Source organism: Enhydra lutris, unplaced genomic scaffold (assembly GCF_002288905.1).
Source record: "Enhydra lutris kenyoni isolate GAN:26980312 unplaced genomic scaffold, ASM228890v2 scaffoldscaffold7, whole genome shotgun sequence".
NCBI classification, from domain to species: Eukaryota; Metazoa; Chordata; class Mammalia; order Carnivora; family Mustelidae; genus Enhydra; species Enhydra lutris.
Window position 1 is genome coordinate 8,610,553 of NW_019154091.1, and position 72,089 is coordinate 8,682,641.

Genomic DNA, 72,089 nt, shown 5'->3' on the forward strand with positions numbered 1-72,089 from the left:
TAAGCTTGAAAAGGACCTCTATTAGTAAATTTTACTTAAATTTCAGAGAACGGGTCATTGGGGCAGCTGATCATGAAGTGCAATGAGAATTTATCTCTGAACAGACAAATCATTTATGCCAAAAATACAGCTTCAGTATTAAATGGCTAAAGTTTAAAATCACTCATTTAAATACCTATGCAAGTTGTTACCTCAACTGTTAATGTAATTATACCTCATTAAAAATTTATGTGGTCAAGATACTAGAGTCTAGCCTCTTTTAATTTCAAGGATTACTTTATATTTGGGTTAGCTGCTGTATACTTTTGCACCTAATTTTAGGGAGATTATTTTAAAAACCACTCTGGAAGCTTTGCTGTTTCTAATAGTATAGGTTGCTTGTTTCAGTACTTAACTTCATTGTAAAAATATATGAGAGAAAGTCACTTAGCCTTTTACTTTAATCCCTCAAAACCAAAACCTTTGAGGGGAGGCTGTGTGTGTGTGGCCAAGGGGGTATATGGGAACTCCGTACTTTATGCTCAATTTTGGTACAAACGTAAAACTGATATAAAAAAAGTAAGTCTCTTAAATTTACAACAAAACTAAAACCTAGCCAATGAACAGAAACTTAGATTTCTTGTTCTATATCTCAGTGTAGACTTTACATTCAGCTAAGTTGATCTAACAAAAAACAACATGTTTTGGTTGTAAAATAATTTACTAAAGGCACTATTTGTTAAACATCAAACTAATTTGTTACCAGTAAGGTACATCATTGTAAACATGACAAAATGATTTCAAGAGATACATGGCTAGTAGGTAAACAATACAATTTTTTTAAGTGACAGCTTTCCTATTTACAAGATCATATTCCTTCCAGCTATTCCAGGGGCTTGCAGTGATGTTACTGCTCCCAGCAGTTACACAAGGGAGGGGGAGCTTGGAGCTCATAATGGGTTTGAGATCACTACTGCTAAAAAGGTCTTACAAAGCTCCAAAATTCTTCACTCATAAGGTCAATTGTAAAACTCTTTGAGCTTAGAAATCAAGGTACTTTCTGTCTCCCACCAAAACACATCAAGAAGGTGTGGACTCAGAACACCAAAAGAACTAGCTGGAGGCCCCAAGACCTGCAACATGCCCAAGCATGAATTGGTGAGCTCTGCCACTAGGCACATCACAGAAAATGGAGGAAATAATCCAAAAGTAGCTCTTGAACATTAGCACCATAATAAACATGGCTCATATAGCTAAAAACTAGATTGTTTATCCCATAAGATAACATTCATTTATAGCTCTAATGCTGAAAGAGCAGCTTTTTAATGTATAATAGATCTAAGTACAGAAGTCCGGTTTTTCTTCCTATGAGAAAAACATTAAACAAAATACAAACTAAACAGCATCCCAGAGGCAGTGAATCTTATTGTGCTAAAGCATATACAAATTAAGGCTTTACCTTGGTACATAAACAATTTGAAAATTATGTTGGAACATTCCCCAAAAATCAGTTACAAAGAATTCAAGCAATTTGTTCAAGAATCTGTAGTGGGACTCAGTTCAAGCAAGTATTCAGCATCTTACATTCAATTTATGCACTTAGCTGCCATAATGTTACCGTAATCTCACTCCCTGAAATGCCACCATAGTTTTGAATTCAAGCCAGTGCAGAGGGCAGGGTGTTAAAGTCATTTGGCTCACTAATGAAAAAGCCTAATGATGCAATTAAACTTTTCTAACTAGAGCACAATCCAAGTACAGGAAGTTTCCCTGTCTTAGTATTTGTAGTTTTAAATGCCCTTTTGGTCTACTGAGTAAGCTGAATACATTTCCTGGTAAGTACTACCACTGGACAAAGGATCTGTATGTTGAGATTTTACTAAATCAAGGTTTCGAGCTGGTATAATGTTCCTACTAGCATGTTTCAATTAATCTTTCCAATGTCAGGGAAAAAAAATGAAAGACAAAGATTAATATGGTTCTAAAAATAAAATAAAGGCAAACTATTCCTAAAGCTCTATATTAATTTCTGAAGATTCTCCCACTTTATGCACGTACAGAACTTGTTTTAGCCGCTCTATTGGAAGAAAAGTTTCAGTGTAGAGGTCTACAGTCAAGATAAAAGGCTCTACGTTTCCCTACGTGTTCAGCTACTTACGTTTAGCTAATTCCTGTGCACAATTATAACCACAGACATTGAAATATAGCTCTCAGATCTGAAAATGTCTTTATTTTTTAGAAAATGGATTCCAGGAAGGTTAAAAAGCAATACCAGAGGGTATAGGTGCAGAATTGGGTGTAGTCATTCAAAGCATTCAATTAAGAATATGGCAATATAAATATCTGAAAAGCATCTCTTAGGTGTTCAAACAAAAAATGTATAAGTCATTCCTAACTAATTTGAGCTTTATAGCATTTCCTAGATGGGAAAAAACAGTTAACATTTGAAAGTCTTGAAAGCTTTTTCCTTGGCTAATTACATTGGATGGTTTGCCTTCGATCAAATTCCTTCCTTTTTAAACATGGATAAAAGCATTACATAGGTCCACTGTTAAACAGACAACATGTTGCAAATTACTTCTGGTATAATGTATTCCAACAAAGCTTAGAAAATAAAAGATGTTGAGGCGACTTTGGACTAAGTTTAATAGTCATCTCCTCTGCTGACAACTTCTTTACACGTTGGACGCAACAGTATGGTATGTTCAAACTGTGCTGTGTATGATCCTTTAATGTCACATAATGGTGGATATGGATCTACAATGCCCAAGTCACACAGATTCTTCAAAGCCATCAAGTATTTACTTTCTCCCAAGCGATCCAGCCATCTGCGGCAGAAGGCAAGGGTGCCAAAGTTTTCATTGATGACATTCAACAAGTGTTTTGTTCTTGGAAGCCTAAGAAGAGAAAATCCAGAATTAAAGGTAGCTAAAAAGTTACCCATTAAGGAAAAAAAAAGTTTCCCCATTAAGGAAAACTTATACAGTAGATGTGGCTTTACTCAGTAATTCAAAAAATTTTTTGTTGCCTCTTTCAACATTCAAAAGTCAGAATGTGTAACAGCCCATACCTAATTATACATGGCAGCTGAATGGGAGACCTGCTGAAGGCTGTCTTATCATATGTGTCTATGTGCACGTGTGTTAATTTCCCCATAGAGACTCGTCAACAGTGCTATGATGGCAATTTCCTTTTCTGTGCATCAAGCTGAAAAGACCTGCACATAAAGGAGGTATAAATCCATCCTTCAACCATCTTCTCCAAAAAGGTTAAGGGGGAAAAAAAAGGTAAAAAAAGAAAGTTTACCAATAAGAAAATATTAAGAACAAAAACCTAGAAATGCTAGGGGTGCCTGGGTGGCTCAGTGGGTTAAGCCTCTGCCTTCGGCTAAGGTCATGGTCTCAGGGTCCTGGGATTGAGCCCCACATCGGGCTCTCTGCTCAGTAGGGAGCCTGCTTCCCCCTCTCTCTCTGCCTTCCTCTCTGCCTACTTGTGATCTCTCTCTCTCTCTCTCTCTAATAAATAAATAATCTTTAAACAACAACAACAAAAAACCAACCTAGAAATGCTAGCAAAATTATGACCTCTCAAATTACCATCGGAAACTGTATCTTAAGAGAATACCTGCCTATGTCGTTTTTATTGCAGTTACGATTTTTAACAGGCTAGTTTCTTTGCTGTATTATAAAAATCCACAAAACTTCCTGATAGGCTATAGAACTGTACACTTATGAATGTACCACTGTGGATATTTGTCAAATTTTTAAAAATGCTGCTAACTGGGAAAAGAAACATTAAAAACAACGGTCTCTCACCTGATTGGCACATGTCCAACATCGAAGTTTTTCATATAGTGTGAACATTCCATATCATCATGAACAACGCCTTTTCCTGTGCTTCCAAAGGTTTCAATGGCATACACTTCTCCTTCCTGAAGAATATGTAAGAGTCAGGGGAGAGAAGAAAAATCAAGAACTAATTAAATTGCTATCTGTTAACTTCAGCCTGAGGTATTATTTACTTCATGTAAGAAACAACATGAAATAACCCCGGTAGTCATTATCCACCCTTCCTGCTTTATCTCCTTAGCACTCTTTGGTCTTTCTGTGTCCTCCTATTAGAATGTAGCCTTTATGGGGCACCCAGGTGGCTCAGCTGGTGAAGTGTCTGACTCTTGATCTCAGGGCTGTGAATTCAAGCCCCGGACTGGGCTCCACACTGGGCATGGAGCCTACTTAAGAAAAAAGAATGTAGCCTTTACATGGGCAGGAATTTTATTTTGTTCACTATTGCATCCTTAGTGACTACTAAAGGGACTGACACCTAAGAGATGCCTAATAAGTGGTGAAAAAACCACCCTTTGGCTAGCCAACTTCCACATCTAACTGAGCCGTTGTCTGACCAGACACGATCTGCACATTCACATAGACCAATTCCTATTGGAGTACAGATGGCAAGTTAATTTTGCTCAACATACTATATACTCAACTACCACCAACTTTAGTTTGGAAAAAAATTAAAATGCTTCATAAAAAACACTATTAATGGCACACATACCTCCATTCTTGTTGCCTCTCCTCCTTTCACAATGGGCACTGTTTTCCCAGCGTGTATTCTATATGGCCCAATTGAATGTCCGTTTAGGTTACGGATTGGTTTCACTGGCGTAACAGGAAAAGACAGTTATTCAGGGCCTTCAGGAGCACAAACAGATCTCTCAGCTTTCTGGCACAGACTTCAAGTATTGACTTAAAAATAAGACACGGCTCTACTAAACAACCCCACATTGGCACAGTTACATACAAACTGGAAAACTAGTGGAATACGAAGAGATGTTTACAGTGTTATCAAAAACTAGAAGGGAGGAAGGGAGATACTGGGAAAAGAACAAATTATGTGATGACACAATGGGGGTCCATCTAAGGAGGTATTGTTAATTAAAGTTATAAAATGCCATGTACACTGTGATTACAAACAAAAAATACAGTTATGGACCAAAAGGTAATGTGAAAATGAGAATTTTGTGTCAAAATGACAGAATTATAAAATGAAATTTTATTATTATAGCACAGCTCGTGTGTTAGTGAGGAAAATTTAAACAATTCCAAGGTCCCAAGACCAATGACAGAATGAATTGTGGTATATGCACACAATGGAACACTATACAATAATAAAAACAAAAAGTTGCGATATAGTGAACAACTGAAATAAAACCTAAAGAAAAAAAGAAGAGAGGAAGGCACAGTTGTATGCATACTGTTTTATTTATTATACATATCAAAATTAAGCACAATACTATTATTTAGGGATACATAATTAGGTGATAAAGACATTAAGAAAAGCAAATGCAAATACTTCAGCACTCCAGGCAGTGGTTTGCTAGAGGAAGGCTGCTATAATTCAAAAGGGTATACAGAACTGAAGGGCTTTTGAACTGCTGGGAATATTCTATTCCACAAGGGATTGTAGTTTTCACAATTGCTTAACTGAATTTTTATGTTGCATGTATCTCTTCACACATGACGTAATTCCACAATAAAAAAGGGTTTAAAAAAATCTAGCTTTAGGGGCGCCTAGGTGGCTCAGTGGGTAAAGCCTCTGCCTTCGGCTCAGGTCATGATCCCAGGGTTCTGGGATCGAGCCCCCAATCGGGCTCTCTGCTCAGCAGGGAGCCTGCTTCCCTTCCTCTCTCTCTGCCTGCTGCTCTGCCTACTTGTGATCTCTTGTCTGTCAAATAAATAAATAAAATCTTAAAAAAAAAAAAAAAAATCTAGCTTTACCAGTGCTAGAATTCTCAGTACAAGCTACCCTTCTTTCAGGGTAGAAGTAGGTAGCAAGGTTTTTTTCAATTCACTGACAATGAAAAAATGACAATTATATTTAGGGGATGGCACAGAAAAAACTCTCAATTAGCTCTTCAAAAAAATTCACCTTCTTTTACAAATGGTAAGCTAAATTTACTTTAAAATTCAGTAAGCATCACTATTTCTCCAAGACCTGGCAAACTTACCCCACAGGCCAATCAAAAATACATTTACTTAAGATTTCTTAGCTATACCAACCTCACATAAAAACCAAGTTACACAGAAGGAGCAGGGCATAGGAGTATCCATTTGTATATTATACAGGTTGTGACTGCAGCAGGCTAATTCTGGGACCAATAACTATAAAGGTAACTTTCCAATTCTATAGCTTCCTGATCAAGGTAAATAAAACCACTCCCTTGATGGCTCATTCTGTTACGTGGTTTTTGGAAACTGCTGCTGGGAATACAGCCTACTGTCCATTTTTTTTATCCTTCCAACATCATGATTTGTCTATATACTTTCTACTCAAATTAGTAAAAATTAATTATGCCACCCTCCACTAAAAACCTTGATCAACACAATAACTGGTATCAAAAAAGGGGTGCTGAAACAACAGAACCTAAAATTTTGCACTGGGTTAATGGAAAGTGTAAGAAGGCAGACACTGATTCCAATATTTCAGGTTGGCAATGTTATGTGGTAACTAAATATTAAGTCAAACTGTCACTTAATACATCCTGAAAGGCAGAACACAAGCCAACCAAAATTATAGAATTAGAAAACAACAGAAGGAAAGATGATTTGAGAGGGACTTGAGTAAGCATTGTTTGTTGACACCAATCCCAAATCTGGGGGAAGGAAATCACAAATTTGTTGCACACTAGTAAATTCCATGCATTGTCATGAAATTTACAGTTCTTTAAAAAAAAAAAAAAAAAGAAAGAAAGAAAGAAAACATGACATCCTTAATCCTATTACAGTCAAAGAAACTTGGGTTCTGTTTACAGGATTTATCTAAGTTCAGAGAGACCTGTCTGACCCTACAGTATGACTAAGTTTATCTAAGTCAGATAGACCTGTCTGACCTTACAATATGTTTTCTTCATTACCCCATAATACCTCCCATCCACGTGTGAGCAGCCTTAAGAGAGTATTTTGATTTGTACTGGTGTTCACAGGATCTGACAGAGAGCAACAAGGACAGATAACATCAGGTTCCAGAGGAAGAACCCCTTCTGTAGTTGGTAGAAACATAATACTCTATCACTATCAGCAAAGTTATGCAAAAAATGCTAAATGATGTGAATTTACTGAGGGCAAGGAAGCATGAGTGTCTCTGCAAAGAGGAATATAAAGAAGAGATAGGATTTGGTTAAAGGAAATGTAGGAAATACTCTGTGAGAAAGTTATTAGAATAGCAGTTAGAGAAAACAGTGAGCAGAGATTAGGAAGGGGGACAGTGGTCAGACCCGGAGACTGGAGAAAGGCTGGAATGATGGGAAAGCAGCAGAAAGCATAGGTGACTCTGGGACTATGTACCTAAGGCAGTAGCTAAGAAAGACTAAGAGGCAAAGGGAATAAAGATTAAAGGAAAGTCACACAAGAAATTAACTGGACTCTAAATTCTGAATTCAAAGCAAAAAAAGTGGGGGGGGGGGTGGTGGAGGCATCAATGGAAAGAGTCTCTGGCTTGTCTCTGAGCCTCAATCTGACTGGTCACAGAAAACCAAGTCTGCATTTTGGCCATTCTGGGATAAATCCCTTGGTGTCCCATCACCTACACCACAGTAGCTTGACAATAGTTCCCACCTAGTGACCACAGTTTTCCTAATATGAGGAGGTCATTCATTTCCCCCCTCCCCCATTTTCCTTCTTTGTATTCCCAGGAGATAGAGATAAAGCTGCTGACCCAAAGAAAGCACTCAACACGATTCTGCAAAATTAATTCTGTAAGAGGTCACATGCATTTCAAAATAAGATACAGTTTTTAAAAGCATACCTTGATATGTCTTCCCATCTATTTCAACCTCATAGGATTCCATAACTTCTTGGATGGCCTCACCAACATCACACAGACGGACATCAATTCCAGCACACTAAAAACAAAATGATGTATACATTTTTACTCAAAATGATTTTTATAGCAATTTATTAGTATTTTAAAATAAACTGCTTTGCACATTATAACTTCCTCTGTAAGTCTTTGGTACAGTGTACTAGAATTACCCACTTTAAAACCCTAAGGGCAGCAGACTGGTCTTACATAATCCAAAGACCTTAAACAGGCTAGAAGAGGTTCAAAATACATTGAATGAAATTGTGCTTCTAGTTCACGTACCTTTATTCCGGTGTTAGTGGCATCTTTTACAGCTTTTAACAATGTATCATATTTGGGATTAAAAGTAACAGTAAAAGCACAGTCAATAATCCTACCTGAAAGAGAAAATTCTTCTTTAAGTTGACTTATCCACTAGTCAATTTGTCTACTTCATAGCATCTACTCTATTAAACTTACTAGTTAAGAGGAAAATAAAATGATGGGTTCAGATGAAGGCAACAGTCCAAGTACCCAGACAGTATTCACAATCCAAGTGGAAAAAAGCATACATTAGTTACATAAAGGTTTTATTTTTTATTTATTTTTTTTTTAAGATTTTATTTATTTGACAGAGAGAGATCACAAGTAGACAGAGAGGCAGGCAGAGAGAGGGAGGGAAGCAGGCTCCCTGCTGAGCAGAGAGCCTGATGTGGGACTCGATCCCAGGACCCTGAGATCATGACCTGAGCCGAAGGCAGCGGCTTAACCCACTGAGCCACCCAGGCGCCCCTACATAAAGGTTTTAGAATAAAAAGACTATTTCCAGTGTTAGTATATATTACTTCAAGAAAGTACCAATCCAGTACTAACCCAGGTGGATAAGCAAAATTATAAACAGAAATCAAAGAGAAAAACCTGGGGAACTAAAAAATAGCAATGTGGGCAGAGAAAATGTATGGGTCCACAGACACTGGTCAATCATCAGTTCAGTTTCTCCAATTTAGCAAAACCTCAGGTTAAATACTTTATTTGAGCTTTATTTTCTCACCTAAAGAGAGATAAAAAGATACTAACCTGAGGAGGTTTGAGAGAGAATTTAGAAAAGCCAGCAAGTATATAAAGGTTGAAACTTAAAGGATCTAAGTAAATGTTTGTTGTTATACGGATAAATGTCTGAAACAACATGAAGAAATGCATGACTAAATTCTTCACACTTTGATACAAAAAATAATAAACCTCAACCACCCAACAGTTTTCATTATATTCCATTTAGCAGGATGCTTAAAAAATCTCAAAATCTGCCTCAACACAGCTCTACTGAAAAGTAAGGCACAAAGAAGAAAACTGGAGGGGCGCCTGGGTGGCTCAGTGGATTAAGCCGCTGCCTTCGGCTCAGGTCATGATCTCAGGGTCCTGGGATCGAGTCCCGCATCGGGCTCTCTGCTCAGCAGGGTCCCTGCTTCCCTCTCTCTCTCTCTGCCTGCCTCTCCGTCTACTTGTGATCTCTCTCTGTCAAATAAATAAATAAAATCTTTAAAAAAAAAAAAAAGAAGAAGAAGAAGAAGAAGAAAACTGGAGAGTTCAAAACATGTAGCCCCATCCAGCAGAAAGAAGACTAGATTTTTTTGGCTAGGGGAGACTTATTTCCAAGAACTTACCACTTATATGTGTTCCAAAGTCTATCTTACAGATGTCATCATACTGTAATACTGTTGTGTCACCAGCATTTGGAGTATAATGGGCAGCACAGTTATTCAGAGAGCATCCGGTAGGAAATGCCAGGCCTGCATTTAATCCATTCTCTTTAATTAGCTTTCGTGAACAGTCTTCCAACTTTTCACTATTAAAAAAAAATTGTTTACTTTTACATTTTTATCCTTATATAACCTACAAGTCATCAGGTCCAGAGAGTTTACTAAATACTCTTAAATAACTTTCTGGGAGTGATCTGAGCATTTCTTAGATATGAATAAACAGTTCTCTGATGCTATGAAAATAGCAGCTCATCTCTAAAAGATAAAAAGAATTTATTTCCATTAGAAGTCTGAAGAAACAGAACCACAAGATCCACTTTTTACTTAGTTTTCTAGGAAATGAGATTCTTGACTTAGACTAATTTAAATGTTGACTATGTTTTATTTGCTCAATGTTGCACACCTAAAAAATTGTCTGAATTAGAGGACTGTTGCCTTTTACAACTAATTACTTCTCAGGGAAAACTAGAGAAATAACTACTTTTATTGGTTTCTTCACTTCATTGTAACTATGTTTTATGACCAATAATTTTGATGTTGTTAGATAGCAAAATAACAGATTTTCAAGCAGAACATAAGAATCATAATAATGTGTGCATTTGCATATGTAAGTGTACATGAGTACAAAATAGGGTGGTTGAGGTATAAATGTCCTCTTACAATTTCCTCATTACATCTGCAGTACAAGAACTCAGAGATATTTCTAGGAGCTTCACTTTTTCAGGTTTTAGCAAAGTAATAATGAAAGCCAAACATTACAACTGTGGAGTTAGCACTAAAGAAAAAAAAACATCATATTCTTACAAAAATATATTTCTTTTACCAGATTTCTATCATTGTCATCCCCGGCTTGATCCAGCTCATAACATATTTTCTAACTTGTCGATGTGCTTCTGCAGCTTCTCGAAAATCATTCCATATCTCTTCACTAGCTTGATCTAATGCTTTCTTTTCTTCACTCGTAGTTCTCCAAGCAGCTGTTCGCCTTTATAGTATGTACAGCATAGTATTAGTCATTAAGAAACAGCAGATAAACATAAAAGCGGAGAGATAAAAATATACTAATATAAGACATTTTAGATAAAACGCTACACATTCAGTTTCTCTTATTAAATGTCAGCAAAATTTCTGAAATACAAGTAGTCACACATTTGCAATCCAGCCAAATCAAGTTAAACCTTCTTTAGGACTCAAAAGAAAACAAAAAACAAAAAACAAAAACAAACAAACAAACAAAAAAACAAACCCAACAACCTCAAGTGAGATTTCATTCATAGAGACTAAAACTCTGCCACACAAAAAGATAAAAATCTTAAGTCAGAAGAGAGTCCTAGAAACCAAGGAATGGGAGAAAATAGTCATCCTTCCACTCAAGGTTATAGTCTAAGAGACTTCAAAAGACCACACCAAAATTAGCATTTAACTTCATATACAGGGTAAGTACTAATGCAAAAACTTGACCTGGAAATCTTTATACACCTCCCTCAAAACATAAAATATTGTGTGTTTTTGTAGGATTTTTCTAATTGTATGTATGTATGTATGTATATATGTGTATATCTATATCTATATATGAAGTGATCTTCCTTGAAGGATATGGGTCATATTTTAAAACTGCCAGGAGTATGGGGCGCCCGGGTGGCTCAGTTGTTAAGTGTCTACCTTTGGCTCCAATCATGATCTCAGGGTCCTGGGATCAACCATGCACAGGGCTCCCTGCTCAAGCAGGGAGTCCGCTTCTCCCTCCCCCACTTCCCCTGCTTGTGTTCCCTCTCTCACTGTATCTCTGTCAAATAAATAAATAAAATCTTAAAAAAAAAAAAAAAGCTGTCAGGAGTAACAAACATTTTTTATCCAGTATCTGGGAATGAGGAGATCCACTGACTCCCTTTAAGCAGCATATTTCAAAAGCAGTAACTGTTTTCAAATGAAAATCTTTTAAAAAGTTGTAACTTTCACACATTAAGCAATATTGAATATACAGCTCACAAACTCAGTGATCACCAATATATAAATTATATTCACTTACAAAAGTGATGCCTTCAAGGAATTACTATTTGTCTCCAAGTATGGTCTACAGGCAAATCCAGCCAGCACCTGTTTTGTCAATAAAATCGTACTGCAATACAGTTATGCCCATTTGTTTATATGCTGTCTTTAGCCACTTGCATGCTACAAAGGCAGAAATGAGTAACACCCAAGGCCTGAAATATTTCCTATATGGGCCTTTAAAGAAGTTTATACCATTGCTCTACACCAAGTCCCTAAGTTAATGGCCCCAAATGCTGTTTTTCTGTCACTGTCAAGTTCATTATGATTACTTTCTACTGCAGCAGCTACCTGTGTGCCAACATCTAACACCTCTAATTTGCTACAAAGACTCAAAGGGGCTGTCCTATGTCTATTTAAGGATACTTAAGCATCACAGAGCCTTCTTTGGTTTCTTTTGTTTAGAAATGTATTTTTTTTATTAATTATTTTTATTAACATATAATGTGTTATTTGCCCCAGGGGTACAGGTCTGTGACTCATCAGGCTTACACACTTCACAGCACTCACCTTTTCACATACCCTCCCCAATGTCCATAACCCAACCACCCTCTCCATACCCCCCCCAGAAATGTATTTTGAATCTGTATAGTGATGTTATATAAACTACTTTTATCAGAATAGTGAAGACTCAAGAAGCAATTCCTAATAGAAGTATTCAAACAAACATCCTTGGACTAGAAGGTAACAGGATAAGATCCTTTAAAAACTATACTCTCGACATGTGACTCAATCTTTTTCAGCTGCAATATAGTTGCTCACTCCATGATGGGAGAGACAAACTATATCTCCTGACCTCCAGATATAACTCCAGTCCATTCTCTCCCATGAATCTAAAAATCTTTCCTGGGAACCAAGAACCCAAATATTCTAAGAAAACATCATTTTCAGGCTTAAGAGTACTGGATAAAGTCTCAAATCAATTTTTAAACTAAACATATCACAATTCTTCATATCACATCTCTTACATGGGCCATAACTCCAGCACATATACTACAGCCAAACCTATATGGACAGCCCTGCCCCAAAAGCCAAACATTTTGTGAAAAACAAAAATATCTTCAAACGTTTTCTCTAGAATGATATGATAGACTATTTTCACAGGGAACTGATGGGTATCAGCCATGAAAATGAAATTGGTTACTATCAATTCGCATTTCTTTTCAATTCCTCAAATTCACTTCTTGTAGGTTAAAATGTTAAGTATAATTAAATACAAATGCTAGGGACGCCTGGGTGGCTCAGTTGGTTAAGCCGCTGCCTTCGGCTCAGGTCATGATCCCAGCGTCCTGGGATTGAGTCCCACATCGGGCTCCTTGCTCAGCGGGAGCCTGCTTCTCCATCTGCCTCTGCCTGCCACTCTGCCTGTGCTCACTCTGACAAATAAATAAATAAAATCTTAAAAAAAAAAAAAATCCAAATCCTATTTGACTACATTTTAAAATCAGAACATAATACAATAAAGATCCCCAATACTGAAATCAACAAGCCTCACGTGATCTTATACTTCTGAAGCTGCATAGCTGATTCTTAGAAGCAGTGAATTCAAGCTCTAAAATCATAATTCCAAGCTCGTACTATTTCTAAGAAAATATGATGAAGGAGCCTCTCCCCTTTCCTAAATATAACATTTTGATCATCAGTCTATTTAGCAAAAATAGAGAAATTAATAAGATGGGAAAAAACCTCCTGAGCTCATAATACATCTCTGAAAGGGCAATTAATTCATCCAACTGACAGAGGTGGGTTCGAAATGCTTAAAACATATCTGTGCAACAAAACTATCAGGATAACTGCTTGAAAGAATCTTTACAGAAGTGTTTATAGAGTATGTAAATTCACACCTCTTTCATACTTCTGAGTCTTTTCAGTATTTCATCATTTTTATTAGATTAAAAGCATAAAATACATAAGTCAAACCAAAAGACACAAAGGAATCCAATTAATTTCAGTAAAAATATTTCTGAACTCATTGCATAGGCAACTTAAAAACTAGTTATATTTGTATTTTTAAATCACTAAATGCCACATTTATAAAAAGCCATTTAAAAATGCATGTCTTTTGGGGTGCCTGGGTGGCTCAGTGGGTTAAGCCTCTGCCTTCAGCTCAGGTCATGATCCCAGGGTCCTGGGATAGAGCCCCGCATCGGGCTCTCTGCTCAGCAGGGAGCCTGCTTCCCCCTCTCTCTCTCTGCCTGCCTTTCTGCTACTTGTGATCTCTGTCAAATAAATAAATAAATAAAATCTTTTTAAAAAAATAAATAAAAATAAAAATGTATGTCTTTAAAAAAATAAAAACAAATAAATAAAAATGCATGTTTTTAACCCAGAAATAAGAACACACACAGACATGACACCAATTCTTTCCTCTGAAAACTGGTACTTAAAAGGGGAAAAATAAAGCATATTTTAACTCTGTCTATAAGAAACTGTAGTTAACTGATAAAGTTAATTGATACCCAGTGGATAGGGAAAATTCTTCTTACAGGTCAGCTAATAAATGTAGAAAGAACAACAGAATTAGAAATCCACCATTCTGGGACGCCTGGGTGGCTCAGTTGGTTAAGCAGCTGCCTTCGGCTCAGGTCATAATCCCAGCGTCCTGAGATGGAGTCCCGCATCGGGCTCCTTGCTCGGCGGGGAGCCTGCTTCTCCCTCTGCCTCTGCCTGCCATTCTGTCTGCCTGTGCTCGCTCTCTCTCCCTCTCTCTCTGACAAATAAATAAAAATCTTAAAAGAAATCCACCATTCTGCAGTCCCCAAGAAAATAACTGATAAAGCATGGATAGATACTGAAATAATTAAAAAGTTGTTGAAGAAAAGGATATTCCAATGGTATCAAACTACCCCCACAGATTATTTGAAAACTACAAAAAGGAAAAAGTACCTTTAAAAAAGAAACAGCTGGCTATTACCACATTAACCAAGTGATCAATACAGTAAAACTAGTAAGAGAAAAACCTGACCTTATACCTGATGCAACAGACTATGATACAATATGAAGAACATAGTATCACTTTTTCGTTCCTGCCAAAGTGCTTAATCTAACTCTAATTTAACCCTTTACAACTAATTCCAGTTTACAGAAAATAAAGGCGTAGAGAAAAAAGCTTAATGACACCACAAGGAAACAATAAAAGAAATCCCAAAATATAAGACTTTCTAAACTACCTGGTCTCTTCAAAAAGTCAGTGCAATAGAGAAGAAGGTAGAGATTCTAACTATATGCACCATATGAACCTTGACTAGATCATGGTTTAGAGGGCAAAAATAGCTAAAGACATATCTCAGGGATAATAGGGGAAAAAATTCTTTTTTCTTTTTTTTTAAAGATTTTTTATTTTATTTATTTGACAGAGAGAGAGATCACAAGTACGCAGAGAGGCAGGCAGAGAGAGAGGAAGGGAAGCAGGCTCCCCGCTGAGCAGAGAGCCCAATGCGGGGCTCGATCCCAGGACCCTGAGATCACGACCTGAGCCGAAGGCAGAGGCTTAACCCACTGAGCCACCCAGGCGCCCCAGGGGAAAATATTCTAAATATGAACTAGGTACTTACATGATACTGGAAAATTACTGTTAATTTATGTAAGTGTGATAATTTGAAGAATATCTAATTCTTGGGAGATGCTTGAAGTTTGTTTTTTTAAGTAGGCTCCACAACCAGCATGCAGCTCAACTTGGGGCTCATACTCACCACCCTGAGATTAAGACTTGAGCTGAGGAGCATCTGAGCAACTCAGTTGGTTAAGCTTCTAACTCTTGATTTTGGCTAAGGTCATATCTCAGGGTTGTGAGATCCATCCTCAACAGGCTCAGCTCTCAGAGGGGGAGTCTGCTTAGTCTGCTTCTTTCCTTTTCTCTTTCCATATGTCCCCACCCACTCCCTCTGAAATGATTAAATAATCTAAAAAAAAAACAACCTGAGCTGAGATCAAGAGTTGGACACCTAACAACTGAGCTACCCAGGCACCCCATTGCTTGAAGTTTTTAGAAGTGAAGACTCAAAAGAGACTTGGGGTACCTGGCTGGCTCTGTTGGTAGAACATGCAACTCTAGATCTCAGGGTCATGAGTTCAAAACCCATGCTGGGCTTGGAGATCTAACTTAAAAAAAAAGGGGGGGAGGGAAGCACTTGGGAAGCACTTGGGTGGCTCAGAGGGTTAAGCCTCTGCTTTCGGCTCAGGTCATAAGCTCAGGGTCCTGCGATAGAGTCCCACATCCGGCTCTCTGCTCAGCTAGGAGCCTGCTTCCCCCTCTCTCTCTGCCTGCCTCTCTGCCTACTTGTGATGTCTCTCTGTGTGTCAAATAAATAAAATTGTAAAAACAAAAACAAAAAAAAACCCCCAAAACTTATTTTTTAAATGCTCTAGCAAAAAAAGAAATATCAGTAGAAAACACATACATATACAGAGACATATAAAAATACTGTTGATTTCTTTACTAACATGAAACCAAATTTAAAAAAGGGTTATAAAGCTGTTTGTAGTATAGTTCTATCTTGAAAAACAATAAAGCCAACAATAAAAAAATGCTCAAAATTATTAGTCTGGGAATCATAAACTAAAGTATTAATATACTCTTTGATACAGCAATTCCAGTCCTGGAAAACTATTCCATAATAAAACTGCCATAACATAAGGAGGTAATACACACACACACGTGTATGTTCTTAGAAATTTTTATTACAGAATGGTTTGTAGTATTGCAAAAAACAGAGACAAAATGAAGGCTGATCGATTAGAAAATGGTGGAATAAAGTATGGCACAGCCACACTACGGAATATTATGAAACCATTCAAAGGAATAACTGCTATTCTGACTGAGTTGGAGGGCTTTCTAAGAGATAGTCCTGAAGGAGAAAAGGTGAGGAAAGTGTGCCTATGATTCCATTTTGAAAAACAAGACTAAAAGAGTCCCTTTACATAAATGGACATAGATGTACACATACATAAGTGTATAAAAATATGGAAGGCTACCTGCTAGGTGTTTACATGGGTCTGGAAAGAAGGGAATGAAGAGGGAACAAGCAAAAATAAATAAATAAAATAAAAAGACTGTCTTTAAAAATAAATATGATTATTTTACTATGAAGATTTAAGTTAATTAATGTGAAATCATATGTCTGTGACATTTCAAAAATAGACACTTTAAGATAGGAATAGTGACTGGTGAATTCAAATTCAAAGAAAAGATGCTCATGACGCAAAATTTCAGAACTTTATACTTATTCACTGAAAGTACTAGGAATGAAGGAGGGGGATTAAATGTAACAACATCATGTTCTTTCCTAAAGTTTAAAGAAAAACAATGATGTCTTTACAGGTCAATGAAACAAGGCTACAGTAGAAGCTTTCTTAACCAACTATTGCAACCACTGGATTAACTGATGCTCTTGATTCTCTCTGTAAAAATATACTAACCAATGCTCATTGTATGCTGAATATGAGGGGCTGACAGCAGCAGCTAACACATCATGCTTACTATGCGTCTGTTACTCTCCTAAGTGCTTTACATATATTATTATTCCTCACAACCCTACGAAGTGCTCATTTTATAGATGAAGAAATGAAAGCAAAGACATGATAAATTACTTGCCCAAGTCACAAAGCTAATAAGTGTCAGAGCTGGGATTCATTTGAATCCCAGCTTCCATGTTCTTAACCAGTCAGCGTAATGCCACTATGACTGTCTGCTGACCAGGTGAAATGTATCCTTTCAAAACACTTTCAACAATCAGGTGATGCATCTGCAAACCAGTGTAAGTCATCTGTACTTGTTACTATAATTATGTAATTTAGTTATATAGTACATAAAAAGAATTTTTCCAATGAAACTAAATTGACTACTCAGAAAAATCTCAATAAAGGGAAGACATCAAAAAATACCTCTGTCAAATTAAGCGCAGCTGCAAATGGTTTGAGGAAAAAAATGTAAATATCCAATATCAGCCCTTAGATTACTTAGCTTGTATTTCTCATGGAAGCTCAAAATGGATTACATTTACAGACAAGGTATTATGGATATAGCTTATGGGAAGAAAAAAGTGGAGTACGATACAAATCCATGTTCTAATACTGAGATTGATGAAAAACAAATGTTTAAGTTAACTTTTATCAATAAAGATTTTTTAGTTTTGTGTTCCCCACTTTAACATACTTTTTTGATTAACTGAACTACTACTGGTCCCAATCATTTTGGATAAGACGGCTTCTACTGTATTTTCTATAACAATTCACAAGCTTTTATTAAGGTAGTGGAGCAAAGTTCTGAGAAAAATCAAATCTGCTTTATCGCTAAACTACAACTTTCAAAAGTCAAACTGGAAGTTATCTTATGATTCTTACCCATCTTGTGTGGGTGGGTACTCGCATTCTTGTCCTTTGGGAAATACACCGTTAGGATACAGGTCACATATTGGAACTGAGGGAGGGTCTGTTTGAACTTTTGCTGTGAGATACAAATAAAACATTAACTTCTGTAGTTAAAAATAAAATTAAGCAGTTATCATTACATTTTTTCTCAGTTCCTAATGGCTGCTGTATGTCCTAATTTTAAGGAACCTTCTTGCTATCATAGCCTTATGGTTAAAAACAGAAGATATTTCACCATGCTGGCCACCTCCTCTCCAATTTACTGTTGCTTGGGAATAGAAATATTCAACTCCTTAGAACTCCATTATGTATTTAAACAGTATATATCTTGGCAGAAAGTACATTTCTAGTATTTTTGTCTTCATTTACTATACCAGAAATAGAATAGCATAGAGAGGCTGGTTTTCACAAATAAAAATCAAAGAGGAAACAAGAAAGTATGAAAGAAACCCTACAACAATGAGGTAAAAATATAACGCTATTATGTATTAGTAAGTGAAGAACTTATTTCAAGGGTATATTAGGTATAAAAGTTAAGAGTATACATACCCAGTGCTAAAAGAATTTAGGTAGCCATATAAAAATTCCCAGATACTTAAAAAAAAGTTATAGTCCTTAGCATACATTTTAAGGACATTATTTCCCAAACTATATTCTAAAAGACACCAGTGTTCCAAGATGATTTTTTAAAATATCTGGAGATTTGGGACGCCTGGGTGGCTCAGTTGGTTAAGCTGCTGTCTTTGGCTCTGGTCACGATCCCAGGATCCTGGGATCGAGTCCCACATCGGGCTCCTTGCTCAGCGGTGAGCCTGCTTCTCTCTCTGCCTCTGCCTGCTGCTCTGCCTGCTTGTGTTCTCCCTCTCTCTCTCTCTGACAAATAAATATTAAAAAAAAAAAAAAATTCTTAAAAAAAAAAAAAATCTGGAGATTTGGCTTTTAAAAAAATTTTTCAATACACTGAACCAGTTATAGAATTCCCACTATATAAAGAACTGCCTTTTAGTAATGAATGCTGTTCCCCAAAAATGCCAGGAAGTCTATTAATTTATGCAGTGATATTGGACACTTGATGCATTTCTGTAGCACTTCAACTACTGAGGTGAAATATGTGGTATCCTTTTGATTGTAACTGGCCTTATGGATTTTGTGGGTCTTAAAGTTTAACACCATTTTGCTCTCTTTGTTCTGCAATGGGGGAAAAAGAACTATATAAATAAAAGTATAACCATTTATTGAACCACATCATTTACCCATGGAACCATATTTTGGTTCCTTCTTTTAATTCAAACACTCAGTACCTCATAAGCACCAAATGTTTTTGACTTTACATAATGTTTAAAAGTGCTCTATGGGCGCTTAAACTTGAGAAACGCTCAAGTTTTAAGGTTCCTCCTAAGAGGAAACAGCAGAATTTAAAATAAAAAAAGATCTTAAAGATCACCTAATTTTGCTTTACACTTAAATCTAGGAATCCCATAATACTCCTGACATATGGCAGTGTGCTCCCAACAATGCAGACAATCTATCTCTGAAGTGAAAATCCATTCATTTTGAAAGAACTCTATTAGAAAGCTCTTCCTACACTTCTCTCTCCCTGTTATTTTCATCTGTTAGTTCTAGCTTTATTCTTCACAGTTGAAAAAATTTTATTTTTAATTTCTACTGATTCCTTCCTCTGTATGATGAGAAATCACTTTAAGGGATATGGTTCTTAACACTTTCACCTCTATTTGCCAACCCTGAAACTGTCAATGTTCCTTTTAAGTTGGTATTAGAACTGACTTAAATTAATGGCCCAAATAAGGTATAATTAATATAAGGCTATACTACTGATTCTAAAAATCCTACACCTATTAAATAGTTACGACTCCCTGCTTTTTGGCTCACATTATACTAACACTCAAAATCCTTAGACCTTATCACCCTGTACTAACTTTATATATGTCTATTAAATTTCAGCTTGTTAATACCTGCCTATTTCTCAATTTTCCTGATCTTTTGAAATCATGAGTTTTATCAACAAAGTACTATTGCACTGCCCTCAGCTTTATCTCAGCTACAATTATGATAAAGATGCCTTTTATATGTCCATAAATTATTAACACAGAATAAAAAACTCAAAAAGATCATTAGAGAAAAAAATTTGTAATCAGAATATGAGAGCTGAAGTCTAGCCTCAACCACTTATTAACTGTGACTTGGACAAATGGCTAGATGTGCCAAGCCTCAGTTTCCTCATCTACAAAATGAAGAACAAGATGAAATGCTGGGTAACCTGGAAAACTATTATATACTATGTCCAAGGTATTATCTAAAACTATGCATAACAATTTGTACTGCAGTTACCATTAACTATCACTTATAATTCTCTCACTTTAGAGATGAGGAAAATGAGGGCAGTGAACAGTCCATAATTACATTATTTGGTTTATTCCACAAGTGATTTATGACAGCCTACAAGGATATATAAAATACACAAATAAGAGACAGTAAATTAGAGAACAAAAATCAAAACATGGAAAGAACATAAAATAGTACCTGAAATACTACCAATACAAAACCACAGATTTGACTCTAAGCCCTCTAGGAGCCAATACTTCCAAAAAAAAAAAAGGCTTGGTTATTTGTATGGGTCATGTTTATGAGATAAAGCACATTAAGTACTCAGGAAAAGCACAATTATTCTTGATACCAAGACCAGACAAAAGACTGTCTCTTGAGAGTACTCATAAAGAAATAAAATGAAAAGTAAGTTCAACATCCTCAGAGGAAGCACAATAAAAAATGATGGCATCATACTAAAACATCTGTCAGTGGAGGAATTTTACCAAGGGCAAATACAAAATAGCCCCTTATTTACCTTCATTAGGGAGTAATATAAGAGTATTGGGAGAAATAGTTCTCTCTCAAGCCATTCTCAGGTAATACCATGTCTCATGAGCACACTTTTAACAATTTTTGAATGGAGGGAACATGACATTACAATCACTGGAAGATTTCTAAAACACGGGTAACCCGTGCTCATTAAGTACCGACTATGCTAGGGACAGAACTGACATCCTATGACTAGAAGGATCTGAAAATAGATGCCTGAATAAAAAGGCTATCCCATCCTCATCTGGTGACACATCTGGAAAATTCCTGGTAGAGCCAAAAGCTTTCTTAAAAAACATTTAAGTATTTCTCTTAACATAGATATAAAAATGAGTCAAGCCTCCAATATTTTGATTCATAAAATTTTAGCCTGAAAGATTTAAAGGAAGGTATAACCAGATACTCAGTGGTCCCTATACCCTAAAGGGCACCCAAGATTAGAACTTGTTCTGATTCTCAACCCAACTTTTATTCCCCAAGACTATACAATCTCCCCTTGGTCTCCCTAACAGAATATCAGGTCCCTGAAGAGGTCTGGTTTGCCATTTATAGAAACAAAACAACAAGCAGGATCATATTTTAAATGAATACAAAATAGTACAATGTTATTAATAAAATTCAACCATATACACAAATTTTAAATAATGGTACTCTTCATTAAATATTTACCAAGAATCTCATAATTTCAAAGCTGGCAGGTGAACTGCAAACTATGTTTATCCTATTATGCACAGTAGAATGACTTTATTCATCCCTGACAGAATTGTTACTTGTATTATTCAAGCTTTAAATTATAAATTCATTCCTAAATTGCAGTAAAATGCAACCAACTTATTATTAACATCCCTTAGCTCAATAAGGGAATAAGATAAAGAAAATGCCAACAGATTGTTAAATGAAAAAACAGTTGTTTCACTAAATTCCACCTCTAATAAGCCTAAATATATCTCCTTGACACACAATGGAATCTTATGCAATTTCAAACCTATTCAAACCTGCTGGTTAATAGATACTTTTTATTTGTCAGATAAGATCAACTTAAGACACTAACGTCCTCTCTTCTTCTTCTTCTTTTTCTTCTTCTTTCCAGCTGCTCCATCTCCATCCCCATCTCCATCTAGGAAAAAAGCATTTCAAGTACATTATTTATTTAAACCTCATAAGCAGAGGAACAAAGCAAGCATACACACACATACACAAAGCATCTTAAACAAGATATAATAAAACTGACCCAATACTCTTAGAAAAGAATTCTGAATACTGCTAATGTATAAGAATTTGACTTGTGTAACCAAAAGCACTAAGGAAACTTTACTTGACTTAATCTAATTAAAGAACTTTGAATAAGATACTCTTAAGAATAAAAAATACATTAGCAGTCTTTTTCAAAAGCTAGGAAGAAGAGCTAGTGTTAGTTTAATACCAGTAATAATGACTGTGTGACTTTACCTAAAATAATACTAGTTTGCTTATATACACTTTGTGGTTCAACACTTGTATTTCATGACCTCATGTGATTCTCAAATCAATTTTATGAGATAAAACAAGGAATGTTTAAGGGACATGTCCAAGAAAATCCCAATTAGTAAATGGCAGAACCAGACCAAGAATATGTCACCTGATACTAATCCAGGGAGGAGTACCTGGGGTGTCATATTTTAAAATACCTTTTCCTGAATAGTTACTATTAGAGAAAAAGAGTTCTCCTTCTGGATCAAACTATATGAAAAAATCAGAGGGCATATATACTTTTCCTAGGTTCATAGTAGAACCTGATGTCCCAAAATGGGGATTATTAAGAACTATTTCAAAAAACTGCTTGCAAGGGGCACTTGGGTGACTCAATCGGTTAAGTGTCCAACTCTTGATCTCAGCTCAGTCTTAATCTCAGGGTCATGAATTCAAGCCAAAGTTGGCAAAAGAGCATCCAAAACTGCCAGTATCTGCCTGTAAGGGTTTTTTGGTTGCTTTTTAAAGATTCTATTTATTTATTTGAGTGAGAGAAGAGAGCATGAGTGGGGGAGGGACAGAGGGTGAAGGACAAGCAGACTCCCCATTGAGCATGGAGCCAGACGTGGGGATCGATCCCAGGACCCTGAGACCATGACCTGAACCAAAGTCAGATGCTTAACTGACTGAGCCACCCAAGTGCCCCGTCAGTTTGGTTTTTTTTTTTTAAGATTTTTTAATTTATTTGACAGAGTTCACAAGTAGGCAGAGAGGCAGGCAGAGAGAGAGGGAAGCAGGCTCCCTACTGAGCAGAGAGCCCAATGTGGGGCTCAATCCCAGGGCCCTGGGAACATGACCTGAGCCAAAGGCAGAGACGTTAACCCACTGAGCCACCCAGGCACCCCAACTCCCCGGCAATTTTTATAACTATCTTTTATGAAGTCCATACCATACTCCTGAACTTGGAGAAAAGATCAAGAATGGTATTATGGCCAAGATTAATAGTGACTTAGGGGCGCCTGGGTGGCTCAGTGGGTTAAGCCGCTGCCTTCTGCTCAGGCCATGATCTCAGGGTCCTGGGATCGAGTCCCACATCGGGCTCTCTGCTCAGCAGGGAGCCTGCTTCCCCCCCCCCTCTCTGCCTGCCTGTCTGTCTACTTGTGATCTCTCTTTGTCAAATAAATAAATAAAATCTTAAAAAAAAAAAAGATTAATAGTGACTTAAAACATTTTAAATAAAGGTATCAAAACACTGAAGTGTCTGAATTTCTAAAAACACTGCTCAATAAATTTCATCATGAAGCACACCAACCTATCCACAAATCATACTGCTATGAAATAAGGATGAAAAGGAAGCTGTGGCAGACAATTAGAAGTTGACAGTTTAATAGGATGTTCACCATATAGCCTTTTAAATGTTTCACATTGTGCCAGTAACTCATGGCTAGCATCAGCAATTTTAAATCATGAAATCCACACCCATAAAACAATGTCAAATGACTGCTTACATTTTCTGCTCAAAGAGCTCCTCCCTTTTTACTCCCAGATAAGCAGGAGCCATAAAAGAAATCTTCTCACCACTATATTCTATTATAATTATCACACAAAACTGCAACCTTTTTTTTCTTTTTGAAAAATGATTAGGGGCTTACTATGACCCCTACTTGTCTGTGAGCTCCTTAAAGATTACATACCATTTCCTAAATTAAGACACAGGGCTAACTAAGCATGTGATAAATACTCTTCTCAACAAATGTTCTTTTAGTTTATTTTATCCTGGTTTTGTTCACCTAAATGATAAATAGGAAACAGCAATTTAGCAAAGACGGAGGTAACATGAGAGAGGGCTTTAATGGACTGATAGAAAATTGCCAATATTTGACAATTTCTTACTTATGAAATTGCAATTTCTTTTATTATTATTACTATTTTGAGAAAGAGGGAGAGAATCCCAAGCAGGCTCCACATTCAGCACAGAGCCCAATGCAGGGCTCCATCTCCCGACCCTAAGATTTTGACCTGAGCCAAAATCAACAGTTCGTAACTCAACCCACTGTGCTACCCAGGCACCTTTTTTTTTTTTTTTTTAAAGATTTTCTTTTTTAAGTAATCTCTACATCCAATGTGGAGTTGAATTCACAATCCTGATATAAGAGTTGCATGCTCTATCAATTGAGCCAGCCAGATAAACCACAAAGTTGCAGTTTATGGTCAGTCTTATGGAACTGGGTACACGAAACATAGAAACACAGCAGAAACACAAATATGGCTGACCTACTCATTACTGGTTTCTAGATTCAAAAGCCCAAACACAACTTGCAATTTCCTCATGTGTCATATAATCTAATTCACATATTCTACACTACAATTTTAAAATAACCTTCATTCATTTGGGGCACCTGGGTGGCTCAGTGAGTTAAGCCTCTCCCTTCAGCTCAGGTCGTGATCTCAGGTCCTGGGATCAAGCCCCACATCGGGCTCTCTGCTCAGCAGGGACCCTGCTTCCCCCTCTCTCTCTGCCTGCCTCTCTGCATAATTGTGATCTCTGTCAAATAAATAAATAAAATCTTTTAAAAAAATAAATAAATAAAATAAAATAACCTTCATTCATTCAATAAATGTTTGCTGAGTTCTTAAGTGCCAAGTAATAAGGATAGAAAAGCAAAACAAGATAGTCTTTATTCTGGAAGAATATTCAGTGCCTAGCATACTGCTACATACACTAGACTCAACCTGAAACAAATGCTTCAGGATGTATAACCAGTTTTAGGGGTCCCTGGGTGACTCAGTTAGTTAAGCATCTGCCTTTGGTTCAGGTTATGAACTCAGGGTCCTGGGACTAAGCCCCCCATCAGGCTCCCTGCTCAGCAGGGAGTCTACTTCTCCCTCTCCCTCTGTCCCCCCCCACCCACCCTTATGCACATGAGTGCAAGTGCCCTCTCTCAAATAAGTAAATAAAATCTTAAAAAAAAAAAAGTATAACCAGTTTTTTTCTTTCTTTTTTAAAAGATTTTGTTTATTTGACGGAGAGACAGAGAGAGAACATAAGGCAGGGGGAGCGGCAGGCAGAGGGCAAAGCGGACTCCCCACTGAGCAGGGAGCCCGATGAGGGGCTCAATCCCAGGACCCTGAGTTCATAACCTGAACCAAAGGCAGACGCTTAGCGACCCAGGTGCCCCTAATCAATTTTGTAAATGCTTACTAAATCCTGCAGCTGTGTGACTTTGGGCAAAATTATTTAGCCTCTCTCTACCATAGTCTTTTCATCTTTAAAATGAGGTAAGATGAAGCTCCTCCTTTAATACTCAGTCATCCTTCTGAGACTAGTTAGTTTATCCAGTGTTCAAGGTCTGTATTCAGTATAGGATAACAGCCACTCTTTATTGAACTCTTGTGCCAAGACAGTAGTAAAGCCTGGATCCAAATATGAACTATATATGCTTAACCTCCCATGCATTATACCATGCCACAATTCATGTTTTTATAAGTCTTTCTTTCACAGCATCCCAGGATATTCTTAACAGGCAGAAGCTGTTCATATCTATTTCTGTATTATGCCAAATTAGTTATTATTTGTTGAATGAAAATTGGACAGCTATAAACAAGAAAAAAAAAATCTCAATTCTTACCTTGCACTAGGTACAAAAATTAACTCTAAATGGACATATAAAATTGCTTGAAGAGAATACAAGAAAATTATCTTCATAACCCTACAGAGAGCAATTATTTAACTTTTTGGATAACACATAAAAAACATGACCCATGAAGAAATAAAATGAATGCAACTTCATCAAAATTAAAATATTTTCTGCTGCAAACAATACCAGCATGAAAGAAAATATTGATAAAACATGTATCAGATAAAGAACTTTTATCAAGAATAAAGAACCACTACAATTCAATATGACAACAAATAACTGAAAAATGGACAAAAAATATGAACAAATATTTCACTAAAGAAATACGGAAGGCAAAAACATGAAAAGATGTTCAACATCTTCAGTCATTAGGGAAATGCAAATTAAAACCACAATGACATACCACTGCACACCTGTTAGAAAAGCTAATTTAAAAATTAACAATACCAGGGTGCCTGGGTAGCTCAGTGGGTTAAAGCCTCTGCCTTCAGCTCAAGTCATGATCTCAGGGTCCTGGGATCAAGCCCCCCATCGGGCTCTCTGCTCAGCAGGGAGCCTGCTCCCCCTGTATCCCCCGCCCTGCCAGCCTCTCTGCCTACTTGTGATCTCTGTCAAATAAATAAATAAAATGTTAAAAAAAAAAAAATACCAAGTGCTTAAGAGATACAAAGGACCTGGAATTCTCAACCAGTGTGGACAGGAAAGCAAAATGATAAAGTTATTTTTTTTTAAATTTATTTATTTATTTATTTGACAGAGAGAGATCACAAGTAGGCAGAGAGGCAGGCAGAGAGAGAGGAGGAAGCAGGCTCCCCTGCTGAGCAGAGAGCCCGATGGGGGGCTTGATCCCAGGACCCTGAGATCATGACTTGAGCTGAAGGCAGAGGGTTAACCCACTGAGCCACCCAGGCGCCCCAAAATGATAAAGTTACTTTGAACAACAGTTTGATAGTTTCTAATAAGATTAAACATAGACTTCCCATATGACCAGCAATCCTACTCCTAGGTACCCACCCAGGAGAAATGAAAACCTATGTCCACACAAAGACTTGTATGCAAACGTTGTCTTTATTTATAACACAAAAAACAGAAACAACCTGAATATCCATCAACCAGTAAGTGGATAAACAAATCTGGAATACTACTTGCAATAAAATGTAATGAATTATTACTGATGCATATGCAATTGGATGACTCTCAAAAGTATCACGCTAAGGCAAACAACCAAAAAAAGCTGCACGCTATAATAATTCCATTTATAGGACATTGTAGAAAAAAATACATAACAGAAAATGTTATCAATGGTTATGAGGGACCAGGGGGTGGAGCAAGAGAATGGACTACAAAAGGGTGAAAGGGAACTTTTTTGTGGAGATGGAAATGTTAAATGAAAATGGTCTGTATCTTGGTTGTGGTTACACAAATGCATGTTTGTAAAAACTTATCAAACTATAGACTTATAAAGGGTGAATATATAGAATATACAGTATCATGAGTAAATCTATATAAACGATGGACTTGGCATAATGATGATGTGTCAAATGTACGTTCATCCACTGTCACAAATGCACCACTCCAGTGGGGGATGTTGAAAATGGGAGAGGCTTTGCATGTATGGTGCTAGGGAGTATAAGGGAAATCTCTGCACCTTCTGCTTAATATCGCTGAGAACCTAAGTAAAACTGTTCTAAAACATAAAGTCTATTTTTGGAAAATAGTGAATATAGTCCTGGGCAATATATGTACCTTAATAAATCTGACTTAAAACTTCACTGAATTACTTCTAGCACATTGCCAAATGCCCACAGGATTAACTTTTTATACCAATGCTCCAGTTTCAAATTAAACACATCTAAAATTAACTCAATACTTTCTTTTTTGCCTATATCTCCCCAGTCAATCTCTTTTTTTTTTTTTTTTAAAGATTTTATTTATTTATTTGACAGAGAGAGATCACAAGCAGGCAGAGAGGCAGGCAGAGAGAGAGGAGGAAGCAGGCTCCCCGCTGAGCAGAGAGCCCGACGCGGGGCTCGATCCCAGGACCCTGAGATCATGACCTGAGCCGAAGGCAGCGGCCCAACCCACTGAGCCACCCAGGCGCCCCCCCTCCAGTCAATCTCTTAACTCACTCTCCCTACTTCACAATTCCAGTGAACAGCACCAATATTCTGTCACCAATTCAAACCTCTAGAGTCCATCTATGCCTCTCCTTCCTTCTCCCCTGATTTAAAGTCTTTTTTTAAGATTTTTTTATTTGAAAGACAGAGATCACAAGTAGGCAGAGAGGCAGGCAGAAAGAGAGAGGGGGGAAGCAGGCTCCCTGCTGAGCAGAGAGCCCAACAAAGACTTGATCCCAGGGTCCTGGGATCATGACCTGAGCAGAAGGCAGCGGCTTTAACCCACTGAGCCACCCAGGCGCCCCTGATTCAAATTCTTTTAAAAGTCCTCTGAATTCTGCTTCCACAACCACTATTCCACTGAACTCTTCCCTTCCATTCTCATTTATGCCCACCCATTTAAAGATATTTATTTACTAGAGAGAGAGAGAGAGAGCGCGCGCAGGCGTGTGCAAGAGTCGGGGGAGGGAGAGGCAAAGCCTGAAATGGGGCTCAATCTCAGGACACTGAGATCATGACCTGAGCTGAAATCATGAGTTGGAAGCTTAACCAACTGAGTCACCCAGCTGCCTTCCCACCAATTTAAATAATGATTACCATATGCCTGGGCTGTTAAGTGCCCTCCAAAATGATCTCCAAGCCTTTCCTGGATGTTTCCTTTTTTTCTAACAACACTGCATATATATGAGGACTAAATTATTTTTTATAACATTCTTCTCTTTTTTTAAACATTATTTTTAAAGTAAACTTTATGCCCAATGTGGGGAATGAACTCCTGACCCTGAGATCAAGAGTCATATGCTCTACCAACTGAGCCAGCCAGGCACCCCTATAACTTTCTTTTAAAAATGCTCCAAGGCTCCCTCAACAAATCATCTTATATGGCCAGTATGCACTATTCAATACACTTTGAATCCATTCTCAGCATTGTCCTGGCCCAAAGTGGTCTCTTCTGTTTGGCATTATACAAGTCCCATTCCTTCCAAAGAGCCTTTGTTCAGCATTCAGCCTGCAATTCCACCTAGCCCCTCTTTGTTTTGTTTTAGAACAAAGATTCTGAAATACTAACTTTCCATCTTCTTAAAGAACTCTCACAACAGATTAGTAGTACTGATACTGATTTTTGAAGCAAATTAGGAAAGTAACTCTATTGGAAAAAAACAATAGTTCTAAAATCATCTCTAAAACAACGTTAAGGGGCGCCTGGGTGGCTCAGTGGGTTAAGCCGCTGCCTTCGGCTCAGGTCATGATCTCAGGGTCCTGGGATCGAGCCCCGCATCGGGCTCTTTGCTCAGCAGGGAGCCTGCTTCCTCCTCTCTCTGACTGCCTCTCTGCCTGCTTGTGATCTCTCTCTGTCAAATAAATAAATAAAATCTTTAAAAATAAATAAATAAATAAATAAATAAAAATAAAACAACGTTAAAACGATTTCCAATCTGACAAGTTTCTCCTTCAATGTCAAGAGATTTGTACAACTTTGTAGAAAAGCAATGGAACAAGGAATGCTCTTCAAGATTAATACTGTGATACTCTACACAGTAGGTCTATAGCAATCTATTTTATAACCTTGAAATTACAAGCCCCTTTCTTGCTAAGAGCTCAAAATATGTTCATAAATTGAAACACAAACCAAGGAAAAATGGACAAGGGGTTTGCTTAAGGAAAAGCTAACTATTCTCTTGAAGCTTGGCACCTTTTCCACCAAAATTTTGACTCTAAGCTCCATGAAAGCAGAGAGCTTATGTTTCTGAAGGAGAAATACCTACTCTGCATTATCCTAACATGACAAAGTACAGCAGGTATTTTCTGCTAAGGCTTGGAAGACACGAGCCCAAGCTGACAATGCTTAAGGAAGAGCAGTAGGTCACAATAGTAGATAATTGAGAATGGGAAAGCTCCATCTCCCCCTCTACCTAAAGAGGCTGTAGAATAACTAGCAAATATTACCTCCACTGTCTTACTGATAGCATCAATTTCTAGAATTTCAAGAATTACTGTCTTTAAGAAATCTTACAGGACCAACATACTATAAGCAGCTAGGGGTCAGGGAATTTATAATAGAGTTCAGAAGGACTCCAATATACTCCTTGAGAATAAAGTGAGGGGGGCTTTCATACAGAGTGAAAGGAACAGACTTGAAATCAGGTTCTAGGTTCAAAACCTTGACTCCACTCTACACATAGCAGTTGTGTCACACTGGGTAAATGACATAATAACCATCACTTCCTGAGAAGAGTACCTACTTTGCTAGGTTTTGAAAAGTAAAATGAGAACACATGTGAAAGTATCCTAGGACAGTGCCCTGTACATATTAGTTGTTCAATAAATGTTAAACAGTCCTTCAATTTCTTCTTCTTTTTAAAAGATTTTATTTCTTTCTTTATTTGAGAGAGAGCAAAAGTGAGAGAGCACAAGTAGGGGAGGCGGCACAAGGAGCAGGAGAAGCAGGCTCCCTGCTGAGCAGGGAGCAGATGGACATGGGGCTAGATGACAGGACCCTAGGATCACGATCCTCGCCAAAGGCAGACACTTGACTAACTGAGCCACCCGTGTCCCCCAGCAGTCCTTCGTTATCATCTTAATACCCCCTACTTGGCATTTTGCCAAGTACATTTTTAAAAAGTTGAGATCTGTGTTGGAGCAGTCATTCAACTTATCCAACCTTTTAAGAATTGTTAATACCTTTCCCTTTTTATCTGTGACATTGAGGCTTTAATGTTAATTAATTAAAACATCAGAGAACCATAAACCATATGGACAAATACATTTTGTTTAAAGAATGTCACATCTTCTTGCTTTTCCAACCACAAATATCAAATTTACCATTTACCTTCATCGTCATCATCTCTTTCTTTCTCTTCCAATGCTTGTCTTTCCAATTGTCTTGCTACCTCATCAACTGAGGCTCCTGATTCTTTATCAGGTTCCTGTTGCCCTGCTGATCAAATATAACATAAATCAAATCTAAAAAAGATAGTTTCCAATCAGAATATGTTCTAAGGATCCTGGAGAACACACAAGTCCTTTCCTGCCTGATAAGTATTTGGGAAACAAACACAGAAACATTATTGTGAACATTACAGAATTCACTTAGCGACAAAAACCCCCCACATCTAAGTAGCTTTGTCCATTCAACAAAATATCTATTACACTTTCTCTGTGCTAGCAACTAAAGGATCAACAAAAATGTGCGTTGGTCCCTATCCAATTGTTAAAAGTATTTAACAATTAGACTACTACAACAAACACTTTATTAAAAAACAGGTACTTGAGATAGGTAATAAATGCTGAAGGTCTTAGAGGAGGATTTCTACAGAACACTGGGAACTTCAAGTTTTCATGAGAAGTAAGTCATCAAGCTAGGCTAGGTAAAATCAAAATAAATTGAAAAGATAATTCCATTGCTAAAAAACAAAATTCTTGAATAGCTAAGCACAGGACCAGCCTCCCCCTTCACCAAGTGAATACAATCTAGCTGTAGTAGCAATAGATGTGTGTAGAACGAAATAGTATTACGAGTTAGCACATACTGAAGTGATATTCTGGCTACTGCAGAGGATTCATGTTGAGAGATAAAATTGTTAAATATCAGGGGCATCTGAATGGAAAAACTGAAGAGTTCGGATTTCATCTGAAAGCCAGGAACAGCCACCAGACTATGTCCTGGGATTAAATTTTCTCTGGAAGGGTCCCAGCACCCACAACTTTCCCTTTTCAACTTCCATTTAATACAAATTTCAGAAAGATACATATTAACCCTTTCCAACCTCTCTCATCTTTACCTTCATCACTTATGGCCTCTCCATTTGTCCCTCAATCCTCGTGTAGCTGATTTTAAAAACAGGTACAAACATTGTTTTCCTAAAACGAAGGACCACGTACAACAAAAAAACACTGACTTCTTAAAATAAAACATTTAAGTTCCTAACGCATAATGTAATCGAAGTGTAATCCAGTGGATTTAGAGAAGTTCCATTCCAATCTATAGAATATTCTATACGAACTACCTGCAAATGGCAACACAATTCAGGCCTGAAAGCCCTGAAGTTTGACGATGCTATGGTTTAGGCAGGTGAAAATTCACAGAACTACCACATATTCTGTAATTACTACTGGGTGACATGACCGCGTGGGCATACACACATATACACACACCTCAAAAGTGCAGCCGGCAACAAAAATCCCTCTGTAAACCCGGGAGGTGGGGGGAGGTGCGGCCAGGGCACTGAGACTTGCCCACTCCCATCCTTGAAAGTATGTTCCAGATACCTTCAGCAAAGAGGCGACAGTGTGGCAAACCGCCAGAAGGGTGACAGGACTGAGCCCTGCGCGCAGCTTCGAGTCCGCTACACGATCTGTGTGGGAGCTGAGTTCTGGCACGTCTAAGGACTCAGGCCCAGCAACCCCAGAACTACCTCACGACCAGCTGAGGCACCCTATTCACCCCACCCCAACAGCTCCCTAGTTCCACAGAAAGAGAAGCTGCCTTTTCCCCACACTAGAAATCTGTAACCTGGTTTTGACACACGCTCTGTCCTGGGAATCAGTCCCGGGCAGTGTTCGAGTCCCCAGTTTCTGTCACCCCCGCTGGGCCTGGGCCGAGCCGTTCGACCATCCCCGGCGGCGACTGGGAACACATAAAACTCCCTTTACCTGTGGGAGCCCCTTTACTCTTCTTCTTCTTCCGTCTTTTTTTCTTGGCTGCTTCCTCAGCTGTAGAGGCAGCTCCTTCTTCTCTGTCGTCTGGATCCAAGTCGCCATTCAGATGGCTCCCGGAGGACGCTGCCTCCTCCACGCCCGCCATGTTGCCCGAGAGAGCGCACGAGAGAGTGAGACAGAGCGGCGAGGGCCCGCTCCTTCTTCACCCACCCACACCAGCGACGCCGGAAGCTGCTCTCGATGGTTGGGGAGCAGGGAATGCTGGGATGTCGGAGGACTCATCTGCGCCGCTCGCGCGCGAAAGAGTTCGACACTTCGAGCGACACTTTGAAGAGTCGCTCGGGTGCAGTTTCTGAAGCGCTGCGGGAGCTGGACCGAAAGCCCTTTTTTGTCCCGCGCCTTGGGCGTTTCCCGGGCAAATGTGTAGGCGTTGGGTCAAGTTGAATACCTGTTCTTGCCCTGTGGCCAGTCCAGCGTGCAAGAGGGAAGGGCGTGTCTGCTGGAACGGAAAAGTTTTATATTCGCTGTAATATGAAGCGTACCGGAAGCGAAGAGAAGCCCCCCAAAAATGTGTTTGCTTGTACACCTTTTTTATGACTCAAAAGGATTGCGTTGTTTTTCATAATTACAGTTCACGGCGAGGCTGTCCAGGCACTTAAGGAGATAAACCTGCAGGAGACGGGTCAGGACGGGTTTATTATTAGAGAAGGCAAGGGAAGACCGCGTCTGAAGACGGAGGGAGTGATTAACTGCAGAGTGCTGCTGGGAGGTCAAGTAAGAGGACTGGAAAAGGTCCGTGGTATATAGTAACATGGAGGCCAGTGATAACTTTAGCAAGAACTACTTAGATAGAAAGATGGAAGCCGGATTCAAGAGAGCTGAGGAAAGAGAAGGTGAGGAAATGAATCTCCTCATCCTTCAAATATCCGCTTAAATGCCACTCGCTCTGAGACTCCTTACTCAGCAATCTAAATCTCCTTTTACGACCTCTTGTTGAAGTTTTAACCTTTTTTCATGGCGATTTGTAATATAATCTGTTCGATAAATTGTTTTATGTCTGTCTCCCCAACTACCTGAGCTCCGTAAGAACAGGAACCCTGCGTATTTTGTACTCTATTACCAGCACCCTAGAGCTTAGGCTGAGCTCAGGAAATATTCATTATATAAATAGAACTTTAAAAGCTCCAAGTCCTTTATCTCATTTTATCCACTTTCGAGTTGAGGAAATAAGAAAGTTTTGTGAACTTGCATCAGATCATACAGTAAGTGAATAGCAGAATCTAAGCCCAGGTCATCAGGCACCAAACGTTTAATAATTCGGTATTCTGCCTTCCCAATTGAAATTTCAAATCAGTAAATTGATTTTACAAATCAGTGATTGATTGTAGACTCGAAGAAATTTTTCTTGATGGATGATTAAAAAATGAATGGCACAACTCTGTACCTTCAAGAAACTTCAGATTCAATGAGACAGACATGTAAATAATAAATAACATAAGGTGGTAATACTTTCCTTAAGTCATTTATTAATTATTTCCTATTCTGAGCTAGTCCATCACAAAGCTGAGAGATTTTAAGAGTCTGAAAGATCTTCAGACTATGGGCAAGAATGTGGCTCCTCAAGCTCAGGAGAAATCAAAGCTCTCACCCTTTCCAGGTGCAAAGTTACTGCCAGAAGCTTTTGAACATCCTTAACAGTAAAATATCCCACATCAAAAATGCCTTCAAAGCTTGTTGTAAGCCTTCGCAGTTCCTCTCTAAATTCTGGGAACACTTGGACTATGGCTACTATCTCAGACCCTGTCCGGGAGACACAGGGTCCTGGAGAACAGAAACAGAACCGTAACATTGGTAAATGAATTTTCACAAAGGGATGCTGGAGATGTAGGTTGATCTACAGAATAATCAATGTCAAAATAATATTTTTTCAGTAAAAGAAAAATGCTAAAATGCAATGATAAAACATAGTTTCTTTGTTGCAAAGGGATTGCACTCTACTTCCCCTTTCTTGAAAAAGAGGCAAGAAAATAAAACTTTTAGTATAAAAACAGTGCATATCTTAAGAGTATGGTAATGGATATTTACTGGATGATTATTTTCAAGGACACTTCAGTGTTTGAGGTAACTTAAGTACTTAAAATGACACTTCTTATTTTCCTCATTTGGTTTCCTCTACAAGAAGAAATTCAATAGGGCAAAGGAATGAAAAATGTTGAAAACCAAAGAACCTAAGAGAACTAAGAATCTAAGTAAAAAAAATGTAAATACCAGCATAGCCTATATGTTTTCCAGAAAACTACATAAAATAATTTTTGTCTCAGATGGTTAGCTAGATTAGCAGACAAAAACATTATTTTCCTTAGGGAAGTATTTTTCCAATTATAAAGTCAATGAATTAAATAAAACATTTTTTTAATATTTTATTTTTAAGTAATCTCTATACCCAATGTGGAGCTTGAACTCATAATCCCAAGATCAAGAGTCACGTGCTCTACTGACTAAGCCATCAGGTGCCCTGATATAATATGACCGTTATTATATTGTCCAAAAATTTAATTTTTTTGCTGAGAAAATCTGGATCCTAAAAATGAACATTTTTAGCCCCAGCCTTATTTTTTATTTTGAAGTACTTGCTAGTGGTATGACTTTGGACAAGTCATGTGATTTCTCCCATTTTCTGTTTCCTTTGTGTTAACTAACATTACTGTTAGTAAGTTTCCTTATTTCTAAAATGAGTATAATAATAGTACCACAAAGGATATGGAAGTTAAATTTCAATATGGAGAGAAAGCACCTATGATAGCACACTATCTTACACAATAGTGGTAAGTGTTAGTTAACATTACTGTTAGTAAGCCATGCTCTTGAAAATTTTACATTAGTGTGGATCATTTGATGGCCTAGATATACTAAGGTACACTTATGTATTATTGACCTTTGGCAATGAGTTAGCAAGAAATGTGTTAAGAAAAAATTGGGAAAACTTGATTGCTTTTTTTTTTTAAGATTTTATTTATTTATTTGACAGAGAGAGAGATATCACAAGTAGTCAAAGAGGCAGGCAGAGAAGGAGGGGGAAGCAGGCTCCCTGCTGAGCAGAGAGCCCCAACGTGGGGCTCTACCCCAGGACCGTGGGATATCCCAGGACCCTGTGATCATGACTTGAGCCAAAGGCAGAGGCTTAACCCCCTGAGCCACCCTGGTGCCCTTAATTGCTGAATGTTAAGAGTAAGGATATTTTTTTCATATCTTTATGGTTTAGAAAATGCTATATGGGGTGCCTGAGTGGCCTAGTCAGTTAAGCATCTGCCTTTGGCTCAGGTCTGATGCTGTGGTCATAGTATTGAGCCCCGGGTTGGGCTCCCCACCCAGTAGGGAGTCTCTTTGTCCCTCTCCCTCTGCTCCTCCCCACTGTGTGCTCTCTCTTTCTCAAATAAATAAATAAAATCTTTTTTAAAAAATGCTATGTAACTCTTAAAAATGTATAGATGGTATGGCATATACATGAATATGCTGTATATATGCCCATATATATGTGTGTGTATATATATAATCTCCATACACAATCACATAGGGGTTAGGGCTTCAATGTGTGAATTTTGGACGTAACAAAATTCAGATAGTAATATAGACATTGCCAGATGTCCCCTGTAGAAGGGGGCAGGGAATTAGTCCCAGTTGAGAGCCACTGGCATAAAGGCAAGAGAGGATATGACATGTTTAGAGTAAGTGCTTTCTGAGGAGTAAATTGAGGCCAGATTATAAAGGGCTTCTTATGTTACCCTAAAGAGGATGGTTTTTATTATATAAGGCCTAGAGATGATATGTGACAGGGATGTTTACAGTTTATTATTTTTAAAAATGCTTAAAATAGAAGGCTAATAAACATGCCAGTAACATGTCAACACAATGAATACTATGTAGCCATTAAAAGACAGTAAATGGATATGCATGTAGATTATAAGGATAAATTTAAATGTTTATATAATACAGAGATTTTCAAGATAGCTACAGATTACTGTGATGGCAGTTTAAATTCTAGAGCAGTGGTTCTTATCTAGTACACTTTTATTTAAAAAGCCAAATATATTTAAAGAACTGTTTTCTATCAAAGTGTGGTACTTTCTATTTTTTGAAGTCCAGTAATCATTTAAAATTATTATGAAGTGATAGAGTAGGTGATGTTGGGTTTTGTGACCTGACAAAAATTTTTTTAAAAAGCCATACTTTGTCAATTATCAAAACCATTTTTTAAACCTTTCTGAACAGTGAAATCTTTAAGTCTGCTGGTCTCTAGTCTAAAGAAAGAATTGGAAATGACAGAGCCTCACAGTAGGGGAGACTTGCTAAGATGTTATTATTGATAACAGTAATGATCAGAACTTATATGTTGGGGGGCTAGAGAGGAGAGGTTGGATTGCAGAAACATTTTTAACATAGAATTAAAACTTAGTGGTCCATTAAATGTGGAGAAGTAGGAGTTGAGGATGACACCCAGGTTTCTGGCTTGGGTTCCTGGGTGGATAGTGGTACCACTCCCTGAGATAGGGACTAAAGGAGGAGGAGTAAGTTTTGTAGGAGTTTGAGGGGAAGATAAGCTTTGGACATTTTAAGTTTGAGATGTCTGCAGGGCATCCAGGCAAAGATATCTAGTAAACAGTTAGAAATATGGGTCCAAAGATACAGACATGTGAGTTATTAGGACTTGCATATGGTAGAAGGCTGTGAATGTGGTAGTTCAGGGATAAAAGAAAATGGCCCAAAACAACACAACCCAGAAGGACACTAACGTTCAGGGATTTTGTTTGCTTACGATGAGAGTGGGAATTCTGTTAAGAAAACTACAGAGGAAGAATAGGACAAGAAGGAGAAAATGCTTTAGAGAATAGTCACATGGAAATAAGGAGAGAAGAAAGTTTTACAGAACAAAGTTTTAGTCAATTCTATCAGCTGCTGGTAGGCCATTGATTTTAGCCATCAGGAGGCTACTGATAACTTTAGCGAGAGCAATTTTGTTGGAAAGCACCAAGAAGGGATCCTCACAAGAGGCTGGGGTGAACTATCCTGAACACCAGCTCAAGAAGCAAAAGATCTTTTATCTCAAACCAACTTTATCAATGACTCTTGCAGTGCTTCCCACTTTTGTTCACCTGGAGAGAGCCTTTCTTGAAATTAAATGGGGCTTTTTTTTTTTTTTTTTTTTTTTTTTTTTTTTTTTTTTTTAAGAGAGAGAGGCAGAGGGAGGGGCAGAAGGAAAGGGAGAGAGAGAATCTTAAGCAGGCTCCATGCCCAGTGCAGAGCCCAATGTGGGGCTCGATCTCACAACCCTGAGATCATGACCTGAGCCAAAATCCAGAGTCAGATGCTTAACAGACTGAACCGCCAAGGCACCCCTAAAAGTGGCTCTTTTGCCACATGCTTTTCTATAATCCTTTCCCTACTTTATTTCTGCCCAACAATATCCTAAGTTACCTTTTATTTTTCAACACGCTGTTCTTTTTGTAACTGGAGAATCGTTAGAGAGAATAGAGAATACTTAATAATAGAACTTCTTTAGCTTCCCCATACTCTCTATGTAGCATCTGTATATTAAGGCTGTGGACTTTGGGGAAGACATATATGGTTGCAAGCAATATTCCTATGGCCAACATGTCAGGAGTATCATTACCCACATGGAAGCTTCAAGTATTTATTAGTCAGGGATACATAGGAATCAATATTAAGAGTTCATAAAAGAAAGATAAGAACAGCATGAAATACTTGAGACAAATAACAGTACCATTCATAGGCTCCCTCTTCCCATCTCTCCTGATAATGTTTCCCCACTGCTTATTAAATAAGGAGGGTTGGGTGCCTAGGTGACTTAGTTGGTTAAGCACCCAACTCTTGAACTCAGCAAAGCTCTTGATCTCAGGGGCATGAGTTCATGCCCTGCATGGACCCTACTTTTTAAAACAAGAAGTTGAGCGTTATTTTGATGTTAAAGGTTGAGGTAGGCTGAGTTGAACTTGGAATATATGGAGAAGGATTAGACGGGTTCTGAAACTTCTGGTCTCCTCAGGAAACTTTCACACTTAAAAAATTATGGAGGACCCCACAGATTTTTTTTTGTTTATATGATGCCATAGATTGAATGTGTCTCCCCAAAATTCATATGTTGAAAACTAACCCCAATCTGATGGTATTTGAAGGTGGAGCTTCCGGGTGGTGCTTAGGTCATGAGAAGAGAGCCCTTATGTATTTTTACAAAAGAGGCTCCTAAAAGATCCCTTGCCTTTTCCACATATGAGGATTCAGGCACCTATAAACCAGGAAGCTGGACCTCACCAGACATTGCATCAGACAACTTGATATTGTCTTACAGTTACTGAGGTTTGGTTGACTTTGCTTTGTTTTTTATTATTATTTTTTCCCTTTTGCTTCAGTTTGGATGGTTTCCATTGCTTATCCAGTTAATTTTCATTTCGGGTACTATATTTTTCAGTTCTAGAATTTCCATTTTGCTTTTTCATAGTGTCCATTTCTCTATTAAGATTTTCTATTTGTTATCTTATTACATTTATGTTTTCCTATTAATATTTAAATACATAATAGCTGCTTTCAGGTTCTCATCCCCTATTTTCATCATGTCTCTCATTTTCTGTGTTTACAACTTATTCTCCTGGCTAAGAGTCATATTTTCCAGTTCTTTTCATGTCTAGTAATTTGTTATCTTATTCCAGCTGCTACAGACACTACTTTGAGTGACTCTTTAATATGAAATCTACTAACCATGTATGGCTGTTAAGTAATTGAAATGTGACTAATCCAAATTGAAGTGTGTTTTAAGTGTAAAATGAACACTGAATTTCAGTGGCTCAGTGAGTTAAGCCTCTGCCTTCGGCCTAGGTCATGATCTCAGGGTCTTAGGATGAAGCCCTACATCAGGCTCTCTGCTCAGCAGGGAGTCGTATTCTCTCTCTCTCTCTCTCTCTCTCTCTCTCTGGCTGCCTCTCTGCCTACTTATGATCACTCTGTCAAATAAATAAATAAAATCTTTTTTAAAAAATGAACACTGAATTTCAAGGACTTAGTATGAAAAAGAGACTGTGAACTCAATAATCTTCCAAGTTGATGGGGTTCCTGGCTGGCTCAATTGGTAGAGTGTAACTCTTGATCTTGGGTTCTGAGTTTCAGCCCCACATTGGGTGTAGAGATTGGGTGTAGAGATTACTTAAAAAATAAAATCTTTTAAAAAAGTCTCCTATGTTGGAAAAAAATAATCTATTAATAGAAAAAAATAATCTATTGGTTACATGTTGAAATGGTAACTTTTTAGATCTTTTGGGTAAAATAAAATATTTTATTAACATTAATTTTGTCTGGTTTATTTTTACTTCTTATTTCCCAAGAGGTTACTAGAAATTTTTAAATAACATTTCTTTCATTATAGTTCTCTTGAATAGTGCTACTATATTGCTAGATTAACCCTGTTCATAAAACTTGGCCTTTCTGGTGTGCCTACTAAATTTCTGGGGTAATTAGATCTTTCCAGTGTGGTTGGATGAAACACTGGTATCTCCCATCCCTGTTGAACCTCTGATCGTTTCTCAGCCCATATCTTCTCCATGGTTGTTCTCTTCCTAATAGTTCTTTGTTTTTGCAGAGTCTTTTCCTGTGCAGACTTCTCAGTGCAGCTGCCTTCTCCCTGATTTCTGATATCTCCATCTCCTTGGTGCAGATACCATGGTTTATTTGGCCTTTCCCCGTGGAAAGTGCCCCTCTGGCAAAAAGCCACTATAATCATGAAGCTTTGTCATTTGTTTGTCTTTGGTTAGGGATAACAGTTAATTATTTCCTATTGATGACTATCTAAAAACAGTTATTTATTTTGTCCAGTTTGATAGTTGTTTATGGTGGAAGGTCTTGTGTCTATTTGTCAGTTACTATATGATGATTGAAAGTAGAATAATTTATTATGACCTTTCACTTCCACGTTGCATGTTTTCCTTAAATGACTGATGGTGTTGCTTGCCTGTTCATATTTTACAATGATGCAGTGGAAGAACTGTGATGTCTGTGTTTGTGGGGAAGGCTTTGTCCACTAGGAAGCTTTGCTTTAATGTGAATGGATGGAAAGCCAGTAGACATTAGATGCCTGTAAGGGACACTGTTGGAAGCCTACCCAGAATTCATTTTAGTTTTTCCCTTGCTAACATAATCCTGCCTTAGTTCACTTGTCCACTCTTCTCTGCCTAACCATGTGCCTCACCAGATGAATGTATCTTCAAGGGTACATCCTGGTTGGGCTGAGCTAATACACAACAATTTTAATAATTCCCAGTGATTTGTTTAGGAAAGACATGTTGCAATTTTGGTCAATGAGACATGAAGAAAAATCATTGAGTGGTAGAAGATACTTGGAAAAAATGTATTTAATCAGGGGTTAAAGTCCAAAATATATAAAGAACTTATACAACTCAACACCCCAAGAACAATCTGATTAAGAAATGGGTAGAAGGGGGCGCCTGGGTGGCTCAGTGGGTTAAGCCTCTGCCTTTGGCTCAGGTCATGATCCCAGGGTCCTGGGATCGAGCCCCGCATCGGGCTCTCTGCTCAGCGGGGAGCCTGCTTCCCTTCCTCTCTCTCTGCCTGCCTCTCTGCCTACTTGTGGTCTCTCTCTGTCAAATAAATAAATAAAAATCTTAAAAAAAAAAAAAAAGAAATGGGTAGAGGACCTGAATAGACATTTTTCCAAAGAAGACACATAAAAAGATGCTTAACATGACTAATCATCAGGCAAATGCAAATCAAAACCACAATGAAGTATCACACCTATCAGAATGACTAAAATAAAAAAACACAAGAAATAATAAGTGTTGATGAGGATGTGGAGAAAAAGAACTCTCATGCACTGTCATCAGGAATATAAACTGATACAGCCATTGTGGAAAACAGTATAGAGGTTCCTCAAAAAATTAAAAATAGAAATACCATATAATCCAATAATTCTACTACTGGGTATTTACCCAAAGAAAATGAAAATACTAATTTAAAAAGATATCTATCCCATTATGTTTATTACAGTATTATTTAAAATAGCCAAGATATAGAAACAATCTAAGTGTCCATTAACACATATATATGCACACACACACACACACACACACATGCATGCACACAGTAGAATAATATGCAGCCATAAAAAGCACGAAATCTCGCCATTTGCAATAACATGGATGGACCTAGAAGATACAATGCTAGATGAAATAATTCAGACAGAAAAAGAAATACCATATGATTCACTCATATGTAGACTTTAAAAAACAAAATAAATGAATAAACAAAGAGAACAAACTGAAGGTTGCAGAGGGAAGGGGGGGAAGGAATGGCCAAAGTAGTTGAAGAGGAGTAGGGGATACAAGTTCCCAGTTACGGAATGAGTAAGTCATGGGAATAAACGGTACAGGGGCACCTAGCTGGCTCAGTTGCTGGAGCGTGTGACTCTTGTTCTTGGAGTTGTAAGTTCAAGCCCCACATGGGTGTAAAGATTATATAAAGATTAGATCTTTAAAAAGTTTTTTTAAATAAAAGTTACAGCATGGAGAATATAGTCAGTGATATTGTAATAGCATTGTATGGTGACAGATGGTAACTACATTTGTGGTGAGCAAGGCAAAATGTGAAGAGAAGTTGAATCACTATGTTGTACACCTAGAACTAATGTAACACTGTGTGTCAGCTATACTAAAAAATTTTTTAATATAATTATATAGTAACTAAATAAATAATTTTTAAAAAGCCTTTGAAAACTTCTGGGAAAGGTTTCCTAAGTTTTAAAAAAAGACAAAAAAAAAAACAGTCTCTTTTCTTCTTTTAGGTTTTTTCAAATCTGAAAATGATCCTGGGGGATGAAATCTGAAGAACACACAACAGAAAGATGGGATGGTGCTGAGCCCTTGGTGATATTATTCAGCTACTGTATTGGAAAGCCCTAGACTAGTTATTCTACCTTCAAATATGTAAGATATTATATTTCTGTGTTGTTAAATTTCTGGTAATTAAAGATAAAGAAATCCTAACTTATACAAATTCCAGAATGTAGAGGACTTGGTGCTCAGTTGGCTCTCTTAATCCAGAAATTGCAAGTTTAACGTTTCCAGTGACTGAGGATGACTGAGATAAAAGACACGAATGGAATCAGCTGGTCTTGGAAGTTCTGAATGGAACTCTTGTATAAGGTTAATTTGGAGTCAGAACCAACAGATCTCTAATATTCTTTGGGTCTGAAAATTGCAGAAGCTGGTGGGACAGAAGGTTGGTACTTTTTAAGGCACTTAGATATTTGTGAGGACATGATCTTTGGAATTTGACATCTCTAGGTTGTTAGGGGTAGAAGCTGGATCTGGTTGAGGCTCTTGGGTACTCCTTTTTAAAGAAAATTAAGCATTTTAAGGGTATAATTCTGAGGTTTTTAATATGTTACAACTGTATAATCATTACCACTGTCTAATTATAGAATATTTTTAATGCATCAATTGATAGACATTTGGGTTATTTCTATTTTTTGGCTATTGTGAATAATGCTACTATGAACATTGTAAGTTTTGATGTGGATATAATATATTTTCATTTCTCTTGGATCTGTATCTAGGAATGCAGTTGCTAAGTCTGAATCTTATGGGATAATTCTATGTTTAACATTTCAGTGAACTACCAGACTGTTTTCAAAGGCAGCTGTAGCATTGTACAGTCCTACCTGCAGTGTATGAGGTTTCTAATTTCTCCATATCCTTCCATCACTTACTATTTTCTTTTTTGAAATCATAGTCATCCTAATAGGTGTAAAGCGGTATCTCATTTTGGTTTTGATTGACAGTTAGCTAATTACAAATGATGTTGAGCATCTTTTCATGTGTTATTGGCCATTTGCACATGTTCTTTGGAGAAATGTCTATCCAAATTTTGGCCATTTTTAAATTGAGTCAGTCATCTTTTCTCTTTTTATTGTTGAGTTTAAGAGTTCTTTATATATTCTGAATACTAGACCCTTATTACATATATGATTTGCAAATGTTTTTTCCATTCTGTGATCCATTTTGAATTGATTTTTTGTATACACTGTGTAGAAGGGGGTCTGATTTTATTCTTTTGCATGTAGATATCCAGTTGCCTCATTACCATATATTGAAAAGACTATTTTTTCTTTCATTGAATTGTGTGGCACCCTTGCCAAAACTTAGTTAACCATAAATTTGAGGGTTCATTTCTAGACTCAACTCTAATTCATTGATCTATATATCTACATTCATGCCAGTACCTCTTTTGATTACTGTAGCTTTTGTAAGTTTTGAAACTGGGAGGTGTGAGTCCTCCAACTTTGTTCTTTTCTCAAGATTATTTTGGCTATTCTAGATTCTTGAATTGCCATATGAATATTAGAAATGTTAGCATGTCAGTTCTGTGAAAAGGACCATTGAAACTTTGAAAGAGATTACACTGAATCTGTAGATGAGCTGCAGAGTATTGCCATCTTAACAATATTAAGGTTTTACTTCTTTCTGTGCCCACTTTAATGCAACCCCACTGGCAAGGAGCTCTACTTCATCCACATTTTTTCAGCACCTGTAAGTTTGCATTTCTACTCTTATGGGGTTTTTTTGGTTTTGTTTTTTTGTTTTGTTCATTTAAGAGAGAAAGAGAGTCAGAGAATGCACAAGCAGGGGAAGAGGCAGAGGGAGAGGGAGAAGTGGACTCCCTGCTGAGCCTAGGATCCTGACCTGAGCTGAAGGCAGATGCATAATCCTTTGAGCTACTCAGGCACCCCTCCTCTTGTGTGTGTGTGTGTGTGTGTGTGTTGTTGTTGTTGTTGTTGTTGTTGTTTTAATATCCAAAGCAGCATCTGGCTATAAGTGCCTGCCTGGGCTGTTTATGTTTCTCCTGAGGTGCCAATTATTGGCATGTATGTTTTTGTTTTTGTTTTTTGCTCTGGTTCCAAAGTAGCATAGATTTTAAGTGGTGTGCCCTACCTTATTTTTCCCATAAACACTTTTATTTTTAGTGCACAATATTGCAGGACATGAGGTTTTTTCATGAATATATAACGTGTTACAATGTAAATGTTTATATTTTTACATTTTAACCAAGGATTTTTGAGATACTGAATTTACTCAAAGCAGAATCTTCAGCTACTCTGGCAGGACAGTGAGATGCAGATGTTTAGGTAGATATGAGTTTTGTTCTCCCTCCAATCTTCATTATTTATTTATTTATTTATTTAATTTTTTTAAATTTTTTTAAAGTTTACTTACTTATAATCTCTACAACCAGATGAAGGATTGAACTCATGACCCCAATGTCAAAAGCCACATGCTCTTCTTTTTTTTTTTTTAATTTTTTATTTTTTCAGCGTAACAGTATTCATTATTTTTGCACCACACCCAGTGCTCCATGCAATCCATGCCCTCTCCAATACCCACCACCTGGATCCCCCAACCTCCCACCCCCCACCCCTTCAAAACCCTCAGATTGTTTTTCAGAGTCCATAGTCCCTCATGGTTCACCTCCCCTTCCAATTTCCCTCAACTCCCTTCTCCTCTCCATCTCTCCTTTGTGGAGCATAACAAATAGCATCCAATCTTCATTTTTTTTATTTTTTATTTTTTTTTTTTTTATTTATTCATTTGACAGATAGAGATCACAAGTAGGCAGAGAGACAGGCAGAGAGAGAGGAGGAAGCAGGCTCCCCGCCGAGCAGAGAGCCCGATGCGGGGCCCGATCCCAGGACCCTGGGATCATGACCTGAGCCGAAGGCAGAGGCTTTAACCCACTGAGCCACCCAGGTGCCCCTCCAATCTTCATTTTAAAGGGATTCTCCAACTTCTCTTTAAGGAAGGGCTAGTCCAACCTGGGCCTCTGAACATTTTCTTTAATAATAATAATAATAATAATAATAATAATAATAATAGCTAACGATCCCCAATCCATCACATTTCCCAGTCCATTGATGCTGCGGCTGCTACCAGGTCCTCCACTGTGTGCTGATCCATCTTTCCATTGCAAATCCAGTAGACTTGTTAACTTTGGGTTAGCCAGCCCCAGACTTTCTCCTCCAGTCACGAGAGTGGTTTTCACAGCCTGCTTGGTAAAATGGGTTGCCTTGGTCAGTGCTTCCCAAACTTGGGCATTTTTCAGAATCTCCTGGAGGGCTTGTTCAACCACAGACTCTTGGATGCCACCCCTGGGGATTCTGACACAGTATACATTAAATTTGAGTGTGGATTTGCATTTATAATAAAGTCCCAGGTGATGCTGAGGCCCCTTGTCCAGGGACCACATTTCGAGTGGCATTGCTGTTAATGGCCCTGTCATCAGCAGTGTTACTTATCTTCGCTAGTTCCTTCCACATCAAACCTTTTTTCTTGGCCATTGCTTTGGCATAGTCATTCTATACCAGGGGCAGTTTTGATTTCCAAGAGATATTTGGCAATGTCAGGAGACACATTTTTTTGTCAGCACTGGGTAAAAAGGTGTGCTACTGGTGTCTGGTAGGTAGAGACCAGAGATGCTGCTAAACATCCTACAAGACACAAGGTAGCTTCTTACCACAAAGAATCATCTGGTTCAAAATGTCAGTGTTGCCAAGGTTGAGAAACTTGGCAGTGACATGCTACTGCTTTATTTGCCCATAGCATGAGATCCTTCTGATCGCATTTATGTTGAGCTGATAGCCCATGAGGTGAAGCTGTAGATAAAGGAAGAGTTGCATTCCCCCATCCCAAAATTTTTAAATATTTCATTGAAAATAAAATATCTAAACTTTAAAACTATGAAGTACTTTGAAATATCAGCCACAAACATGATAACTTGTCAGAGTTCTAATTTCTCCTTCTTAGGTCTCATAGCAGAATGGGAGACTTGACTGAAGTTAAATCTTTGGACATTGAGCCCATCTATTTCTTTGATCAGGTAATAATACATCTCAGTCTCAGCAAATTATAGTTGACGTCTCTCTCTCTTAAAAAAAAAAAGATTTTATTTATTTATTTAATTGACAGAGAAAGAGAGAGAGAGAGAGAGACAGTGAGAGAGGGAACATAAGCAGGGAGAGTGGGAGAGGGAGAAGCAGGCTTCCCACCAAGCAGGGAGCCTGACACATGGCTTGATCCCAGGATCTGGGGATCATGACCTGGGCAGAAGGCAGATGATTAACAACTGAGCCACCCAGGCACCATATCTCCCTCTCTCTCTCTCTCTCTCTTTCTCTTTTTTTAGATTTTATTTATTTATTTGAGAGAGAGAAGGAATGAGCCATGTGGAGGGGCAGAAGGAGAGAGAGAGAAAAGCAGACTTCCTGCTGAGCAGGAAGCCTGATGAGGGGCTTGATCCCAGGACAGAAATCGTGACCTGAGCTGAAGGCAGATATTAAACAGACTGAGCCACCCAGACGCCCCCTATAATTTACTTTTCTAAAAAATAATTCACTTTGGACCAATATTTTTCTGTGTTTTAATCAGAAAATTTGCTTTCATTTTAGATGAAACCAAAAAGAAAAAAATGGAAAAAGAGAGAGTGTGAAGACCATTTCCTCTATTTGAGACACACCTCAGGAGCTACTTATAGGTAAAATATCTGGAATTACTTTACATTTTCAAAGAGTTTTAAGGTGCTCAGGACCAGTGCTTCCCTACCCTGTTCCCCAATCCTCAAGAAACTATATCAGGATATTTTCCGTTTCAAAGCTGACCATGAAGCCAATCAGAAAACTTTATTCTAGCCAGATCAGAGGTTAATTGAAGCATAATTTGTCATAGCTGAGCAGCCACCCTGGTTTGGCTTTTTTGGTTATTCTACAACAAACCCAGCCCCTCTCTTGCTTTAGGGATTTTGTACCAGATGTTCCCTTTGCTTTCTGTTCCTTTTAAGTCTTTACTTAAATATCACTTTTTTGAGATTTTCCTATTTCAAATTTCTATCTTTCCCCACCTTGGCATTCTCTATCCCTCTTCCTAACTGTCCTCTTGCAGTTACCACTTTTTAACATTCTAAATGTCATTCCTATGTCATTTGCCCCACATCTCCCATGAGAGTATCAGGTCTATAAAGGAAAAAAAATTATTTATATATTTTTATTGGAGAGAGAGAGGGAGAGAGGGAAAGAGCTTCCCAGAGCTAAGGGAGGGGGATGGTGAGGTGGGGAAGTGGTGCAGAGAGGGAGGGAGAGGGAGAGAATCCCAAGCAGACTCCATGCTGAGCACAGAGTAGTTGGGGGTCTTGATGTCACCACCCCGAGATCATGACCTGAGCTGAAACCAAGAATCGGTCACTTAACTGACTGAGCCACTCAGGCACCCCAAGGGAAGATTTTTTAATCTACTTGACCATTTATATATCCAGTCCCAAAAGCAATGCTTGGCACATAGAATGGGCTTAAGAGAGATTTTTAACTTAATAATCATGGAACTGCGTCAGCCCTCAAAGGTAAATGAAATAATGGAACTAAACTTTTCACAATGTTTTTAACTACTACTACTACAATTTCTGAACTTGGAAATTAAAATACTCCAACCTGTCTTAGAACATATGTCTTGGGCACCTGGGTGGCTCAGTGGGTTAAAGCCTCTGCCTTCAGCTCAGGTCGTGGTCCCAGGGACCTGGGATCGAGCCCCGCATGGGGCTCTCTGCTCAGCAGGGAGCCTGCTTCTGCCCTCCCACCCCCTGCCTGCCTCTCTGCCTACTTGTGATCCCTGTCTGATAAATAAATTAAAAAAAAAAAAAAGACCATATGTCTCAAGATTATATAGGGTTAAAGCTGTCAGTTATACCAGTAAGTTCTCGAGCAATGGTGATTTTGCCCGGTAACGGACATTGGCCATATCTGAAGACATTTTGGGCTGTCATGTCTAGGAGCGTGGTGCTCTTGTTATCTAGTGGGTAGAGACCAGGGATGTTGCTAAACATCCGACAATGCACAGGACACCCCCCACAACAGAGAATTATCTAGTCCAAAATGTCAGTTGAGAAACCCTGATATACACTAATTTGTTTGTTTGTTTCGAGCCTGCTATAACTTCTCAAGACCACTGCAAGTTGCTGCTCTTTTCAGAAGTCTATCATTTCTTCATTTCCAACTCTTTCTGCTTGAAAAGCAATGCAACGTAACTTGGTTATTTTGCATTCACAGTGCTTGGCTTATAATTGGCACTCAGTAAAGAAGTTCAGGTTGTCATATGGGCAATAGGTAGGTCTGTTTATCTAGGGCTTTATTGGCTGCCTGGCTTTCTCATTTGATGCATGTCTTAAGCATTGCTTCTGTTCACTCTACCTAGAAACACGCCATTGGCTATCCTACTGTTGCCCCTGTACCAGGAATAAAATCCACATTTCTGCAAGTGCAGATCCACCATGCAGATCCATTTCTGCATGCAAATCCACCATGAACTGCAAGTCCTTCTGTCATTTCCTCTCCTGTAGGTCCTCCATCCTCCTCAAGTACCGTGCCATGTCACTTGTTCCCCAGCCATTTTGGCCTATCTATTCCTTTAACAACCAAACCCATTCCTCCTTTTGGTTCTTTGCTTTTGCTGTACACTCTGCTTTGAATATTTTTCTGCCATATTAGTTCTTCCTGATCATTATTCTAGTTTTAGTGCAAATGTCACCTCCTCAGAAAGACCATCCCTGATCTCCCAATCCAAAGAAGCCAAACATACACCCCCCATCATTCTATTACAGTGTCTTGTTTTATTTTTATCATCACAGTTACCACTATCTGTACTTTTTATTTCCTTTCCTTGTCTCTGTCCTCCCTCTTCTTCCTTCATGTTTTCCTTCCTGTCTTTCCCCAATTATAGTATAAGGTCCATGGGGGCAGAGTTATGTCCTCTTCACCATATCTCTCCAGCGCCCAGAACTGTGCCTGATGAATATTTCTTGAATGAATGAATCATTTCTTCACACATGTGGTGCCTAGAGAGGTGGGGCTACTTTAAGACTGGGCCAGGTCCCAAGACCTTCATTGTTGATTATCTTTTTTTTTTTTTAATTTTATTTATTTATTTGACAGAGAGCACAAGTAGGAGGAGCAGCAGGCAGAGGGAGAAGCAGGCCCCCCTCTGAGCAGGGGCCCAATCCCAGGACCCTGGGATCATGACCTGAGCTAAAGGCAGACTTTTAATTGACTGAGCCACCCAAGCTCCCTGTTTGTTGATTATCTCTTGTTAAGATTGTTAAGTCTGGTTTTGAAATGGACAGTCCGTCATTTGAGCCTCTGTCTGAAAAATAAACCAGGCATATAAATATTATTTTTAAGTGCATATATTTTTTATCAACCCTCTGAAGGAGGTAGAATTATTGACTTTATTTTACATATGATAAAACTGAGGTAATTAATAAATGGTAATATTAATTACCATTAATATTGTTATATTAGTAATATTATACATAATATATAACAATTTAATCATATATGATTATATTAGTAATATAATAATATTGCATTAATATTATTTTTATTATTATTATTTTAAGATTTTATTATTTATTTGACAGACAGAGATCACAAGCAGGCAGACAGGCAGGCAGAGAGAGAAAGAGGAGGAAGAGGAAGCAGGCTCCCTGCGGAGCAGAGAGCCCAATGCGGGACTTGATCCCAGGACCCTGAGATCACGACCTGAGCCGAAGGCAGTGGTTTAACCCACTGAGCCACCCAGGCACCCTATTAATATTATTATTGTAATAAGTAGAGTTTTTATCACTTTATTTGAGCAGTAGACCAATCTGACAATCATGAATCCATATTTACAAGATGTTACAAAGAAAATATCTTAAAATGAAGATAACACAATAGCTGACTCATAGGATTAGTATTAGAGTTTGATAAAATGATGTTTATGAAAGCAGCTTTGAAAGCCAGAAAGAGATATAGAAATTTAATGAGTTATTATTATAATATATTTAAAGTTTTCAAAAATGGGTCTTCCATCTTTTAAATATTAATGAAAATATAAACAATGCCTGGAGATCAAAGATTTAAGATCTACATTTAGAATTTTTTTTAAAGATTTTATTTATTTATTTGACAGAGAGGGAGATCACAAGTAGGCAGAGGCGGGGGGGGAAGCAGGCTCCTCACTGAGCAGAGAGCCCAATGCGGGGCTCGATCCCAGGACCCTGAGATCATGACCTAAGCTGAAGGCAGTGGCTTAACCCACTGAGCCACCCAGGAGCCCCTAGAATTTTTTTTTAAGATTTTATTTATTTATTTGAGAGAGGTGTGAGCAGGAGCAGGGAGGGAGAGGCAGAGGGAGAGGAAGAAGCAGGTTCCCCGCTGAGCAGGGAGCAGCATGCAGGACTCAATTCCAGGGCCCTGAGATCATGACCTGAGGCAAAGGCAGACACAACCTACTGAGCCACCCAGGTACCCCTACATTTAGAATTCTTATGCCAATTAAATACCTTTTTATCTTTAAAAAAAATTCCATTTTATTTTACATTAAATACCTAGTTGGGAAACTAGTATTATTTTTCAAATGATGTGAGTGGAATTATTCTTTAGAAGAAAAATGCAAATGGCTCTGTAGTGCTGTTTACCATTTTATTTATTTATTTGTTTATTTATTTATTATTAACTTATAGTGTATTATTTGTTTCAGAGGTACAGGTCTGTGATTCATCAGTCTTATACAATTTACAGCACTCACCATAGTACATACCCTCCCCAATGTCCATTGTTTACCATTTAAAAAAAACTTTATTCAGGTGAAATTCCATTGAGTGTTGACATGTTTTACCACATTGACTTGATGGAAGAAAACACTTTTAAATTGTAATAACTCAGGTAGCTGTCTTAAAAATCTTTAACTGGTTTAGAGAACATTTCAAAGCACAGCCCATTTAAAGTTAACTTTTATTCATGCCTCCGATAGTGTAGTGAAATCAGTTTTTGTTGAATGAAAGAATAAAGATGGTAATCAGATTACAGGTTTTAAGGTCCCAAAAAGGGAAGGACTGTGTCTTCTTCTCTGTGTATTCTGTGTAACAGTGTCCAGAAAATGTGCTTGATTATCCTCCTGGATTTTATTATATCAACTATCCAGGGGCTATCTAGATAGCTGTGAAAGAAGGACAATGAGGTTGCATTCTGGATATAGTTTAAGGTAGAGATGACTAGGTTTGTTATGGAATGAGAGGAAGAGAGGATAAAGATTTCCAAAGATAACTCCTGGCCTGAGCAGTTGGAAGAATGGAACTGCTATTTATTGAAGTAAGTAAAAACTAAGGGAAGAACAGGTTTGGTGGGAAAAACCAGGAGTTCATTTTTAAACATGTTGGCTAAGTTGAGCTTGAGATGCCTATTAGATGTGTTATGTACGAAGTTGGGTTCCCATGTCTGGAGGTCAGGTGGGAGGTTAGAGCTTGATATATACATTTGCAAGTTGTCAAGGTCTAAATGATTTTTAAAGCCTTTCAGTTGGGTAAGATTACATGGGAAATATAGGTAGAGAGAAGAGAGGTGTGAGAGGGCAAAGTTGACAAGAAACCAGCAAAAGAGTTGGAGAAGTAATATCCAGTGAGGGAAGAGAACATAGAGAAAGTGGTATTCAGAAAACCAAATGAAGGGTGCCTGGGTGGCTCAGTCAGTTAAGCATCTGCTTTCGGGGGTGCTTGGGTGGCTTAGTGGGTTAAGCCTCTGCCTTCAGCTCAGGTCATGATTTCAGGGTCCTGGGATCGAGTCCCGCATTGGGCTCTCTGCACAGCAGGGAGCCTGCTCCGCACCCCCCACCCCCTGCCTCTCTGCTTACTTGTCATCGCTCTATCAAATAAATAAATAAAATCTTTAAAAAAAAAGGCATCTGCCTTTAGCTCAGGTCATGATCCCAGGGTCCTAGATCGAGTCCCATATGGGGCTCCCTGTCCAGCAGGGAGTCTGCTTCTCCTTCTGCGTCTGCCTCTCCCCACTGCTTGTGCACTCTCTTTCTCTCTCTCAAATAAATAGATAAGATCTTAAAAAACAAAAAAGAAAACCAAATGAAGAAAATGTTTTAAGAGTGTTCAGTTATGTCAAATACTACATGGGAGTTGTGTGAGTTGAAGACTGAATAGTGATCATTGGATTCAGCATGATCAAGGATTTTGGTGATCTTGAAAGAGGCTTATGTGTGGAGACGTAGGGACCTGTAGAGTGGTTTGAATACAGAATGGGAACAAATATAAACAACTTTCAGTGCTTTGCTCTTTCAAAGCAAAACAACTTTAACTATATACCACTTCACACCAACTAGAATGACTATTAAAAAACAAAAACAGGGGCACCTGGGTACTTCGGTCAGTTAGCATCCGACTCTTGATTCTGGCTCAGTTCATGATCTCAGGGTCATAAGTTTCGAGCCCCCAGTCTGGCTTGGCACTTGCTGGGGACTATGCTTGAAATATTCTCTCTCCCTGTGCGCCCCCCCACCTTTAAAATAAATAAATAAATCTTTAACAAAATAGAAAACAGAGGGTAGCAAGTGTTGGCAAGGATGTGGAGAAATTGGACCCCCTGTACACTGCTGATGGGACTGTGAAATGGTGCAGTTGCCATAGAAAATGATATGGCATTTCCTCAAAAAATTAAACATAGAATTATATGATCCAGCAATTCCAATTTTAGAAGTGAAAGCAGGGACTTCAACAGATAATGTACACCCATGTTCATAGCAGCATTATCATAATTGCCAAAAGGTGGCAGCAACTCAAGTCCATTGACAAACGAAGTATGGTACACACATACAATAAAATGTTTCTCAGCCTTCAGAAGGAAGGAAATTCTGACATGCTACAATGTGGTTGAACCTTAAAGACATTATGCTAAGTGAAATAAGACGGCCACAAATGAACAAATATTGTATGCTTCCTCCTACGTGAAGTTCATAGAGTAGTCAAAATCACAGGGACAGGAAGTAGAATGGTGGTTACCAGGGCCTGGGGGATGAGGGAATAGGGTATAAAGGTATAGGGTATATAATTTCTCCTCTTATCCTCTCAGAGTCTCCTGCTGAGATGGACAGAAGATAGATCAGTAAGAGATAAACATACAAATTTTATCTACCAATTTTTACATGTATATAGGAGCCCTCCCAACAATGAAGACCCAGACATTTTGACCCAAATACTTATATAGTAGGTTGGACAAAGTAACAAACTGTAAGAATGTGACAAGACAAAGGGATTGGAATAGAGCAGTTAATCCTAGAGAAATTCTGATGTGGAAGGTAAGAGTTTAACCAAGTCTGTTTGTACAGATTTTTCCTGGGCTCAACTTCCTCTCTGGTGACAGGAATGTTTCTTCTCTGGTATAAGGAGGGCATACTTCACATCAGAGTTTTAGGTCTTGCTTTCAGGAAGAAAAAGGAAGGTCAGAATGCACTTCTTATGTGGTATATATACACAATGGAATACTATGCAGCCATCAAAAGAAATGAAATCTTGCCATTTGCGACGACGTGGATGGAACTAGAGGGTATCATGCTTAGCGAAATAAGTCAATCAGAGAAAGACAACTACCATATGATCTCCCTGATATGAGGGAGAGGAGATGCAACATGGGGGGTTAAGGGGGTAGGAGAAGAGTAAATGAAACAAGATGAGATTGGGAGGGAGACAAACCATAAGTGACTCTCAATCTCACAAAACAAACTGAGGGTTGATGGGGGGAGGGGGGTTGGCGGGGGTAGGGTTATGGACATTGGGGAGGGTATGTGCTATGGTGAGTGCTGTGAAGTGTGTAAATCTGGTGATTCACAGACCTGTACCCCTGGGGATAAAAATATATTATATGTTTATAAAAAATAAAATTAAAAAAAAAAAGAAGCCTGAGTGACAGAGGCCATTTGAAGTGGAATACAAATATCAGATGCCACAAGAAAAAATATTGTTAAACTTGATTGCATAGGATTCTACCCAAGATAGAGTAGCAGGGACCAGATTCATCTTTTAATCTAAAAAGTTAGACATGATATATAAAACATTAGTTTTTGGACACTAGAATCAGGCCACAAATCACTACTTTCAACAAAAAATGATGCCTATGAAATGGGAAGCAAACTAGGCAAGTCTTAGTTTCGTCAAAGGTAAAGTTAGAAAGTATTTTAATTGAATGAAAATCAATATATAACCAATCCAATTTCGTGTGAAGCTGCTAAAAATGTGCTTAGAGGAATTATAAGGTACATGAGGAAATTTGGGGGGCAATGAATATGTTCACTAGCTTGTCTGAAGTTATGGTATCACATGTGTATTCATATGTTAAAACTTATCAAACTGTGTACTTTAATATGTGCACTTTATTGAATGTCAATTATACCTCAAAAGAGCTATGGAAAAAACACATTTTTTAAAATTATACAAGTATAAAAAAGTGACCTTAGAAAAACTTGCCACAAACTACATTAGAGAAACTCCCAAGTTTCAAAAAAATGTGAGCAATCCATATCACAATCATGATTAATTTGCTTAATGTATAAAGAGCTACTATAAATTAATAAACAATAGAAAATGGCAAAAATATGTAAACAGATTAGTGCAAAAAAGAAGAAATAAATATGTGTGTTAAACAAATGAAAATGTGCTCAATTTCCTTCACAAGAGAAAAATACTAATTAAGAGTAAAAAGCAATAACAAGCAGATAGTTTGATAGTGTTGTTAGATTGTGTTGACGAGGATGTAAGGGAATAGGGATCTTTATATATTGTTGATTCATTGCAGCAGTCTGACTGATACAACTCCTTGGAAAACACCTTGCCAATAATGAACAAATTTTGAATTTTGCTGATATATGTATCTGCACATACATATGTGTGTATATGTGTTTATATATTTGCATATATTATACAGACCCTATATATGTTTAGAATATGGTTGTGATGGTAATCTGTGGATTACTAAGAGATAGGACTGTATGCTATTTAAAACCTGAATTTTTTTAATAATTTGTATGTATTAATTGTTCAAAAAACATGTTAAAGAATTGTTTTTGGAAAACTTTGGGCTTTTTAAAGTAAATTTAAACTATGTGACAGCAATTTTTTAGTTTATATACAATTAATATTTTATCTGGTACATTCCCAAATTATGTAACATCCTAAATACTAATAAAATGTTACAATGATAAAAAGGAAAAAAAAAAAGAATGCACTTCTTGCATTTACTGTTTTTCACATGCCTTTAACTCAAAATAATCACCATGTCAAAGTGGCATATTGTGAGGTGGCATGCTCTGAAGGTCCACGGGGAATGGAGAGTTAATGTTTAATGAGTACAGAGTTTCAATGGTGGAAGAAGAAAAAGTTCTGGAGGTAAATTATAGTAATGGGTACACAACATTGGATATGGATATACTTAATGCTCTAGAACTGTACACTTAAAATTGGTTAAAGTGGGAATTTTTATGTTACATATATTTTATCACAATAAAAAATGAGTTTTGCTGTAAAGGGGGAAGATGAATGGTGTAGTAGTTGGCAGGGTATGTTCATCTACATATCAGTCCTTAAGAGTTTATGGAGAAAAACACAGAAGAAATTTGTAAAAGGAGGTTGCTAGTAATGCCTTACAAGGGAGAGTCAGCTGAAGCCTTGCCTTCCTTTAGTCTCTACATCCCAGATTCAAGCCCTGTGCATTTTAAGGACCCAGAGATGGCTATGGTCAAAGACAAGGGTAATCAGCACCTGGGACATGAACTCATCAACCAAAAATGTCTGCAGGATAGGGACCTGGGTGGCTCAGTCAGTTGGGCATCTGACTCTTGGTTTTGTTTCAGGTCATGATCTGGCATTGTGGGATTGAGCCCCGTGTGGGGCTCTGATCCCAGCACCAAGTCTGCTTGTCCCTCTCCCTCCCCCTCTGCTCTTCCCTCCACTTCTTCAAATGCTCTCGCTCTCACAAATAAATAAATAAATAAATAAAATATTTAAAAAAAAAAAAAACAACAAAAAACAAGTCTGCGGGATTGGGAAGGGCCTGGGGATGCCAAGCCGTTCATTAATTTCTAGTTGTTTTGAAAAATTCCCTTAAGAAAGGATAGACTTAAATCCACTTGATCCAGGGCACATTCTCTCTCAGGGTAGTTTAGGCACACGGCAGGCCAAATCTTAACCATAATCACTTTGGTGGTAGAGTTAAAACATTAAAAATTTAGAGGCTCTTAATCAAAGGTGAAAAACTTTGGCACAGGAGAGTGCCCAAACATTCTCACTCAGAATAGCAATGGCCATAGAGTTGTATGTCTGTTCCTGTTATAGAAATTCCACATTAATACAGATACTAGGGTGAAATGCTAGTTTAGATACAGCATAGCTCTATGTCTTTAGAAATCTTAATATGATTGGCCTAATCACAGCCTTAGCGTAACAATGAGCAGAGGAACCAACTTAAATGCTAGTAGGAAGCTGTAACTCAGCTGCAGTTTGTCTCTACATCAAGAATTTGGCCCCAGAGTGGTTTGTTCTTTCCATTTTTTTTTTTATTTGACAAAGAGATCACAAGTAGGCAGAGAGGTAGGCAGAGAGAGAGAGAGGGAAACAGGCTCCCTGCTGAACAGAGAGCCTGATGGGGGGCTCAATCCCAAGACCATGAGATTATGACCTGAGCCGAAGGCAGAGGCTTAACCCACTGAGCCACCCAGGTGTCCCTGTTCTTTCCATTTTTTTTCTTTTAATAACTTATTTTTTTATAAACATATAATGTATTATTAGCCCCAGGGGTACAGGTCTGTGAATCGCCAGGTTTACATACTTCATAGCATTCACCGTAGCACATACCCTCCCCAACGTCTATACCCCCACCACCCTTTTCCTACCCTCCTTCCCCCAGCAACCCTCAGTTTGTCCTGTGAAATTAAGAGTCTCTTATGGTTTGTCTCCCACCCAATCCCATCTTGTTTCATTTATTCTTTTCCTGCCCCCCAAGTTGCATCTCCACTTCCTTATATCAGGGAGATCATATCATAGTTGTCTTTCTCTGATTGACTTTGCACTAAGCATAATACCCTCCAGTTCCATCCACGTCGACTCAAATGGCAAGATTTCATTTCTTTTGATGGCTGCATAGTATTCCATTGTATATATATACCACATCTTCTTTATCCATTCATCTGTTGATGGACATCTAGGTTCTTTCCATAGTTTGGCTATTGTGGACATTGCTGCTATAAACATTCGGGTGCACGTGCCCCTTTGGATCACTACGTTTATATCTTTAGGGTAAACACCCAGTAGTGCAATTGCTGGGTTGTAGGGTAGCTCTATTTTCAACTTTTTGAGGAACCTCCATGCTGTTTTCCAGAGTGGTTGCACCAGCTTGCAATTCCCACCAACAGTGTATGAGGGTTCCCCTTTCTCTGCATCCTCGCCAGCATCTGTCATTTCCTGACTTGTTAATTTTAGCCATTCTGACTGGTATGAGGTGGTATCTCATTGTGTTTTTGATTTGTATTTCCCTGATGCCGAGTGATATGGAGCACTTTTTCATGTGTCTGTTGGCCATCTGGATGTCTTCTGTGTGGAAATGACTATTCATGTCCTCTGCCCATTTCTTGATTGGATTATTTGTTCTTTGGGTGTTGAGTTTGATAAGCTCTTTATAGATTTTAGATACTAGCCCTTTATCTGATATGTCATTTGCAAATATCTTCTCCCATCTGTCAGTTGTCTTTTGGTTTTGTTAACTGTTTCCTTTGCTGTGCAAAAGCTTTTGATCTTGATGAAGTCCCAATAGTTCATTTTTGCCCTTTCTTCCCTTGCCTTTGGCGATGTCCCTAGGAAGAAGTTGCTGTGGGTGAAGTCAAAGAGGTTGCTGCCTGTGTTCTCCTCAAGGATTTTGATGGATTCCTTTCTCACATTGAGGTCCTTCATCCATTTTGAGTCTATTTTCATGTATAGTGTAAGGAAATGGTTCAGTTTCATTTTTCTGAATGTCGCTGTCCAATTTTCCCAACACCATTTGTTGAAGAGACTGTCTCTTTTCCATTGGACATTCTTTCCTGCTTTGTCGAAGATTAGTTGACCATAGAGTTGAGGGTCTATTTCTGGGTTCTCTATTCTGTTCCTTTGACCTGTATGTCTGTTTTTGTGCCAGTACCATACTGTCTTGATGATGACAGCTTTGTAATAGAGCTTGAAGTCTGGAATTGTGATACCACCAACTTTGGCTTTCTTTTTCAATATTCCTCTATTTGAAGTCTTTTCTGGTTCCGTATAAATTTTAGGATTATTTGTTTCATTTCTTTGAAAAAAAAAAAGGATGGGATTTTGATAAGGATTGCATTAAATGTGTAGATTGCTTTAGGTAGCATAGACATTTTCACAATATTTGTTCTTCCAGTCCATAATCATGGAACATTTCTTTGTGTCTTCCTCAATTTCTTTCATGAGTACTTTATAGTTTTCTGAGTATAGATTCTTTGCCTCTTTTGTTGGGTTTATTCCTAGGTATCTTATGGTTTTGGGTGCAATTGTAAATGGGATTGACTCTCTTTCTTCTGTCTTGTTGTTGGTGTAAAGAAATGTAGCTGATTTCTGTGCATTGATTTTATATCCTGACACTTTACTGAATTCCTGTATAAGTTCTAGCAGTTTTGGAGTGGAGTCTTTTGGGTTTTCCACATATAGTATCATATCATCTGCAAAGAATGATAGCTTGACTTCTTCTTTGCCAGTTTGGATGCCTTTAATTTCTTTTTGTTGTCTGATTGCTGAGGCTAGGATTTCTTTTTTTTTTTTTTTTTTAAGATTTTATTTGTTTATTTGACAGACGGAGATCACAAGTAGGCAGAGAGGCAGGCAGAGAGAGACAGAGGGGAAAGCAGGCTTCCTGCTGAGCAAAGAGCCCGATGCTGGGCTCGATCCCAGGATACTGGGATCATGACCTGAGCCGAAGGCAGAGGCTTTAACACACTGACCCACCCAGGCACCCTGAGGCTAGGATTTCTAGTACTATGTTGAATAGTTGTGGTGATAATGGACGTCTGTGCCGTGTTCCTGACTTTAGCAGAAAAGCTCTCCATTTTTCTCCATTGAGATGATTTTTGCGGTGGGTTTTTCATAGATGGCTTTGATGATATTGAGGTATGTGCCCTCTATCCCTACACTTTGAAGATTTTTGATCAGGAAGGGATGCTTTACTTTGTCAAATGCTTTTTCAGCATCTATTGAGAGTATCATATGGTTCTTGTTCTTTCTTTTATTAATGTGTTGTATCACATTGATTGATTTGCAGATGTTGAACCAACCTTGCAGCCCTGGAATAAATCCCACTTGGTCGTGGTGAATAATCCTTTTAGTGTACTGTTGGGTCCTGTTGGCTAGTAGTTTGGTGAGAATTTTTGCATCTGTGTTCGTCAAGGATATTGGTCTGTAGTTCTCTTTTTTGATGGGATCCTGGTCTGGCTTTGGGATCAAGGTGATGCTGGCCTCATAAAATAAGTTTGGAAATTTTCCTTCCAATTCTATTTTTTGGAACAGTCTCGGGATAATAGGAATTATCTTCTTTAAATGTTTGGTAGAATTCCCCTGGGAAGCCATCTGGCCCTGGGCTTTTGTTTGTTTGGAGATTTTTGATGACTGTTTCAATCTCCTTACTGGTTATAGGTCTGTTCAGGTTTTCTGTTTCTTCCTGGTTCAATTGTGGTAGTTTATATGTCTCTAGAAATGCATCCATTTCTTCCAGATCATCAAATTTGCTGGTGTAGAGATGCTCATAATATGTTCTTATAATTGTTTGTATTTCTTTGGTGTTGGTTGTGATCTCTCCTCTTTCATTCATGATTTTATTTATTTGGGTCCTTTCTCTTTTCTTTTTGATAAGTCTGGCCAGGGGCTTATCAATCTTATTAATTCTTTCAAAGAACCAGCTCCTAGTTTCATTGATTTGTTCTGTTTTTTTTTTTTGTTTTTTGTTTTTTTTTTTTGTTTCTATTTCATTGATTTCTGATTTGATTTATATTATTTCTCTTCTCCTGCTGGGTTTAGGCTTTCTTTGTTGTTCTTTCTCCAGCTCCTTTAGGTGTAGGGTTAGGTTGTGTATTTGAGACCTTTCTCGTTTCTTGAGAAAGGCTTGTATCACTATATATTTTCCTCTCAGGACTGCCTTTGCTGTGTCCCACAGATTTTGAACCATTGTTTTCATTTTATCATTTGTTTCCATGAATTTTTTCAATTCTTCTTTAATTTCCTGGTTGACCCATTCATTCTTTAGAAGGATGCTCTTTATTCTCCATGTATTTGGATTCTTTCCAAATTTCCTCTTGTGATTGAGTTCTAGCTTCAGAGGATTGTGGTCTGAAAATATGCAGGGAATGATCCCAATCTTTTGATACCGGTTGAGACCTGATTTATGACCCAGGATGTGATCTATTCTGGAGAATGTTCCATGTGCACTAGAGAAGAATGTGTATTCTGTTGCTTTGGGATGGAATGTTCTGAATATATCTGTGATGTCCATCTAGTCCAGTGTGTCATTTAAGGCCTTTATTTCCTTGTTGATCTTTTGCTTGGATGATCTTGGATGATCAGTGAGGGGAGTGTTAAAGTCCCCTACTATTATTGTATTATGGTCAATGTGTTTCTTTGATTTTGTTATTAATTGGTTTATATAGTTGGCTGTTCCCATGTTAGGGGCATAGATATTTAAATTGTTAGATCTTCTTGTTGGACACACACTTTGAGTATGATATACTGTCCTTCCTCATTTATTATTATAGTCTTTGGCTTAAAATGTAATTGATCTGATATAAGGATTGCCACCCCAGCTTTCTTTTGATGTCCATTAGCATGGTAAATTGTCGTCCAGCCCATCACTTTAAATCTGGAAGTGTCTTTGGGTCTAAAATGAGTTTCTTGTAGACAGTGTATTTTTTTAAAATTTATTTATGTGACAGAGAGATCACAAGTAGGCAGAGAGGCAGGCAGAGAGAGAGTTGGAAGCAGACTCCCTGCTGAGCAGACAGCCCCGATTCAGGGCTCAATCCCAGGACCCTGGGATCATGACCTGGGCTGAAGGCAGAGGCTTTAACCACTGAGCCATCCAGGCACCCCTGTAGACAGCATATTGATAGGTTTTGTTTTTTTATCCATTCTGATACACTTGTCTTTTGATTGGGGCATTTAGCCCATTTACATTCAGGGTAACTATTGAGAGATATGAATTTAGTGTAATTGTATTGCCTGTAAGGTGACTATTACTGTATATTGTCTCTGTTCCTTTCTGAACTACTACTTTTAGGCCCTCTCTTTGCTTAGAGGACCCCTTTAAATATTTCCTGTAGAGCTGGTTTGGTGTTTACAAATTCTTTTAGTTTTTGCTTGTCCTGGAAGCTTTTTATCTCTCCTTCTATTTTCAATGATAGCCTAGCTGGATATAGTATTCTTGGCTGCATGTTTTTCTCATTTAGTGCTCTGAATATATCATGCCAGCTCTTTCTGGCCTGCCAGGTCTCTGTGCATAAGTCTGCTGCCAATCTAATATTTCTACCATTGTATGTTACAGACTTCTTCTCCCGGGCTGCTTTCAGGATTTTCTTTTTGTTGCTAAGACTTGTAAATTTTACTATTAGATGAGGGAGTGTGGACCTATTCTTATTGATTTTGAGGGGGGGTTCTCTGTGCCTCCTGGATTTTGATGCTTGTTCCCTTTGCCATATTAGGGAAATTCTCTACAATAATTCTCAATATACCTTCTGCTCCCCTCTCTTTCTTCTTCTTCTGGAATCCCAATTATTCTAATGTTTCATCTCATGGTATCACTTATCTCTCAAATTCTCCCCTCGTGGTCCAGTAGTTGTTTGTCTCTCTTTTGCTCAGCTTCTTTATTCTCTGTCATTTGGTCTTCTATATCACTAATTCTTTCTTCTGCCTCATTTATCCTAGCAGTAAGAGCCTCCATTTTTGAGTGCACCTCATTAATAGCTTTTTTTATTTCAACTTGGTTAGATTTTAGTTCTTTTATTTCTCCTGAAAGGACTTTTATTTCTCCAGACAGGGTTTCTCTAATATCTTCCATGCCTTTTTTGAGCCTGGGTAGCACCTTGAGAATCGTCATTCTGAACTCTAGATCTGACATATTACCAATGTCCATATTGATTAGGTCCCTAGCCTTCTTGTTCTTTTTTTCTCTTTTTTCTCTCTTTTCTTGTACTGCCTCTTGTTCTTTTTTTCTCTTTTTTCCACCTTGTCATTTTATCCAGATAAGAATATATGAAGGAGAGAATAAAATACTAAAAGGGTGGCAAAGACCTCAGGAAAACATGCTTTAACCAAATCAGAAGAGACCCCAAATTGTGGGGGGAAGAAAGGGGGTAAAAGAAGTTCAGAAAAAAAAAATTAAAAAAAGAAAAAATATATATATTGGACTGGTGAATAGAACAGGGTCACCCACTTAATTTTGGGAGTATTTTGGTCTCTTCGAGGAAACTACCTCCCAAAATTTTAAAGAATGAAAAATATATATAAGGGCAAACACAATGAAGGGATGGAATATGACTATAAAGATGAAAAAAAAATTTTTTTTTAAATCTCTAAAGAAGGAGTTGATAAGATAAGTTGGTTGGGAGAATAAAGAAAATTAAAGTGGAGATAATTTGCTCAGGCTGGAGACTAGAACAAAGCCCTGTGCTAGGTTTAAGATGTATTTTGATCTATTTTAAGAAGTTGTACCCCAAATTTTTTTAGAAGAAAAAACCCTATGTGTATACAAAAAATAAAGTTAGATACAATGAAGGATAAAATATGACTAAAATTATGAAGGTTCAAAAATGATTTTTTTTATGAAAGACATTGTTAAGATAAACTAGTGACTTAAAAGAGGAAAGGGTAAAAGTTAAAAAAAAATTAGCAGAAGAAAAAAGTAAAATTAAAAATAATTAATTAACTGAGCAAGACTAAAGAATCATGGGGAGAATGCCATGAATTCCATGCTTTGCTTTCTCCTCCTCTGGAATTCCGCTGTTCTTCTTGGTAAGTGAACTTGATCTTGGCTGGATTTCTTGTTGATCTTCTGGGGGAGGGGCCTGTTGTAGTGATTCTCAAGTGTCTTTGCCTGAGGCGGAATTGTACCGCCCTTACCAGGGTCAGGCTAAGTAATCTGCTCCGGTTTGCTTTCGGGAGGTTTTGTTCCCTGAATGCTTTCCGTTGAGTTCCAGAGGACGGGAATGAAAATGGCGGCCTCCCATCTCTGGCCCGGAGGAGCCAAGAGCTCAGGGCCCCACTGCTCAGTGAGCCCTTGGAGAAAAGCCCTCAATCACTCCCGTCTCCCTGGCCTTCGGCGGCGCCGCAAGGTCGCCCAGCCTGTGACCAAGCATCTCTGTCTCTGGCACACAGCCCCACCTGGAGTCTCCGAACCCCGCAGATCCCTAAGCTCTTCCAGGAGGGTCTCCCCAGATCTTGTGGGGTCTCTCCTCACAGAGCAGTAGCCTGTGCCACAGACCACAATTTAAGGTAACCCCAAGTTGAGAGCTCACTCCTCAGCTCTGTCCCTGTAGCCAGCTTCCCCTAATACCTGTGAGCTCTGCGACACTCAGCCCTGATCCTTCTGTGACCCCGTGGGGACCTGAGGCCACGCTGTCCCCGTGTGGGCTTCACCCTGGCTTAATGTCTGGAGTGATGTCCCTCAGTGGAGCAGACTTTTAAAAGTTCTGATTTTGTGCTCTGTTGCTCTGCTGCTTGCCGGGAACTGGCCCCTCCCCCTGCAGTCTATCTTCCCGTCGCTTTGGATTCACTTCTCCGCTGCTCCTACCTTTCAGAAAGTGGTCAATTTTCTGTTTTTAGAATTGCTGCTCTTCTTCTCTTCGATCTCTTGTTGGATTTATAGGTGTTCAGAATGGTTTGATAAGCTATCTAGCTGATCTTCTGCTACCTGATGTTGTCTCAGCCTGCTACTTCTCTGCCATCTTGACTCCTCCCCCTACCGAAACTCCTGTTCTTTCCATTTTTAAGAGAAATTTGGAATGTGGATTTTCACAGAGTACTTCTGGTCCTCAGATGCTGGCAACTAATCCAGTTTTTAAAATGACATGCACACTTCACCAGAAAAGACAAAGAAAATATATCTCTGAATCCTGCCCCATCCTGCCCTTGGCTATTCACTGCTGAATTCTGGCCTTGAGCTACCTAGTTCACAGGATTTTCAGAAAGTTGTTCACTGTCACAAGAAATATTGCTTAGGCTGGCATTTTCCTGGATTCATTTGACAACCCCAGTCCATTTTTTATATTTAATAGTCCAGAATATACAAAAGAAATTGAAGAGGCCCAGATGAGTGCTCCTCACTAAGATATTAAATATTTTTTTAAATTTAGTTTCATTGAAAAGTCCTTATCCTTGAATACATTTCCTCTTCAGTAATAAGAGAGATAAAAGATTTACCTCCCAGGGTGCCTGGGTGTCTCAGTCGGTTAAGTGTCTGCCTTGGACTCAAGTCGTGATCTCAGTGTCCTGGGATTGAGTCCCACTTCGGGCTCCCTACTTGTTGTGAAGTATGCTTTTCCCTCTTTCTCTGCCGGCTGCTCTGCCTACTTGTGCTTTCTATCTCTCTGTCAAATAAATAAATAAAATCTTAAAAAAAAAAAAAAAAGATTTACCTCCCTGTTGTTGAAATACCTAGTCCAATATCAACCACCTGTAATTGAAATTTTTAGATCAATAAGTTAGTATTTAATAAATAGTTCATAATTTTACATTTGTATACATAGAATACTATGCAACAGAAATAATGTAATACCTATCTAATAGAGTTATTTTGAGAGTTGAATAAAATGGTATATATGAAACTACTTTAACTATAAAGTGATAAACACATTTATAGTATCATTATTATAATCGTTAGTAAAGATTATTAAAATAAGATTTCTGTCTTTTAAAAACCTGTAAGTATGTAAAATTATATATATACGTACATATATATTCAACATGTATGTGTGTGTGTATGTGTGTAAATTCATGATGTAAGTTAAATAATACACGTTTTAATTCGTCAAAAGGATCCTCCTCCATGTTATCTTTTTTTTTTTTTTAAGGTATATTGATTTGAGAGAGAGCCCAAGTAGTGGGAGGAGCAGAGAGTGAGAGAGAGAGGGAACCCCAAGCAGACTCCCTGCTGGGTGCAGAAGTCTGATATGGGGCTCAGTTCCATGACATGACACCGAGATCATGACCTGAGCTGAAATCAAGAGTCAGCACTCAACCAGCTGAGCCACCCAAGCACCCCACCTCCTTTTATTTTTTAAATTAATAGTAAATTTTGATGACTCTAAATAAATAGGTATTTTATAATCTTAGTTCTGCTCAATTTTATCTTTCCATACTTCATTGTGAAGATTTTCTTCTGACTTGTCTTTCTTGTAACTAATTTTCCCTTCAGCTTTGTGTCTAATATGCTGTTAAACCCATCTACAGAGTAGGGTTTGGGTTATTGTATTTTTGTGCATATTCAGATATGCACTATTTATATGTGTGCATGTATGTGGGTGTGTGCATGTAGTTTTCAGTGTTTTGCAGAAGTTCTCAATTTCCTTGGTCATAGTAAGCAGAGTTATTTTAAATCTGTATCTCCCTATGGTTCTATTTTATTAATTGCTGTTCCTGCTGGCTCTCATTCATGTTCTCCTGACTCCTTGTCAATCTTGTTTTTTTTTTTAAACCCTTTGTGTCACATATTGTATTTGAAAATTATTTTAAAAAATAATTTGAGGGCTAGGATGAAGTTCGCTTCCACTGGAGGAGATTTACATTTGTTTCTGTCAGAGGCTTGTGGTTAGAACACTTTGAGGTGGCCTTAATTCAATGTCAAGAAGTAAGATAATTTGAAACTGGGTTGTAATGAGCTGGTCTAGGTGTACTTCTGGATAACCCTTACTCCTAGTACACAGCCTTTTGGGCCTCAACCAGTAACCCTGCCATGGAGCGCCCTAGTCTCCAAATTTTGAACTCTTAGTTACTACAAAGCTATCAAAAGCGCTGACCACTCTTTAAGTCTCTCAGATGCCTCCTCTAGAATTAGTAAGTTTTCCTTCCCCACCCCTGACCTTCCACAAGGAGGGAAAATATGAGGTTTATCTCTTTGTATTCCATCTTCCAGATATTGATAGTAATATCTGAGTGATAACTGTCACTCTCTTGTTAGCTGTGTGTAGCCTTTAAGATATTTTTTTTAATTTTATGCAGCTTTTCTAGTTGTCTCCAAGAGAAGGTTACTTTAAATTACCTAGATGCTACTACCAAAGGGGGAAGAACACTTTTAAGTTTTAAACATGTTATACATAGTTGTTTCATAAACAATGGCTGAAAATTCCATTATCTGACACACCTAGTCCCTTTGTGGATCCATTTCTGTTGCTGCTTTGGAGTTTCAGTATAATATAGTTACATCTGATGGGATATGTAAGATAGGCTAAGGGAACAAAGCACATGTTTGTAGACTAACCTGAGAAATTCAGGGAAGGCTTTCTGGAAGAAATGGCCTCTGTCTTATCTTATAATAGTAATGAATAAGCAACACACATGTATGTTTTTTATCTTCTGTGTATAAACATAATAAATATTCATTGAAGAAAAGTTAGAACAGTGCCTCGCTGGCTCAGAGGTAGTGCATGCAGCCTCTTGCATATGAGTCTCTTGGGGTCGTGAGTTCAAGTAGGCGTGGAACTGACGAAAGAAAGAAAGAGAAAGAAAGAGAAAAAAAGAAAGGGGAAAGAACGGAAGAAAGAAGAAAAGTACTAAAAAAGACAATAAAAAATGACTTCCACAATCTGATAATTTACTTTTGGAGGATATTTGCTTAGTCTCTGTACTACCAGATATATGATATATGTATATTATACATTTGAAGACACCCCACACATACAATTGTGTGTAGTCTTTATATATTATAACATAAGCATTTTCCCAAATTATTAAGAGCAATTTTCCAAGCAATTTTTCATGCTGCTCATTGTATGAGTATGACATTATTTATTTAGCTATATCCTTATGAGTCATTAGATTTCTTCAATTTTTTCTAATTTCAAAAAGTGTTATAGTTAGCAATTTTATTCACAGATGTTGTACACCTTTTAAGGTATGTACATTTTAAGATGGATTTCTAGAAGTTGAACTACCAGGTTAAAGAAGATAAAATACCTTTACGGCTCATACATGTTTTTTACAGCCATACAAAGAGTATACTTTCTAAAGAACTAAAGGAAGCAAGACTAACTACAGTAGCTGAAGCTGAGGAGCAAGATGCGTTCTACTCATTTGACATCTCAACAACTCCTACTGTTGCCCAGTTTTCTCCCCCGTTATCCAAAATACACCTGCAAAAGGATCTATTTGAGGAATATAAACTCATTGCTTCTGAAATACTGCATGAACTTGGGGAGATACTGCAGAAGTATGCTGAGTATCACATTATTTACCCTGAGGGAATTGTAAATCTTATGAATTACAGTTGGCATGATCTTATTGAAGGTGCTTCTAAGTGTGCATCCAAAAGTTCAGGCTTGAAGAAAAACATTGCCTTGCAAAGAGATCCCAATGCCGTGGTCCAAATCAGCAGCTTTTCAAGAGAGGAATATCATAAGGAAAAACATCTTGTGAAAGCAAAAAAAGACCATGATGTTTCATCTGGTAAGTAGAAGTTATTAGTTAGTTTTATAAATTAATCCTCCAAGTTTCAAAGAAAAAGAATCAAAATAGCACTGAGAGAGAAATTGACAAAACATTTTATTAGTGATATTTGGTTTGTGTTAACAATTTTAGTAAGTATTAGTGAAGTAAATTTAGTAAGTATTAGTGTCAGGAGAAAGATATAAAAATTTATAGTGCTTTCATTGAAAGCATCTATTATACTTCATGTGACATGAACTCTCTGCCTCAAAGGATCCTACAAATTCTTTTACTGTACAGGGTCTAACAGAAATATGATGCTAGCCACATACATGATTTTTTTAATTAACTTTTTTTTAAGGGTTTTTGTTTGCTTGTTTGTTTTTTGAGAGAGAGAGAGGGGAGGGGCAAAGGAAGAGGAAGAGAGAAACCCAAGAAGACTGAGTGCTCAGCACGGAGCCCAACGCAGAACTCTTACATCTTACAACCCCGAAATCACAACCCTGAGATCACAACCTAAGCCAAAACCAAGGGTCAGATGCCTAACGGACTGTGCCACCCAGGCACCCCATTAAATTAACATTTTATTTTACGATGATTATAGACCCACATAAAGAGAGATCCCATATCCCCTTTATCCATTTTCTCCATATGGCAACATCTTGTAAAACTCTAGTTTAGTATCACAACCAGGATATTGACATTGATACAGTTAAGATTCAAAACTTTTCTGTCAAGGTAGGGATCATTCATGTCCTGAAGCCATACCCACTTCCCTCTTTCTCCACCCCCCTCTTTAACCTATGTGTTTCGCATTTCTATATTTTTGTCATTTCAAGAATATTATATAAGTGGAATCATACGATGTATAAATTTGGTGATTGCCTTTTTTCAGTCAGCTTAATGCTCTGTAGATACACCCAGGTCATATGTATCAGTAGTTTGTTCCTTTTTATTGCTCTGCAGTATTCCATGGTATGAATGTACCAGTTTGTTTAATCAGTCCTTGACGGACATGTGGGTGGTTTGGGTTTTTTCCAATTTGGGGCCATTATGAAAGCTGCTAAAACACTCATGTATAGGAATTGTGTAAATGTAAGTTTTGATTTTTCTTTGGTAAATTGCCAAAAGTTCAATTACTGGGCTATGTGGCAATTGCGTGTTTGCTTTTATTTTTATTATTTTATTTTTATTTTTTAAAAGATTTTATTTATTTATTTGACAGAGAGAGAGATAGCAAGAGAGGGAACATAAGCAGGGGTTAATGACTGAGCCACTGAGGCACCCCTGTTTTTATTTTTTTAAAAAGATTTTATTTATCCATTTGATACAGAGAGACACAGACAGAGAGCATACTCAGGGGGAGTGGCAAAGGGAGAGGGAGAAGAAGGCTCCCCACTGAGCAGGGAGCCCAGTGTGGGGCTTGATCCCAGGGACCTGGGATCATGACCAGAGCCGAAGGCAGACAGTTAACCGACTGAGCTACCTGGGTGCCCCCATGATTACCTTTATGTGAAACATTCAAACTGTTTTCCAAAGACACTATCCTTTTTACATTTTTCTCAAAAATCAGATGGGCATATTTATGTGAATTTATTTCTAGGTTTTCCTTTTGTGTCTACTTATTCTCATTCGTGTTCTCTTGACGCCCTGTGAATATGATTATTTTTAATTTTGTGTCAGACATTGTATTTGAAAAACTTCTTAAAACTTATTTGAGGGCTAGATGAAGTTATCTTCAACTAGAGGCAATTGGAAGCAGGCACTCAAACAGATGTTTGTATACCAATACTCATAGCAACATTATTCACAATAGCCAAAAGGTGGAAACAACCCAAATGTCAATTGACAGGTGTATGGATAAAGAGATTATGGTATGTACATACAATGGAATATTATTCAGCCTTAAAAAGGAATGACATTCTGATACAGGTAGTAATGTGGATGAGACTTGAAGACATCATGCTAAGTGAAATAAACCAGAAACAAAAGGACAAATAAAGTATGACTCTACTTACATGAGGTACCTAAAGTAATCAAATACATAGAGACAGAAAGTAGAATGTCTCTGTGGGACTGTGGGGAGGAAAGGAAAGGGAGTTACTGCTAAATGGGTACAGAGTTTCATTGAGGAACCTAATGCTACAAAACCATACACTTAAAAATGGTTAAAATGGTGGGGCGCCTGGGTGGCTCAGTGGGTTAAAGCCTCTGCCTTCGGCTCAGGTCATGATCCCAGGGTCCTGGGATCGAGCCCCGCATCAGGCTCTCTGCTCAGCAGGGAGCCTGCTTCCTCCTATCTCTCTCTGCCTGCTTCTCTGCCTACTTGTGATCTCTGTCAAATAAATAAATAAAATCTTTAAAAAAATGGTTAAAACGGTAAATTTTATGTTTTGCAAATTTAACCACAATAAAAGTATTTTAATGGTTAAATAGTAAATTTTGTGTTATGTATCCACAATAACAACAACAACAACAAAAAAGCAGTGAGGGGGGGAACATTTGCAAGTACCAAACACGAGACTGTTAAGAATAATAATAAAGCCTTAAGGATCTGAAATTTTTGCTGATAATAATTTCAGAAACCTTGATAGGGAAATATGGGTGACTGGCACAGACACATGATTAAAAAAGGATGAGGAACCACAGCAGAGCTTAGCACTACATTGCAGAGAGCACTGGTAGATCCCACTTTTATCCCCAGAATATAGCTTTAAATTCAGGACTTTATGATTTCTCACTTTCATTCCTATTGTGTTGAATATATACAAGCAGAATTCAATGTAGCAAAAGAATGATATTTTAAATATTAAATTCATATTCATTTATAATATTTTACAGATCATAGGGATCTTTCTAGCCATTATCTAATTTAGTTGTCTAGATTTCCCTATGGGGTAGCTAATAGGATTCTGTTTCACCATGGAGAAAACTGAGATGCCAAAGCATCAAGTAACTTACCTAAAGTCACAGTTTCTGATAGAGCTATGACCCCAGTCCTGGTCTTTTAACTCCCAGTATAGTGTCCTTTCTGCTACTTTATCCCTAATTCTCATTCTGCTGTTATAGTAGTGATAAAGATTTTGACAATGAGAATAAATAGTAGTGGCAGCTATCTCTACAAGGCCCCTCTGAGATAGAGAAATAATCTACTGGAGTGACTAAGCCTTTGCTCTTAGGATTCCTGGGTCAAAATCCTGGCTATTGCACTTACTACTTACATATTTTGAGCATATTTCATAACCCCTCTTTGCCTCAGTTTTGTTATCTGTGACATGGTACTGCAAATTGTACCTCCTTCCAGGGTGGTTCTGAATATTAAATAAGTTAACACTAAAGCACTTGGAAAAGTATCAAAGTATAGTAGACACTACTTATTGTTTGAAGTTTTTATTTAAATTCCAATTAAGGGACAGTGTCGTGTTAGTTTCAGTCATACAGTATAGTGAGTGATTCAACACTTCCATTCATCACCCAGCGGTAGACTCTACTTATGTGCTTGTTGTTGTTGTTATCATCATCATCATCATCTCCATCATCATCATCATCATCTCCATTCTTTCATATGATCCTCAGAGTAACCCCTCAGTATATAGTTATTATTATAGGCTCCTGATGGTTCATGAAGCCCAGTACATTTGCTTTAACAAGATAATTCTAGCAATACAATTTTTACTTTTTAAGGACAAGTGATTGCTGTTAATCAAGAGATTGAAAGGCTCTGTGGTAGTGGTTCTCAAAGTGTGGGTGGTCCCTGA

At 38.0% G+C, this 72,089-nt stretch overlaps 1 protein-coding gene across 3 annotated transcripts; it reads right to left on the bottom strand.

The window, feature by feature from the left end:
- Positions 1-2,189: 2,189 nt before the first annotated feature.
- Positions 2,190-33,035, bottom strand: LOC111142101 (methionyl aminopeptidase 2). Of its 3 annotated transcripts, none has more exons than XM_022495055.1 (11): positions 32,731-33,035; positions 30,908-31,015; positions 21,925-21,990; positions 17,970-18,072; positions 10,402-10,563; positions 9,483-9,664; positions 8,125-8,219; positions 7,786-7,882; positions 4,537-4,640; positions 3,795-3,910; positions 2,190-2,876 (listed from the first exon to the last, which is right to left on the bottom strand). In XM_022495055.1, exons 1-11 carry the CDS (start codon positions 32,879-32,881, stop codon positions 2,624-2,626), a joined length of 1,437 nt encoding a protein of 478 aa, XP_022350763.1. In that variant the 5' UTR covers positions 32,882-33,035; the 3' UTR covers positions 2,190-2,623. The 3 variants fall into 3 exon arrangements, with proteins under 3 accessions (XP_022350763.1, XP_022350764.1, XP_022350765.1); XM_022495056.1 differs by having other exon boundaries at positions 30,908-31,012; positions 32,731-32,950; XM_022495057.1 differs by lacking the exon at positions 21,925-21,990 and having other exon boundaries at positions 32,731-32,950.
- Between the last annotated feature and the right edge of the window lie 39,054 nt (positions 33,036-72,089).

Bases quoted from the DNA above. Each gene is read 5' to 3' on its own strand.
- LOC111142101 (XM_022495055.1), bottom strand. From the start codon at position 32,881: ATGGCGGGCGTGGAGGAGGCAGCGTCCTCCGGGAGCCATCTGAATGGC. The intron at 9,665-10,401 runs GTAAAAGAAATA...TTTTTTTAATAG, and splicing joins ATGACAATGATAGAAATCTG to TGAAAAGTTGGAAGACTGTT. The intron at 3,911-4,536 runs GTATGTGTGCCA...CATATTCTTCAG, and splicing joins GAGAGGCAACAAGAATGGAG to GAAGGAGAAGTGTATGCCAT.